This window comes from Megascapheus bottae, chromosome 21 (assembly GCF_031878675.1).
Source record: "Megascapheus bottae isolate mThoBot1 chromosome 21, mThoBot2.hap1, whole genome shotgun sequence".
NCBI lineage: Eukaryota > Metazoa > Chordata > Mammalia > Rodentia > Geomyidae > Megascapheus > Megascapheus bottae.
In genome coordinates, this window is record NC_143529.1 from 36,228,745 (window position 1) to 36,298,855 (window position 70,111).

At 52.8% G+C, this 70,111-nt stretch overlaps 1 protein-coding gene across 2 annotated transcripts; it reads left to right on the forward strand.

Annotated features, from left to right (window-relative positions):
* The first annotated feature begins 3,923 nt into the window (after positions 1–3,923).
* Positions 3,924–59,054, forward strand: Sh3bp4 (SH3 domain binding protein 4). 2 transcript variants are annotated; one of them, XM_090355092.1, is made up of 5 exons: positions 3,924–4,053; positions 47,913–48,156; positions 51,820–54,173; positions 57,094–57,282; positions 57,904–59,054. In XM_090355092.1, exons 2-5 carry the CDS (start codon positions 48,039–48,041, stop codon positions 58,126–58,128), a joined length of 2,886 nt encoding a protein of 961 aa, XP_090211218.1. In that variant the 5' UTR covers positions 3,924–4,053; positions 47,913–48,038; the 3' UTR covers positions 58,129–59,054. The 2 variants fall into 2 exon arrangements, with proteins under 2 accessions (XP_090211218.1, XP_090211219.1); XM_090355093.1 differs by lacking the exon at positions 3,924–4,053 and adding an exon at positions 25,614–25,688.
* The last annotated feature ends 11,057 nt before the right edge of the window (positions 59,055–70,111 follow it).

Sequence of the window (70,111 nt, forward strand, 5' to 3'; positions counted from 1 at the left end):
GTTCATGAGGTCTCTCCTACTCCACTGGGTTCCCTGGGGCTGCAAATCCCTTCAAGTGTGGACTCTTTTCCCCGTGAATCTGAAGTCACCTCTCCCTAGTCTTCTCCTCCTTCATTCCTGCCTGGGGTCTCTTTAAGGCACAGTCCCCACACAGGTTTGGTGATGGTCCTCCCATCTGTCTTCACCCCAGCGTCTTCACAACCTGTGGGCAGATCTGTGAGTCTTCCTGCCTGACTCTCAGGACCGCACTCAGGGCTGCATAGATTAGATGTTACTTAAATATATCTTACCCAAACCCACGCCATTCTTCAGGCTGAGGTCAGTTTCTTCCTTAGCCTAAACCCATGAAGAATATTTTTCCTGAGTAGATGGGTCTTTCTGCGTTTTGTGAGGCCTTATGGGGAGAATATGTTCCTTATTCTTTTTGTTTTGCTTTGTCTTCTTTTGTGATGGTCCTGGGTCTTGAACTCAGAGCCTTATGCCGTCTCTGAGCCGTTTTGCTTAAGGCTAGCATTCTATCACTTGAGCCGTCGTTCCACTTCTGGTTTTGGTTTTGTTTTGGTTTGTCTTGGCTGGCTTTGGACTGTGATCCTCAGATCTCAGCCTCCTCAGTAATGAGAACTTCAGGCATGAAGCACTGGTGTCAAGCAATTTTTTGTTGTTGTTGTTAGTTGTGGGGCTTGAACCCAGGGTGTGGGTTGAGTTCTTTTGCTCAGGGCTAGTATTCTCCTACAATGAGCTACAGCATTGTTTGTGTCTTTTCTTGTGGCTAATTGGAAATAAAAGTTTCCTGACTGGGCTGGGTTTGAACCACAAACCTCAGCTCTTAGCCTCCTGAGTAACTGGGATTACAGGCGTGAGCTCCAGCTCTAGGCCTACCAATTTTTTAAAAATTCTTAACTATGCCAAAAAGATCTCCCCCTCCCCCATCTAAGATCTTATTAAATACAATAAATTATTAAATACTCAAGAAATCAAAGTATAAGCTGTGCACAGTGGGGTACAACTGTAATCACAGCAGTTCAGAAAGCTGAAGCAGGAGAATTTCTAGTTCAAGGCTGGCCTGGGCTACATAGTGAGATCTATGTCAATAAATAAACAGAAATTATTCAGAGTAAAAACTACGTTTATCAGTATCTGAATATTTAATTTAAAATATGTTTAAAAAGAAAGACTTGTTGATAGTTCAATGGTAGAGCACTTGCTTTGCATGCATCAGGCCCTGAGTTCAATCTCCACTACTGTTAGGATGCAACCAGAGTTCTAAGGCAAATATCTATACAGTTATTTCAATTTAAAAAATACCTTTAGTCCATGAAACACATGTTAGAATTTTAATCCTTTGACAATAAAATGTATAACATCTTAGATTGAATTTTAAGTTGATTTTATCTTTAAAAACATATAGAAAAAAGGCTCAGACCGGACACCGGTGGCTCACACCTATAATCCTAGCTACTCAGGAGGCTGAGATGAAGATGGTGGTTCAAAGTCAGCCCGAGCATGAAAGTCCATAGACCCTTATCTCCAGTTCACCACTAGAAAACCAGAAATCCAGAAGTGGTGCTATAGCTTAAAGTGGTAGAGTGCTATCTTTGATATGAAGAGCTCAGAGACAGCGACCAGGCCCAGAGTTCAAGCCCCGAAATTGACCAAAAAAAAAAAAGGCTCAGAGGTGTGAGGGGGTACAATTTCATTTCTGAGCTCCTAGAAACTAAGCCTGGGATTCACTTAAACAACTAAACCAAACTGCTACATTTGCTTTGCTGTTTTTGTTGTTGTTGTTGTTTTTAAAACACCTCAGCTGGTTTTTGACAATAATTAGCAAATGGGTGAATGATGACTTCAAACTTCACACTGGAAACACTTCTAGGAACTCTGTAAGCATGTTTTCACATGAAGGGAAACAAACAACAAGAGTGGGGGGTTGCTCTGCTCATCTTCTTGATGGCCGACTTCTTGAATGCTCCTTTCAGGCAGAAGGACATTGACTGTAGACACAAAGTCCATCAGTAATAATGCAAAGGCTGGGCAGGAACAGGAAGAGCAGGATTTTGACAGTGGTTGATCTGAAGTAGAAGGCCGGAACTCGAAAGCTCCCTTCCCAGACGATCGCTTTCTGATATGGCTTCCATTAGGAAAGCACCAAGTACTGGATGTTTGAGGCTTCCTTTTGCCCATATCCCTGTTTTGCATTTTTACCCCGTTTCTGGGCATTACTGATTTCACTTCCCTAAAGTCATGTTATTCTTTTTATTGCTTAACGTAGCGTTCCCATGTACATAGAGAGCTGCCTTCATGACCGTCTGATAGGTGACAGACCATGCTGGACTGATGTCTGCAGGGTTCGGGATGTGATGAGTCACCTGGCCACATGGTTTTGGCCAACAGCTCCCTGCTGTCTTAGGAGCTTTTGACTGATTTTGTGAAGCCTGTAGGAAGGGCATGTAGGGGCAGGAGTTGAGTGGGCTGAACTTGTGTTGCCTTTATGAACCGAAGTGCCCTTCTGCTACCTGAGCATCTGCAAGGAGGGGTCCCATCCACAGGGTCTGTGCCAAGCGAATTCTCATCCTCCGCCGTGAGTTCATGGTCTTCGGGCTGTCCTGTCAGCTTTTCCCTGAAAGCAACGTGCACGTCTGTTGAGTTTATAGGACCCAGAGTCCAATCTAAGGATCATGGTTTGAAGCTGGCCTGGGCAGCGGTGAGACGCTTCTGCCTAATTGACCACCAACAAAGCTCAAGCGGAAGAGCCCCAGCCTTGAGCAAGCGTGCTCGGGACGGTGGCCAGGCCCTGAGTTCAAGCTCCAGGACCGGCATGCACGCGGCACACATCACACGAGGCCAGCACAGAGCTGCTCCTTTCAGCCGGGGATCCCCTGTCTGCCTACCTGAATCTCCTTCTGGAAGGTCAATGGATTTCACAGGAGCAGTCAGTCTCGGGGGGGGGGGGAGGAGGGGGGGACAGAGCGACCCCAGGGGGAGGACGACCCCGGGGGGGGGGGACGACGACCCGGGGGGGGGGAAGACGACCCGGGGGCGCCATGGCGTCTTGGGAGACCGACCACCTCAGCCTGAACTCAGACTCACACGCGATGTCAGTGGTGCCCTGATGTCTCGAGTCACCTGTCGAACGAACACCGGCACCGCACACGGGACGAGGCCCACGGGAGGCCGCGCGGGCCCCCCGGTGACGGAGGGCGCCCGGGTCAGCTCTGCTCCCGGCCGGGCGCCCCGCTTCCCTCCAGCCGGGCGCTGTCTCCGCCCTCCCTCCGCGGCTCCTCGCGGCGTCCCGACGTCGGGTCTCCCCCCTCCCCACCGCCTCCGCCGGGCCTCCTCCCCCGCCCCGGCCTCGCCCGCTCCTGGGCCCCAGCCTCCCCGCGGGCTTCCCCCACGGCGCCCCAGGAAAGGGCCGCAGGACCTAGCAATCCGACCAGCCGGTGCCAGGCACCGGACGCCAGCTGCGGCCGCGGTTTCCCTGGCTAACGCCTGGGGGAGAAGGGGGAGGAGGCCAGAAGCGAGCCCCGACGAGGATGGAGGCGGCGGCGGCCACCGCGGGACTCGCCCAGCCGCGACTCCGCCCCGCCTCCCGCAGGGAGGCCCCGCCCCTCCGCGGAAGACCCCGCCCCCGCGCTAGCCCCGCCCCGGCACCCAGGCCCGTCCCCAAGCCAGCCGGCGCCTTCATCCACACAAGCCACGCCCTCCCGTCCTCGGCCCCGCCCCTCGCCCGAGGCCCCGCCCCCGAGGGAACCACCCCTCCCTCTGGCCGCCTCGCGGCGGCTGCAGCCCCAGCCCGCCCCGCCCCGCCCCGCCTAGCCCGCCGTCCGCCGTCGGCGCCCGGACCCCGCCCGTCGCCGGCGGCCCCGCCCCGGCAGAGACCACCTCTCCGCCCGCGGGGCGGGGGCCGAGCGCTCGGGAGAGTCGCGGCCGGCGGTCCAGTCCTCGCGCCGCCTCCGCCGCCGCCGCCGCGATTCCCGGAGCCTCGCGCGCGCCCCCGGCCGGGCGAGCACCGGACGACGAGGGAGCCGCGGAGCCCGCGGGCGCCATGCGAGTCAGGTAGGCGCGCGGCGGCGGGAACCTTCGGGGGGCGGGCGGAGCGCCGGGTCCCGTCCCGGCGGGCCCGGTTCCTCGGTGCCGGGCGGCTCGGCGGGCGCCGGGGCTCCGGGGGTCCGGCGCGGAGCCCCTCGGAGCCGGCTGCCCCTTCCCGGGAGCCGGAGACCGGGGGCGCGCCGCGCCGGGACGCGACCTCCGAGCGCCGCTAGCCGGCGGCGCCCGCGGGCGCGGGGTGGGGGGGTCGGGGCGTCCCCGGCGCGGCCCCCGGGGAAACTTGGTGACAGTGCACATTTCAACTTCGGGGCGAGCCTCGGGAGGCGGGAGCCGCACCCCCGGCCCCGCCGGGCGGCGGAGGGCCCGCGCCGGGGCCGGGCAGCGCTGCGCCCGGGGTGCTGACCGGGAAGCCGCCGGCGCTGCGGACGGGGCACGGCCCCGAGTCCCTGGACTCGTCGCCCGGGGCTGGCGGTGCGGGCCGGGCGTGTGCGCGGGAGGCGGGGTCGGCGGGGTCCCGGGCGGGGCCGGGGGCGCCTCGGGGGCTCGCGCTCTGCCTTCCGTGTCCGCGCGGCAGATGGCTACGGTACGGTTTCTTCGGCGGCGTGGAGTCGGCAGAACTTGTGTTCGGATTGCCGAGCGGAGAGCGCGGCGGCGGATGCCACCCGGAGCCAGAGCCCGAGCCCGGAGCCCGAGCCCGGAGCCCGGAGCCCGGAGCCCGCCGCACCGATCCCGCCCTCCGCCCGCCTCGGGTCCACGCTGCCCCGGCCCGCGGAGCCCTCGAAACTTCATTGCCTCCCAGACCCAAAGTTTGCATTTTTCACCTAGCTTTCCATGCAGGCCGCCTCCGGCGTCTGGATGAGATGGGTGGAGAGGGGGGGCGCGCGCGCCCCCTGCCCGCCCCCCCTGGGCTGTGGGTTGCGCGCCCTGTAAAATCGATGGTCGTGACTCTCCGTCCGCTTCTCTGGCCGCTGTAAAAGTTAATGGGTGGCTTGCAGAGCGTCCGGATGGCCCCGGGTGGACGGCAGCGCCCCACTTCCAGGTCCGGGGGTGGGGTTGGGGGGGAGAAGGTCGGCTGTCCTGTGCAGTCATCCAGCAGCAGCAGGGGCCATGCGCCCGGCCTGCTGACCGGGGAAGCAGACTCCAGGCCTGGCCCCACAGACCGGCTGAACCCCCAGGGTGGGGATCTGGGGGGGGGCGTGCCTGTGTTTTCAAGCCTCCCCCCTCCTGCTTTCTGCATGAGGATGGGTGAGGGGGGCCGCACCACCTGTGTGCACAGCTCTCCAGAGGGGACCTGGGTGCTGAGACCTCCCCCGCCGCCCAGAACCTGGTTCCCCCCCCCCTTTGTGTTACTGCTCATGTGTGGACTCAAGGAACAATGACCAGCTAGGACCAGAAGCCCCGGAGGCCTCTGTGGGCTTTCCTGTGTTTTCCTGTTGTCCTGAGGTTCAGGCACCATGCTGCTGGTTCCTAAAGAACCAGTTCTTGGTGCCAGGAACCCCTGCTGGGCGGTGCAATACAGGCAGCTGCCTTTTTTTCCCCTCACCCCCACCCCCTGCCTCTCAAAGCCGGCACTTGGAAGATCCCTAACTTCCATGGTTTCCAGTTTTATTGTCCCTTCCACCAGCACTTGGATGTTGGTGGTGGTCGGGCCTGAGACTTGAAAGGGCCCAGAACTTGGGCTGGATCAACTGGTGACAAAGGTGGCCTGCCTGAGCCATTGTTAATTTGTGCCCTGCTCTTAATTTTCTGGGAGGAGGGAGGAAGGGGGGAGTCTTGCTGGAATTTTTCTCCTTTGCTGTTTACTAATCCAGCAAGTAGCTTGGACTTACTTCCCTGTGGGCTGTTTGAATAGACTTTCTTCTTCTCATGCTGGTTTCTAGTTTGATAATAAGATATGCAAATAAGTGCGGGTTGGGTTTACCGGGGTCTTGGGCTGCCTCCTGGGCTTAAATCCCCTGATTCCCCCGCCCCCCCCAGGCTTCCCGAAACTGAAACTTCCCTGTGTGTGCTCTCCTTGGGTAGAAGCCAACATGTTTCTCCACTGGGCCCTTGACTGGAATCAGGTACTACCTCAGGCAGCCCTTGCTGACCTGGTCCAGGGCCCAGAGCGAACCAGTGTAGCTCACTGTTTGAGATACTGAAAGCCAGCAGCCAGCCCCCTGGCCATTCCTTCACTGTTATTTTCAAATTAAGCACCTGCTTGGGGCCTTGTGGTATTTTTTTTTTTTTTCTTCTGAGAATTGGCTTCAGACCCCTGGGACAATCCCTGAGGTCCTGACATCTGGGCTTCATAGATCCAAGGGCCCAGCATGACAACCACAAATCTGGAAAGTCACAGATCAGATTACCAGATGCCACGGGGACTGAGCTCAAATCCTTGGGCTATCCCATTTTCACTCAGCCCGCAAGGGACCCAGTTGGATCCTGGCTCCTTGAAGAAGGCACATGTCCAGCTGCCACCCTTTGCTGGGATGACTGAAAAGTAACTCACCAAGCCTGAGGCTCCTAGGAATAAGGCAGGCACACACCAGGGATTCAGGTTCCTCCTGCCCCCCCCCCCCCCCCAGCAGGCCTGTGTTACATAACTCTGTACAGGAGGCCCAGGGACCAGCTCCTGGAGAAGGCCACAGAATGGGAAGGACTGTAGGATGGGCTTTGAGAAGAACAGCCACTGTCTCCAGCCCACATGCCCCGTGGACAGCCCTTCCCACCCACAAAACCCGTACAGCTTTCAGGGGAGACTCAACATCTGAGTGTCTTAAGAAGCAGAAGCAGACAGTCACTGGTTGCAGACTCCCAGGACGCCAGGGTCACCCCATGTGCATACATTCTGCAGCCCTCGTCATTACCATGAAGCTTTCATTTTCCCAGGGGAGAATTTAGGTGAATTCTCCCTGTACCCCCCATAGTTTAGTGCACTCTTGAGCTAGGGTTTGAACCTGGAGCCCTTGATCACACCTCCGCAGAGGCTGAAATGAAAGAAACTAATGTTCTCAAGTCATGCATTCTGGCAGCTTCTGGACAAGAATATGGAAATAGCAGCATGCTGTCTGCCTCCTGCACAATTAGAAACTAGCTAGTGCTCAGCAGGTGAGAAAACATCAAATGCCTGCAAAACCTTCCCAGCCTAATGGATGGTGGTGGGTGTGTGTGCCTTCCTTTTCTGAGAAGGAGCCCAGGCCCTGTCTCTCTACCAGGAAGAGCCTGGTACATTTGGAAGACTTGAGCCTAAAGTTGGGATAACTTAGTATTGGGTCTGAAGTCTGCCCTATTACAGTCGAGAGGAGGTGCTGGGCTGATGAGGTTACTAGAATAAGATTCTAGGAAGACTATTAAGTAATTGCAAGATAATGCTTCTACCTTCCCTTTTATAATCAAATAAGAAATGACACCCTAGTGTGATTACTCTTATCTGCTCGATAAAAACCTGTCTCCTGGGAGGGAGTGCTACTAATCTGTTGGTAGTCTGCAGTGCTTCTAGGCCTGCTAGCCCAAGTCTGTGAACAGAACGAAAAGAATCCTTTCTTTGAAAGGATTTTATCATTGGAAATTATTTTTTTTAGCATTCCTTTCTTTTCTTTTCTGGTTGGTCATGGAGCTTGAACTCTGGTCGTGGGCATTGTCCCTGAGCTCTTCAGCTCATGGCCAGCCCTCTACCACATTGAGCCACAGTGCCACTTCCTACAATTGGAAATTCTTACCTGTCTTCTCCCCGTGCCATCCTTCAGACTCTGGGAGCCTCCTGAAGTCCTGTGCACCTGAAAGGCACTATTCCAGCCTGGTGTGGGAGGGAGGGCCTCATCCCTGCGTGGGCCTGGAACTCTCTTTGGAAGAGAGAAACAGAGCCCAGATGGTGCCACCTGCCAGTCTGTGGTTAAACACTCCCATCAAGGCAGGTTTTAAATTGGCAACCTTCCTACATGTTAACAATTGGTGGAAGCTGCCAAGAGGGGTTCTATCTCACTTTCCACTCTGCTGAGACCCCAGCCAGCCCTCCGTGGTGTGTGAACAAAATAGCTGTCTAGCTCCATTTGGGCAGGTCCGCTGGGAGCAGTCCTGAACCAAGGTTCAGGTATCACCGAGTGAAAAGTTCCAGCCGTGCTTTCAAATCACCTGGGAGCTTAAAAGCCACACCTTCTGATATGGTCGAAGCAGAATCTCTGGGTATGGGGTCCTGGCATTTCTAGCTTTTCAGAGTTCCTGGGAGTTGCCCAGGGCTGGGTACCACTGCTGCTTTGGGGTGTGTGTGTGTGTGTGTGTGTGTGTGGAGGGCTTGCAATGGTGCAGGGCAGGGTGTGGCATGGCTTGGCGCAAGGACCTGGAATTGGGGCTTACAGAGTTGAGGTTTCTTCTTCCACAGAGGGCTGTGTGTGGGATGCAGGCTGGCCTCCTGGGAAAGACCAATGTTGGTTCCAGCTGCAGCAGTGCCTGTCCTCCCGGGATGGTGGCTGGCTTTTCCTTGCTAGGTTTGGCTGCTTCTGCTGCTGTAGAAGATGGGCAGACAGAGATGAAGATGGAAAGGAGCTAAACTCGGATGGAGAAGCAGAGAGAGGCAGGGGAGGTCCCTGGGGCTCCCGGCACCACCCAAGTGTCAGAATGGAGAAACTCCAGGACTCAACTCAGGCTGTGACTGAGGACATGAAGAGAGTCTTTGAGCTGGGCACACCATGGGAAGCTTGTACTTTCCTTTGTCGTGAGAAGCAGTATATGTGTTTAAAAATGTGAGAAGGAGGGGGAGTAAAGAGTCCATCCACCAGTCCTGGTTAGCAGGTCTGGATCAGGAAAGGGCAACTTCGGGGAGGGCCAGGTCTCATCTCAGTGGCCATGTGCAGGACCACTGGAGAGAGGACTGGCCAGGGTTCTCCTCAGATTTAGAGCCAGTGAGGAAGAGCTGAGTTAGTGCCAAAAGCAGGAGCTGGCTAGGCCTCTGGTTCTGCCTTCTTTCCTGGTGTGGGACAGGGTCTAAGGGCTGCCAGGCTGGACCGTGTGGAGCAGATACTGTGTGCCGGGAGCCATTGTGGAGATGGCTGGCATGGGAGGTGCTGCTCACTTCATGGAAACAAGACAGTGCTGGGGATTGGAGGACTGGAAGCCTTAGGCTTGGACTTGTAAGAGCTGTGTTACGGAGGTAGCAGGGAAGCTTCTAGAAGAAAGCCAAACACAGTGGAGGGAGAGCCCAGTGGTAAAAGGAACGCATCATCATTTGAGAATGTATAGACAGATGGTCTAGGCCACGTGTGGGTAGAAGGATCTGGGATTCTGGGGGCCAGGAGTCCTGTGGAGGTAGTGGGAGTGAGGGAGCAGGGAGGTGTGAGTGGTGCAGGTGTGGGGGCGAGGGTTGGTAGGAGCAGCTGGGGGAGGCCTACCTCAGGCTGTGTATCTGTCGCCAGCCTTGGTGGAGGTCCACAGGAAACAAGAGTTCCTGGGAGGCCCAGCTGAGCCCCTCTGAGCCTGTCCCGAGGTCAGGGGCTGCCCTGCCCAAGTGTCTGCTCTCTCCAGCCTCCCCACTCATCTGTTGTCCTTCTAGACAAGTGCTTCATGAGCTGACCACATCTTGTCTGTGGACCGTCTGTGCACACAGTAGGCCTTCGGCCACAGCATGCTCAGAGAGAAAGGCTGGCCAGGTAAAAGCAGGGCGGTGACTTCATGTAACATCTAGTGACCACTCTAATTTCCTCTTCTTAAGCATCTTGACAGCTTAAAACTTGCAATAGATGACCAGAGTAATTTCCAGCATTGAGAATTCTGGCTTATGAATAATAATCAGTTTACTTATAAAATGCTGTCAAGTTGGCCATCTCAAGCTTGTATGCAATTTAATTTTTAATGAAGGCAAACTTTCCTTGCCTTCGTTTACCCATTTTATGTGTGCTGTTGCCCTTAGTAAAAGGGCTTGAATTTTTCATAGCTTTCAGATATAAAGAGGTAAATAGATGATCTTGAAACTTCGTGTTTGGAAATCCCCTAAGAATTGTGGCCTTGATCGACTGTGGTGTGTCCAGATGTGTGTGTGTGTCTATCCCACATAAAAGGAGGAGATAAAGTATTAGGTTCATGTCTAATTGAAGACAATTAGTTGGAGTATATTGATAATTCATGCAGGCTGGGCCCAGCCTGGACCCCGTTGCAGCCTCATAACTGGTGTTAGGTCAGTGGTCACTGGGCTTCAGGCCTGATGATCTTCGTGCTATAATCTGCTCTCTCACCTGTGCTGTCTTCCACACATCCTCTTGCAAAAGTTTTCTGTTTTTCCCTCCTGGTTTCAGAAATGTGGATTCAAGGTGTTTGTTTATTTATTTATTTATTGGTTGGTCGTGGGCGCTGTCCCCGAGCATTTCAGCTCAAGGCTAGTGCTCTGCCACTTGATCCACTGCGCCACTTCTAGGATTCAAGATCTTTAAAAAAGGAGTGCTGTAAAAAAAAAAAAAAGGAGTGCTGTACTCCTGGCTGGCATGGGGAGTTGTTGGCCTGCTCACTGGACTCAGGGAACCAACCTTGTCATTTGGCTGGACTCCGGTTTCAGGGTGGGGCGCCAGCTGTGGGTGACAGCAGGGGATTGAGCACTGAACTATCACCTGGTGGGTCTCTGCCATGCCTGCCACAGTTTTGCTTTTGTTTCCTCAGAGCCACCTGTGACTACACAGCTGGTCAGTCTTCACAGCCCCCCCAGGCTGTGTCGCTGCTCCGGAGACACACACGACACAGTAGAAATTACACCTTCCCTTGGTTTCAGAGTCTCCTATGTATTAGGTTTTCTTCACCAGCAGGCCTTGCAACACTCTGAGTAGCTGTTTTTCAGTGGTCACTCAAATAGGAAACTGGCCAGCTTGGCTTACACAACTGAAAGCTGTCTTGTTCAGGAAACTTTTTACTGAGGGTGATGTGGCCGAGTGCCTCTCCAGTCTACTGGATTGGATTGTGTGGACCAGGCCATTGTCAGGAACAATAGCCGAACCAGGAGGCTCACAGGCTGCAATGCGAGACCTCCTTTCCCCAGAGGCCTTTCCAATGGCTCTTTTGTGGGGCCTGTTGCATTTTTCATTGGGGGGATGTCATGGCTCAAAGAGGTTCCCAGCTCCACGCCCTGCCCTCTGATGTTTGCCTTTTGCTTGGATTTGGGCTCAGCTTTTGAATCTGTAACATGGCAGTCATCAGCCTGACCTCCTGCAGTTGGGAGAACCCCTAAATGTCCCCACAGGGTCCCCTGTGCTGGCTCGGGGCCCCTGTTTATCAGAGTAGGGCTAGATGTTCAGGACTGGTAGCCTTTTTGAGTGTTGTGTGTACTCTAGTTTATTCTTGAATGTTGAATAAATAAACAGAGTGCTTTTGTGGTCAGAGAAATGACCTCTGGTCAGGGTATGACCTAGACAGGGAGGGTGGCCAGCTAGGGAGGTGCTAGCTAGGGATGGAGTATTAGGGTTTGATATTTCTAGACGTGTGTGTGTGTGTGTGTCCTAGGCTTGAGCTCAGGGCCTGAGCACTGTCCTTGGACTTTCTCAAGGCTAGAGCTCTACCACTTGAGCCTCAGCACCACTTCCGGCTTTTTGCTATGTCTGTGGGGTACCGAGGAATCGAACCCGGGTCTTCGTGCATGCTAGGCAAGCACTCTACCACTAGGCCAAACTCCCCGCCCCAGTTCCCTGTGATTTTTATTTTTTTTTTCCTTTTTTTCTTATAAGAAATGTTTTTCACTAAAGAGTTTTTAATTCAAATAATTGAAGATAAAAGTGTTCAGGACTTTCTTGCTTGGGCTGGTTTCAAACCTCGATCCTCAGATCTCAGACTCCTGGGTAACTAGGATTCCAGGTGTGAGCCACCAGTACCTGGCTAGTTATTTTTTTTTTTTAAGCAGGAATTGTATTTGTTCAGCGATGCTTCAAGATAGCTTTGGTCTACAATAAGTGACATTATTAGATTAATAAGTACAGATTTTCATGCTCACTTTTAATACCAGACTTGTCACCAGTATCTTCTCTGTTTATTTAGCAGGACACATGACTAGATAGCACCCCGGTTAGTTTGAAATTATGGAGGGCACTGCAGTGAACATCTTCAATGCATTTACATAACATCTTTCAATATATACTTCTCCTTGGAGTGAGTCTTACTTTCATTGTGTCCCAGATCTCTGAAGAGTTGTGTGATTGCTTTGAGTGCTTTGAAGGGAATTCTGCTCCTCTGCTCTAAGGAAACCCCGCCAGCTGGTCGACCAGCCTTCCTTGGCCCCCTGTGGGGCTCATTCTGTTACTTAGTTCCTAACCTGCTCAGTGCTGTGAGGATGTGCTTAGGTTGGAGGTGTTCAGGGCCTGCTCCCCCTTACTTCTGCAGTCACCTGGTGGGGCCAGGAGGCATTTGTGGGTGCTGTCACTTCATCAACTGTGACCACATGGACTGCAACCTGATTGGGGGCTGGGAGGGCAACACTTGGTGTGCAGGACTTCTGGGTTCATGAAAAGAAAGTTCTTCGTAACTTTTTTTTTTTTTTTTTTTTGCCGGTCCTGGGGCTTGAACTCAGGGCCTGAGTTTATCCTTGGCTTTCCTCAAGGCTAAAGCTCTACCACGTGAACCACAGCACCACTTTTGCTTTTTTTCAGTGTATGTGGTACCGAGGAATCGAACCCAGAACGTCATGCATGCTAGGCGAGCACTCTACCACTAGGCCACGCGCCTGGCCCTGAGTTCCTGTTCCCTTTTTTGATGGCAAGGCTGTAGTCTTGGGTTCTGAGTGGCTTGGTGTCACAGGACTTCATCCTCCTGGCAAGGGTGGAAAACTTCTTTCTGGCATGGTTTGGCACTCCATTTCAGTGAGTCATCCTCAGCACTTGGGGGCCTTGTAAAACCCTGGTGAGGACACAGGACTTGTCCTGGCCCAGAAGCCCTCCTTAGAGCTCATTAGTGCAGTCTATGAGCTCCGGGCAGGCCCCTTCCCCAGGTTGGGGATCAGAGGCTCTGGCTTTCTTTGTAGCTGGTTGGGTTTAACTCATTCATTATTTGACTTTGAATGGAAGAGGTCATAAGACCCCAGAGATGAGCTCAGGGCTTTTGCCTAATGCAGAGAGGGTATTAAAACTATGGGAAGGGCAAGGTTCCCAGGAGGGCTCTGGGGACCAGAGCATGCTCCCCAGGGAGGGGCTGTCCATTGAAGGGACAGCAGGTCAGGCTGCACAGGTTGGGTGTACAAGGTGGGGAGTTTGGGGCCAGCGTGAGGTTAGCCTCCAGGCAGTAGCTTGGGCATCTGAGGAGCATTGTCTTCTTAGCAGGGTAAAGACAGCACCTGGGAGGGCAGGCAAGGCAGGCAACTGCACCAGACAGGTCCTCTCGTCCTTGATCAGCCCTGAACTTCCATCCAAGGACATGGGGAATATTTTAAGAGTGACTGTACAATTGGAGCTCCCCAGGGGGCTGCCAGTCCAGGGGGTGACATGCCAACCTTCCAGAAGGTGACCTGCTAAAAGGGTGATGTGGCCTGCAGAGGGATGGGGAGGGGGGGACCCAGCACAGCATACTCGCCCTGGCTTCCTCTGGCTCAGCCTGGGCTCCCTGCCTAGGCTCCCGTGACCCCATGGGACCACCACCAGGTAGTACTTTCCCCCAGGCTGTCATAAGATTCATGCAACCATCCCTTGGTCAGATGACTACTCTGTCTGGTTCTTCAGTTTATTTTCATTCCAAAAAGGCATTTCAGAAACTAAGCCAACACTTGGACCAATGAAAGAGTTGAAGCATTTCCACATCTCAGAAAGAGAGCACTACCAGCTGAGCTATGCCTAACAAATCACACCCCCTCCCACCTTTCTTTGCCCAGCAGAGCCCAGTTTCCCTGGGCACCTGGCTGTCTCCACATTGACAGGGCCAGCATCTCTGTGTCTGTTCTGTTCTCGTTCCCTTGCTGGTGTTTGGGGCTGACTGGTCAGACAGTTATGCCTTTGGTGGCCACGTTTGCAAGCCCGCTAGGGTGGATATGTGGCATCCTGGCCACCAGAGAGACGTCTGGATTTTAAGTCATGTTAACCCAGCTACTTTTGTGTCTTCTGTCCTTAGCCTTCTGCTCTATCTGTCCTCAGCTCATCCAGAGCAAAGCCATTCCAGAGGAAACAAGAGCTGGAAAATTATGTCATGAGCGCCGTTTTTGTTTAATTTTTCCTTCCTTTTTTGCCATTAGTGAAATGGTCTGGAAATGGACCGCTTGTTAAGTAGGCAGTCTGATTGGTGCCCTGGGAAGATGGCAGGTTATTTGGTAGGAAAATGGGAAATGCAGCACCGATTCCCACGGTGAGCACCACGTGGGGAGACTGAGTAACAGGTGACAACGCACATTCTGAACAAAGCAGCAATTCACTGCTCCACAGAAGATTGCAAGTGAGGCATTCTGGGAAAGGCATGGCACCCATGACCGTGTCATCTGTCGGTGGTGGTACTTTTCCTTGACCTTGTGCTGCTAGGAATTGCAAGTCAGTGACACTGCTGAACTTACAGATGTCCTTTTGCAGGAATGCCCCCATGTGACACTTGTGTGTGGGTGAGATTTGGTAGGCGAGATGGCCCACGCCCTCTTCTCTTTGTCTTTGAGGAAACTAAGCAAGTTGTATGTTTTAAGTGTTGGCAGGGAAGAGGGTGAGGGAAGCCAAGGCAGTGTTTGCAGAGGCCCACAGGCCGCTCCTCTGGCCGGATCTCTGACGTGTGTCACCCTCAGAAACACCCACGAGGTAAATGGTGGTGTTGACATTTCACTCAGAACCAAGCCACAGCCCAGGGGACCGTGGCTGTACTGTGGACATGGTGTCCGAAAACACTGGGTAGGGTGGCTAACAACACCAGTTAAAGCACGGGACACCTGGGTCTCATGTTTCATTTATTTTTTTTGACTCGTTCACATACTGTTTCTGAGGATCCCTAAACATGGGACTCAATTTCTATTCCTTCTCTCCCTGTGACTTCTAAAAGTTCCCAGAAACTGGAGAAACAATGTTATTTTCATTCATACTTGGTGGTCCTGTGTGGGCAGAGAATAGAAATGTTGCTTAATCAAAGCAGCATTGGACATGGCTGTGGAAGGGTTAACACACATGGAACACAGGAAGTGTTCACACTGCTGTTTTCTTTCATGTTGATTCTTTCATTTATTTATTTATTTTTGTTAGTCGTGGGACTTGAACTCTGGGCATGGGCATTGTCCCTGAGCTCTTCAGCTCAAGGCTACTGCCTTATCCCTTGAGCCACGACACCACTTCTGGTTTTCTAGTGGTTAATTAGAGATAAAAGTCTCACGGACTTTAGTTCCCAGGCAGGCTTTGAACCTGGATCCTCAGATCTTAGTCTTCTGAAGAGCTAGGATTTTGTCCTGATTCTTGTTGGATGTTCACAGTGGCACATTGCCCTTGTATTCACGAGGATGGCAATAATAATGTCCTCAGGAATATTTGCTGTTCAGTGTCCTTAGCAGTTTGCCACAGACCATTAAAGGACCCAGCAGAACTGCTATCTGCAGGAGCCTGGATGGGAGGCCCTCACCAGTGTACTGTTCTATTCCACACGGGGCCTCAGTCCTTCAAATCCCACAGCCACCCAGGGGTACTATACTGGGCCCATCGAAGCTATTCTATGGAAGGTGGAAACCTGGAGTCTCAGGTGAGACAGGAGAACGGCTGAGTGGTCAGTAGAATCTGGGAGGGACAGTCCAGTCCCACAGAATCCAGTGGTCCTGTCCCTTACTGCCCTGTCTCATAGGTTTTTCAGACATTAACCTCTCTCCTAAGCAGCTTGCTTTCAGACATCTCTTTTCTGATTAGCCATGAGCAGGAAACTCCCCAAAGTGCCCACTGGGCCCCTGTCATTTGTGAGGAAGCCCCGCCCTTCCCTGGCCCATCTGCCCCACCAGATCTTGAGCTGATGGAATGAGCACTTGAGAAATGGCTGAGCTTGTCCACCAGACAGTCAGAGACTCAAGTTGCCTGAGTGATAATGACTGATGGAATGTTCTAGATCTTGCTTCTTTGGAAGTTCAAGCCCTTTCAGAGGAGATCTTGGGTGCTGCCTTTGAACTAGAAGGATATGCATAAATTACTAAGCCTAAGGTCTTTTCTCTCCCCTCCTTGGTGGCCCTGGGAACAGTTGACATTTTTACCTGGTATTTTTCTAGATACCAGTGCTGCAAGGCCTTTTTTTGTCACTGTTGATGAAACTGTATTTTGCTGGGCTTTTGTGGTGTTTTGTGTGTAGCTTTCTTTTTTTTCCAATTTATTTTTTTATTATTGAGGTAATTGAGGGGTTACAGTTACATTTGCCAGGTAGTAGGCGCATTAGTTCTCAGACATTGATACCCCTCTTATGTTTTTTTTTTCCCTAGTTCCCTCCCTTTACCCCCTCCCAATCATCTTGTTTTCCCCTCTTCCCTTCCCTTTCCTATTTCAAATAAACAAATAAATGTATATACAATATACCAGGTAACAAAGTCAGATACAGTAACAATATGAGATTAACCAAAGGACAACAAAAGAGAAGAGAAATAATGCAGTACATTAACAACAACTATCACATAAGATAAAGCTCTTGTTTCTATATCCTAGAGGTCCTTTCATTTAGTCTCTTCCTATAAATGCAAAGACTTGGAAAAAATCATATTAAGTGAAGTAAGCCAGACCCAAAGGAACATAGGCTCCATGGTTTCCCTTGTTTATAATAATTAGTACACATCTAGGACTGTCCTAGCAGAGGATTACAATTGCAAAAAACTTAGGTACCTAAGGTCATATAGGATGTGTATGGCTTCCTTTTGGGTAGGTTTTGGGTATGACCAGAGACTGGCTGTTTTTGCCTTAGTGTTCAGAGCCTGCTCCCAAGCTGTGGAAGTGGTGTCACCACGTGTTCCCCTTGGGTCTTGTGGAACAAGGCAGTCTCGAGGGAACCCCAGGTGTGCCAGGCTGCCAGGGTGTGACTTGGAGGCATACAAAGCCCTCCTGCTTTCTCTCCTGTTCTCATCTACCAATTCAGCCAGCAAGCCTGCCGTGAGTGCCTGCCTCACCCTGCTAGACAGTGTGCCCTCCGTGCCTGTGTCCTTTTCCAAGAACGGCAGAGTACAGATCTGACTTGCACGTGTCCACGCTCCCTGGTTTCTCAGAATGAAGCGAGTCTTTCTGGACAGTGTTCTTGAGTCTGCAAGCTGGACTTCTGGCATTACTTCTCCACCTGCAGTCACTGGGCAGAACCTGCATGGCCCTTCCCAGGGCCTTCCTCTTGCCCTTGGCACTCCAGACCCGGGCCACTCTCCACCTGCAAGTCTCAGCGCTCCTTTGTTCCCATGTCCAGCTGACACCGAACGTTGCCAGGTAGCTCCTGAATTTTAAAGAATTTAATTGTCTATCTTTAGACATCTTGGTCTCTGGTCTTTCCTCTCACCAGGAAGGAATGAAGGCACCGCTCAGGGCCTCCCTTAGTGGGTTGGTGGGCCCTCAGCTGGTCTGGAGCTCCAGCCCTGGCCTTGTGGATTTTCACAACCCCTCTGGTGCCCAGCTGAGGTTGAGAATGACAGCGTGGGCCCCTTCTGCACCCCCGCCAGGGCAGTGAGTGCTTGAATGCTATCATTTCTGAGATGATGGTTTGTCAGGATCTTTTTATTATAGGGATAATAGACATGTTAGTGATCTTCCGGAACTGTAGAAACAGGAAGACAGCCAGTCACACCCTTCTCCCTAGTGTCCCCCAGAGCCAGCCTGCCATTCCTGGACTGATTCTGCCAGTCCAGGTACATCGTCCTCAGTCCAGTGTGTCGCCTCACTTGACACCTCAAAGTAAGGCAGAGTGGCACTTCCCTTCTCTGCTTATTAGCTGTGCGATTGAGTTCCATTTTTAACTGCTTTCAGTCTGTCTCGTGGGTTCTTAGGTCAGCAGGGCTCCCAGAACTTGGCAGCACTTTCCCAACTCTTTTTCTTCTGAGGATACATAGAGACTCCTGAAAGTCATGAACTCAGTCCCTCTGCTGTCCCTGGAAGGGTTAGAGTGAGTGATGAATTGGTCTGTGGACACACTGCCCTGGGGCAGATAGATGTGTCCCCAGCCCCACCCTGGTTGTGTGGGGCCCACTTGGAAGTCCATAGGAGTGTGTGGACTGTGAGCTCCTGACTCAGTCCTTGTGCCCTTGGGATCGGTGGCTTAGGGCTCCATCCCTCACTGACAGGCGTTTTACAGCCCGGGGTGCTAACAAGCCGCCCTCTCCAGCTGGGAAACCCAGCTGGTCTGGGTGTCTCAGTGGTCACGTGGGGTAGGTGCAGTTCAGGTTTCACCACAGTGGGCCCTGCCCTTGTATGACAAGGGAATCATAGTAAAACACCCAATTAGAGCAGTGTGGGGCACCTGGCATCTGCCCCTGTCCTGTCCCCTCGGGCTGGCTGACGTCTGGCCTGTGAGTGGTGCCTGTTGTGGGGCTCCAGGAACTGGGGGAGAAGGAGGTATGGAGTGAGTTTCTCAAAGCCTGGTTCAGGAATCGAATATTTCAAGGGGAGCCCCATGGAAGACAGGTGTTTTGTGGCCTGAAATGGATCAGCTTTCTGTCTCTGTGACCTCAGTGGCAGCAACAGCGCAAGGGCTCTGCCTGTAGCTCCTGCGTGTGCACACGCCATGCCAAGGCACCGAGGGCCAGCAACAGGACTGGAGTCTGGAAATCTGGCTGCACTCGAGTGTGGTATCACTGACCTGTGTCCAGAACCCGAAAAGCTTTATTTACTGTGCCTGGGGACTCCCTGACTCTATAAATAGTCCCATCTTGAAACAGGCAGACACTACTCATGTTGTACCCTACAGGGAAAAGGAGCCACCAAGCAGTTTGAGGACAAAAAAAATTGCATAGAAGTAGTTTGTCCTAGAGCCATTCCACCTTACTGCCCTGCCCCTGATTTCCCTGGTCCTTTGGGAGGTGTGTCCTTAGTGCTACCTGGTCCTTGGCTCTTCTTCATCCCACAGAAACTACTCTCATTGTTCTGAGCCTCCACACCCAGCGGCCAGAGGCCTGCTACTGAGCTCAGTACCTGCATGTTATGCGGACAGCTATGCCTTCTAGGAAAGGGGCCCCAGTTTTTACCCAGTGACCCCTGCAAAGGATGGCCTCGAGCCCGGGGGGACCACTGTCAGGTAAACTGTCCATCCATCATAGTGTCTGCTGCCAAGGACCATGCTAGCCAGTACCACCCACTTGGTCAGGTGGGGTAATGGGCTTGAACAAGGCAGACAGTATTTAGGTCTTCTCTAGAAAATGGCCTTCTAGTAACTACAGGCCAGATTGTTGGCTTTATCCCTTTATTGAACCACTCAGAGTTTAAGTTCTATCAAGGTTATAGTCCACCAGGAGTTTAGAGTAGCTTAGTTCAGTGCTCAAGGGGGGGATGGGAGTATCACTACAGGAATGCCTGTCAGGGCAGATGTGCTGTCAGGACAGGTGTGCTAGGGCCTTCCTGCAGTTAGACAGAGCGTCTGTCTCTTGGGCCTGTGCTTGTTTTGTGATAACTACAGTAGTTTGCATTTGTGCCCCCTTTGACTGATAGTGGGCACAGAAGGAGACGAGAGGGCTGAAGAAGGGACTTGGAGAGGTGGCAGGTGAGCAGTGAGGCCATGTGGGTCACGTTAGGATGGCAGCAGTGTGTTGTCCCTCCCCTCCGTGGTGGGCCACAGGGGGGACAGTGAGAAACATCAGACATTTAGCTGTGAGTGCTCCCCCAGCCGTGAGGAGCTTCTACACACACACACACCAGATAAGCTATTTGCAGAGAGAACTTGAGAACGGCAGTGGCACGGTGGGAACAATGGGTGCCTTAGTAAGCTGCTCTGAAATGCAGGCCCAGGGCCCAGGTCTTGGGGTGAGTTGGCAAGGTCCCTGGCTGAAGCCCCCATTAATCCTGTTAGTGGCTTAAGCTTGGGTGGGTGAGAAACTGAATCAAATTGTCCTTCAAAGATGAAACTCTGTAGATGTTCAAAGCTACACTGAGCCCAGCCCCAGGACAGAAAGCAAGCATGTGCGCATGTGTGAGCCAGCCTGGGTCAGTAAACTAGCACGTGCGCGTGCGCACATGACCTTGGACTGGTGTCTAATCTTAGACAAAGGATCTCTTAGAGGAGCCTGCTCCTGCAGACCTAGTGCTCAGATGCTGAAGTCTTCCAGCCAAGCTCTTCTCCCGTCCAGCTTATGTGCACAGGACTTGCCCAGAGACACCGTCACAGTGTAGATTCTGGCCCAGCAAGCCCGATGTGGCCCGTGTCTGACCAGCTCTCAGCTGACTAGGGCGTACTTGGTGTCAGCTGTGGATAGCATAGTGCTAAGTGCCTCGCAGGTGTTCACTGCCCACCAAGGTAGCCTTTTAGGGTGGATGTCATTTTTGCTCTTTTTAGAGCTGAAGAGGAGCTGATAGGCAAGTTCTGTGCCTTCTCCAAGGCCTGTGGGGTGGGGAATCCAGCAGGCTCCAGAGCCCCAGGCATCCAGGGGCTGTTCTGACCCTGTACCTGCAGTCTCACAGGTGGGACAGGTGACACCCTAAAGCTGCCGAGCTGAGTGAGCACCAATAGCCCGTTTATACTAGTGGTGGACCCCCTGGCTGAGCTGTGAGGACTGAGCTGCAGGCCCCCTGGCTGACCTCTGACCACCGGTGCCCATTCACTCCCCTGGTGACATCGGAACTATGGGAGCCGTGAAAGAAAGCCACACCAAGCCGATCTCTGACCAGGCGACCAGCCTGACCAGGCTGACCAGCCGATCGCTGACCACATCACGTCTTTAGAGCACTTGGCAATCATTTTAATGCCCAAAGGAGTTTGTCAGCCTCTGATTGCCAGAGTCCCAGGAGTGTCCCTCTGCAGCTGGCTACTGACCGGCAGTGAACCCTGGGGCCCAGATCTGGCCCTCTGAAGCAGAGGTCTCTCCTGTGGGTCTGCTTTCCACGGGCTCTTGTGGGGGCAAGTGGCGCTGGTTTGACTGACCCCATGTGCAGCCAAAACAGGATGTGGTTCTGAGCAACTCAGTTGCCCTGGGCATAGACCCCTCATCTGCAGAGTGGCCTGGGTCCTCGTAGGGAGCCCTGGCTAAAGAAGAGAGGCTGGGTGCTGAGCCCACCACCCTCAGTGTCCATAAAAGGGTGAGCAGTAGGGTGGCTCTGAGCCTCCCTTGGGGAACTCTGGGTCCAGCCTTAGAGGAACTGCCTTTGCTGGAGACCTTCGCATTCAGTGTGGCATTTGGCCTGGCAAGGAGGGAGAAAAGGATATTCAGATGGACCGTTCTCCAGGGTCCAAACTGCCCATCCCCCACCCACCCCCACCTTTTTGTTTGTTTTGCTGGGCCAAGCAAACAGGACTCATGATGATTGACAGGAGCTGGCTGTGTTTTCCAGTACCCAACAGTGGGCAAAGTAGCTGTTAGTCCTTCCACCGAGGGTAGGGAGTGGGGGGGCTGTGTAAACTCAGTGAGGATTGCTTTCCTCCTGCCTTAGTATCCCCACCACTACCCTCTTTTTGTTTTTGTTTTTGTTCTCTTGTTTTTGTTTTTGCCAGTTCTGGGCCTTGAACTCAGGGCCTGGCCACTGATCAAGACTGGCACTCTACCACTTGAGCCACAGCGCCACTTCTGGCTTTTTCTGTGTATGTGGCACTGAATAATCAAACTCATGCTAGGCAAGCACTGTGCTACTAAGCCACATTCTCAGCCCAGAACTGACCTTTTAAATGCAGTAGTGGGGATTGAACTCAGAGCTTCCTACGTGGCGAGGTGGGTGCTGAATCACTTCAGCCATGCTCCCACTGCTTTTAGTTATGTTAGGGTTCCATGGTTTTTGCCCTCGCTGGCCTGAGGTCACACACTCTTCCCACCAGTATCTCCTGTGTAACTACAGATGTGAGGCCCTTGTCTGCCTGTTTAAATAGGGGCTGCTGTTGTGACTGTGACATGGATCTGATTCCTTGCAATAGGAAAATCCTTTTCCTGGATTTGCCGTGTTTTTTTCTTACCATTCTTGACTTTTCTGGAGTAAGACTTCCTTAGTCTTGAGCATTGCAAATGTCACCTCCCATTTGCCCCTTGGTTTGCTGGACCTTTAAAATCAGGGGAGGCTCATTTGGAATCTTCCCGTCCCAGGAAAGTGCCAGGAAGAGTTCTGTGCCCCAGGCCCCACTCGGTTGTGACCCCAGATTGTGGAGCCTGGCTTCTGTCACTACACAGTGGCAGTGGGGCTGAGCCTGACTCTGGTGCACCTTGCCTGGACCGCTCTACTGTTACCGGACTCAGTGGTCACTTTGTGTGTGAGTTAGGAAGGGTCCCTCGTGGGCACGGTTTGCTCTGAGCTGGGGGCATGTGGCTTGGCTGCGAAGGAATGTTGGCTATGTAGGTCTGGGGAGCTTTTATTTTCCCTGTGTGGTCAGAATGCAGGCATTCCTGGAGGAAGTTAAAATTAGAAAACACCACCACATTTCCTGCCATTCAGTCCAGTCCTGGTGTTTGTTTGCACAGGGATTCTTTGGTGACAATGTGGAGTGGATTTCTGGAGGAATGGAAGGTGAGGTCATGGTTTTCGGGAGGGCAGGAGGGAGGTGAGTGGTTTCCAGGCCAGTCTTTGTTGTGGGTAGCACTGCTTTGTTCCTGAGTCTTTCCAGAGTGACTCTGGAATGGAAAAAATGTTGAAGCAACTCCTTTCTGTAGCAAAGAAATTTTTTTTATTTTGTTTATTTTCTAGAAAGCAGCCTTTCTGTGGGAGACAAATATCGTGGAGCCCATCTCTTTAGAAATGACCTTTCCAAACCTGTCCCTCCTTCCTGGTAGCCTTGCTAGACTTGGAATCTTTCACCACACTGGGGACTGATGCTCTATTACTTGAACCTCTGGAAGACGCTCAACCATGTCCTGACCACGGCACCTCTCCCCCTTAAGCCACACCCCCACCCCTTTTGCTTTGGTCATTTTGGGGACAAGATCTCACTGGCCTTATCCTACTTCCAGTTCCCACAGTAGCTGGCATATAAAGCATGCATTACCACACCTCGCTTTTTTGGTTTTTTGTTTTTGTTTTTTTCCTCCTGTTGAGATGGGATCTTAACTTTTTTGCCCAGGGGGTCCTGGAGTCACCACAGTTCTGGCTCTGAGTCCTGTATAGAGCCACTGGCACTGAGCTGGCATTGGCATGTCTCTAATTTGCATTTCAATTTTTCCCCAATGCTACATTTTGAAAAATATACTGTGTAAATGCAAGATGTTTCCTGAAATGGGACTTTGTCTTGTGTTTCTGGGTGACTTACTGTGGTTATCTTAGTGAGATTGGGAAACTGAAGATCCATTTTGGGAGAAACTATTTTAAAATATTAAAATTTAGATTATAACTTTATTAAGGTTTGGGGCTTCAAATGTTTTTCTAGTGTTTTCCTTTTCTGACTCAGTTTCCATTATCCACTTTGAGTGTTTGGCCTATTATCCAAAAAGAGAGGCCTGAAATATTCATCAGATCGGGGAGTCACAAACCCTCTGGTGCTCTTAGAAAGACACCACACTCACACACACACACACACACACACACACACACACACACACACACACACACACACACACACACATACACCCACCCTTGTCCCACTGTTCTAGACCCAGTGTTAGCAGAAGGAGCCCAGCCCCTGGCATAGCTGAAGAGAGAAGGGAACTCTTAGTCCCCAATGAGTCAGGCATGGAAGAATTGGATCCCTTTGCAAGGCTGCTCTGTGAGGCTCCAGGCTGCCCTTTCTCCCCTGTTGCCTCTTTCACTGTTGCTAAGGTGAAAGTTACTAGACAAAGCAGATTTGACCTGTGGGAAGGAGGATCTGCACGGTCAGAAGACCCTTGGGAGGGACAAGAAAAAGCAAGGAAGCTGGGGGGACCAGCCCTTGAAAGAAAAGGGGGAGAGAAACCTTTGTGTGCCATCATGTTACAAAGCAGTGAGGAGGAGAAGAGAGCTCACTGTGGTCACAGCATTCAGTGAGAGAGCCCGGACTGAGTCCACACTGAATCTTCCAATCCCACTCAGCATTTGCTGGAGACAGAAACTCTTCCAAGATCCTGTGGTAATCTCCCTTTACCGGATTAGGCAGGATATTTAACGTTCGTCTAGCCTGTTGACTGGCAGTTCTGTATACTACAGGAAAGCGGGGACGAAGGAAGGACACACTCAGCCTGGGGACCCAGGCTAGCACTCTGCCCTGCGTGAAGGCATCCTGCATGGCCTACGATTGTTTCCTTTGTATTTGGCCACCTCTGCTTGGCATGCTCATAGAGGCTGGCTTTGTGGCACGTTGGTCTGGACCTTGGGTGATGACTCTCAGTTCCTCCTCTGCTCTGTGACCAGCTGACTGACTCACAGAGGCCTCGAGGACAGCCATGTTCTCAGGACACCCCAGTCTGGAGTACCAGGCAGTGCTCTGAAGAGGACACCCCGCCAGCCATGATAATCACTTCCCCCAGGATTCTGAAGATAGGTGTTAATATGTTGTTTTTCATCCTGGCTTCATGGGCATTTTGGAAATTTTCTCCTGTTCACCTGGTACAAACACTTTATTTCCCCGAATGTAGAAAAGCCAGAAGAAGGAAACTCCACATTGGTGTACTTTCACAGAACCCAGTGGGATTGTCAGGACAGTCAAGGAAAGGGAAGCCTTAGGAAAGACTGTCCAGTTGGGCATCCACAGGTTTCTCTGGTGGTATCAGGGTCTCTAGGCCTCCTTTTACTAGCTGCCTCCTGCGGGTGGGTCGTCAGATGGGTCCGTTCAAGATGTCACCTTCAGATTTCCAGTGAAGGCCACAGATGAGAATTCGCCTGGGCTGGCTGGGCAGAAAAGTCAATGAGACTCATCTCCAATTAGTCAGCAAAAAGCCAAAAGTGGAGCTGTCTCAAGTGATAGAATGCCAGCCTTGACCAAAAACACTAAGCAAGAGCGTAAAGCCTTGAGTTCAAGATCCACACACAAAAAAGCACAAGAAGATGTATTTCTTGAAACTGTTCACGACTGTCTAGTATTCCTGACCAGGTAACAGGTGTAGAGGTCTTTACCGAGGGTGGGTTTGCTGCCTGGACCCAAGCTTGACACACAAGGACCTAGGATACTTAAAGACCTTCTAGAGATTCTGTCTAAAGTGTGTTTGGCAGCACACTTTTCAGTGAATCATTTTTTACTGAGTCTTTCCAAAGAAACAGTTGAATGGTCATGCAAGCCACTGGGTTCACTCTTGACCACTCATTTATATAATAATCGAATTTGTAAAATGTTCCAAAACAATGGCTACCAGCTACAGCCCCTGGGTGGGGTCGGGGAGAGGCGGGCAGCAGCTTTCTGGAGCATAGTACAGGCTTCCTGCCTGTGGCATTCCTGGAAGGCCACACACAAACAGCAGAACCCTGCACTTGACCTTGCACAGGTTCTAGGCAGGAGGAATTTGGCCTCCAGGTGAGGAGGGAGTGGGTGGAGATGCAGTGGGGAGGGGAGCTGGTTGTTTCTTGTTACCTCTCCCCTTCTTGTGTTTGCAGCATAGGCTTCGTGTGAGGATGTGGGAGATTATTTGATTGTGTTCCTTGTCACATTCTCCTAGGACTTGTGACCTCAGGGAGAGGTAAGCGGCTCACTTCTGTCTTCTGTGTAAGCACACGGATCACCTGTGTCAGGTGAGATTCCCCTCACTTGCACATGCCTCCACCTGAGTGAACTGTTCACTTTTATTAGTGTTGATATACACCGCACTTAACTGAAGGCCCATCGCCAGTCTGCCAGTGTAGTTCTGTGGAACGATCTCCTGCAGTGGAAGGCCCACCACAGTCAGCCAGGCCACAGAGCACCAGCGTGGTCTTGGGTGTCTCATGTTCGAGGCCCTTGCCCTGGAGACACACAACTCCTGTGGTGTGAGGAGAAGCAAAGACTAGAACTGCCCCGGACTGAGAGGATCCCCGTGGGCACAGACCCCACCGGGCCCTCCCACCTCTGTCCTCACTGGGTCTGCAGCCTGTGGCGGGGCCAGGCGCGGAGAATTCCTTCTCATTTGCAGATGGGGAATGTAAGGAGCCCAGGATCATGGTGTGGACAGGCTCCACTCCTTCTGAGCCTGGTAGGGAGGGTTCCTCAGCCCCCTTCCATCTTCAGGTGGTTGCTGGCCCTGAAGTGCCAAGTGGCTGCCACCGTCAGCCCTAGGGGTCGTGGCACCTTGTCTTCTGTAAAGTGCAGAAAATTAGCGCTGCCTTTTTTGAGGGGGTCCCTGGGCATCTGCTGTGATTGACCTGGGAGGCACGAGGGTGAGGAGGGAGGCCTCTGCCAGCTGCTGTCATGGCTTCTTGAGTTCCATCTCAGATGACTCCTGGACCACTTGGGAGTGGTCGTCCCTCTCCACGCGTTGCACTGCCCCGATCCTGGCTGGCAGGATGGAAATCTTTGGACACCCCTAGTACTGTGGCAGAGAGACAGGTTCTGGGAGCTCTCTTGCCCCATGAGCTGTGTGCCGCTGACAGGCGGTGGTCAGTTCCTGGTGGTGGTGACTTCCTGGCAGGAGTCTTGGCCTCCGGGATGGGCATCTCTCCTCACGTTGTCAAAGCCCCTTTTTGTGGTTCTCATCAGTTTGAGTGGCACTTGGCCCTGTGCCTTGTGATCTGAACATTGAGAAGGCCTGTGTTCATCTAGGGAGATGTTTCTTAGGTGACAGTTTCCTCTGTCCTACTCCCATACCTTTCTGTACACATGGAATTCACATCACTGTTGCACTGTGGGCTAAGTCCTAAGGGGTCACAGGTCCCCATTCTCCCCTCCCCCCGGGGACTCTCACCTTCTTGGGGTCATGGTGCTCTTCAAAGGACACATCAGATATTCACATTGCTACGGGGTGTTGGGGTTGGGGACTTTGAAGGAAGCATGACTTTGGGATTAGGAGGCATCTAGAAAGAAACCTCCCTGTCTATTTCCCAATTTAGAGACACCTGAATTTCAGCAAAGGAACAGGGCAAGCAGCTCATTCCCCTGTAGGGAAAGTCAGCCTAGGGAGATGTCACCCACCACTGTGGCCTTCTGTACGCTGCCACACGTCACCATTGGTGACTTTTCACACAGGCCCCCTCACTGGCATCTGGCAAGACCACACTACTCCCTCCTGTCTAGACTCTGCTTGGGGTCCAGCCGAGACTGGTCTGTTGCTCTCATGTGGCCGGCATGTATGGGGCTCAGCATTGGGGAAAGATAGGCAAAATGCTGTTGTAGAGCCTGCTGATGGGGCATGGGTAGGGGAGAGGCTGCTGGTGGGGCATGGGCAGGGGAGAGGCTGCTGATGGGGCATGGGCAGGGGAGAGGCTGCTGATGGGGCATGGGCAGGGGAGAGGCTACTGATGGGGCATGGGCAGGGGAGAGGCTGCTGATGGGGCATGGGCAGGGGAGAGGCTGCTGGTGGGGCATGGGCAGGGGAGAGGCTGCTGATGGGGCATGGGCAGGCAGAGAGGCTGCTGATGGGGCATGGGCAGGCAGAGAGGCTGCTGATGGGGCATGGGCAGGGGAGAGGCTGCTGGAGCCCCAGAGCTGGGGAGGGCCAGGTTACAATGTGCGGTCTCCAGGCATCCCCTATTGACTGCGTCCAGAGCTCTGGCCCGCCGTGGCCCTTTTGCAGTTGTCTTGCCCTGGGTGTAGGTGAGGGGTAGGCCTCATGCCCCCTGCATTGGCCGCTGGGCTGGTCATTCCATGCAGATGGGGGCGACCCTGGCCTGGCATTGGGCCCCTCCTATCAAGTCGGCTCTGGAAGGCCCATGGTGAAGGCCCAGCAGGCACAGGCATTCAGGCCCCAGAGATCTGGGTACCATATGCTGCATGTGTCCCCAGCCTCAAAGTGCCCTGAGGCACAGAGAGCAGAGTCCACTCCGGGTCTCTCATGACCAAAGGGCAGGTCCTGGGGCTTCTCCTCTGACCTCAGCTCTCAGCCTCTCCCTCCTGGAAGGCTGCCATGCTTGAATGAGCTGTCGTAGCTGCCGGCTTCCTGGCTAGGAGTAGGTCTGATTGCAGGTGTCTCCTTCACGGTCTTTCTTCATGTCCTCTGCAGCTCACGGTGCCCCCTCATGGGCTCAGCTGTCACCTCTGTGCTACTCTGAAGCTGGCACCCATGCTCTCCCAGGCTGCTCCTCATGTCAGTTTCCCTTCTGAGAATTCTGATCTCCGCAGAAAAACCAGCCCAGCAACTTGTTCTCTCCTGACAGCCCAGGTTTGTTGGCTGTCCTTTGTGTGCACACAAAGCAGCTCTTCTTCTCATAACCGGTGAGGTTCCCGTGACCCCATTCCCCTGTCGCAGGGGGGGCTGGGAGGACACTGGTCCTTGAAATACGAGAGTGGATGCTTGGAACAGGAAGCATTAGCTGGTGAGCGTAGGGAAGCATGGGCCTGCAGGGCATCCTGCTACAGCGTTGTGGGTATTTCCCCTGCTGCTTTGACCTTTCTCTCTTGGTTGGCAGTAGGAACATTGCCCCTCGTAGAATCACCAGACACGTGCCCCCATGTAGTTAGTGCATCCAAGGCACGGGCTGGCTACAACTGAGCTGAACACATCGTTCAGGCACTCGGGCTTTACACTGATGCTGGGGAGACCACTGGGCTTTTGCTTGTTCCTCAGGGCACGTGGAGATTTTGAAGTGCTTTGGATAGTTTCAACCTCCCATCTTTTCTGCCTTATCCCTGTTTTCAGCGTCTGTGTGTGCGCTAGGGTAGAGAGCGTGTCTGGGGTGTCAGCAGGTCCAGAGGTGGTGTAGACAGCGAATGAAGAGCGCAAGGCCTATCTGGTCCCAGGGCCAGTTCTCCACCCACGGAGCTCTTGGGTTTGGAAGGCCAAGTGCAGCCGTCCTTAGCATGGGTCTGCAGGGATTGCTGGAAGTCGAGGGAGAGGCATTGCATTCCTAGCATTCTTTTGCCCAGCAAGGGTTTCCAGAATCCATGGGCTGCTGGCTGAGCTCTGACCGGGTCCACTCTGAAGGTTCAGTGGCTTCTTCAACAGAGCCTCCCGCCTGCTCACCTGACTGGGCTGTGGACTGGGGCATGGCATAGACAAGCAGGAAGGACAGAAGGAAGCTAACAGTGGGGACTGCTCCGACTCCAGCAGTTCCCAGGTGGCATTTGTGTGGTTTGCTTTTTCTGGCGCTGTTCCAGGGTTATTGGACCCAGAAGCTGGAGGGAGGGGAGGGACGCTCCCCTTTGGAGCCGATTTTGTGACTGTGACCTGGAAGGTTAAATGGGTGTTGGTTTTTTAAATTGCTGGGTTTGTCTGAAGATCATCATGAGGTACAACTTTCTAGGGCCAGTTTTTAGGCTCTGTGTTTTGCCAGTGTGTGGTTTTGAGATTTACTTGTAATTTCTGCAGTGTACATTCAAGCTCCTGGCCAATTGGTCTTTCTGTTCCTGACCTTGTAGGTACAAAGCAGAGAAGCGAGCCTGGTGGCTGTGCCACCGCTGACCTGCAGGCCATCCATCAGACCTGCACAGCTGTCAGTGAAGCAGCTGAAGGTGGGCCAGGTCGTCGACAGTGAAGCGAAGCCTGGGCAGTGGGGAGGGTGAGAGGGAAAGGGTCTCCAGCTAAGGAAGCTCCAGTGCCGGACTAAACTCTGCCTCAGTCTTCAAGAGCTGCCTCTGCCCACTTCCAGCAGGCTGGGCAGGAGGACAGGTGGGGCATTTTCCACATATTTGAGGCTTTGGGGATAGAAGGTACAAGCCAAAGAAGGATTCCGCCATTGTTTATTTCCAGAGTGCTGGAACCGGCTTGGTCTTTGAAGACCTTTCCAGCCCAATCAGAAAAGCTCCTATTTCCTTATCTCTGTGCCCGGGAGTCGCCCTCCATTCTCCAAAGTTGACTGAGCAACCACCATTTAGGGAGAGCACCATCTGTAGGGGTTTCGATGTAAATGCTATGTAAATAGTTTCTGTGCTGTACTGTTTGGGAGGTAGAGACAGGGAAAATCTTTGTACATGCTCACCGCAGCAGGCAGTAGACAGTACTTTTTTTTTTTTTTTTTTTGCCAGTCCTGGGCTTGAGCTCAGGGCCTGAGCACTGTCCTTGGACTTTCTCAAGGCTAGAGCTCTACCACTTGAGCCTCAGCACCACTTCTGGCTTTTTTCTATGTATGTGGTACCGAGGAATCGAACCCGGGTCTTCATGCATGCTAGGCAAGCACTTTAACCACTAGGCCAAACTCCTGGCCCTAGACAGTACTTTTTTTTCTCTCTCTCTCTTTTTGATCTGAGTTTGGTTGAATCTGTGGATGTGGAATCTTAGATATGGAAGACAGGGGAAAATGGACGCAAGGAACTTATTCCTGACTTTCTCTTACGTGTACACCTTGTGTAAATTCGGTTCCTGGGGCCCCAGCAGTGGACACGGGACCAAGGTTTCTGTCAAGTCTCAAGACTAACAGAACCAAATGTGTGATAAGAAGAAGCTCCCCTTGCCTCTCTTCTTCCTGTCTCGGCCGCCCTCCCACCCTCCTGCTTCTGGAGACCCAGCGTCTCTGGAGCAGGTTCTCTGTGGCATCACTGCAGGCTCAGTCAGCCCTGGGCCCAATATTACAGCCCATGCTCGTTTCTCTCCCAGCCCGCCCAAGGTCAGAGGAGAGATTATCCTGGTGGGGTCAGTACCTCTCGTGCTCTCCCCAGAGGTGAGCGGGACTGAGGGGCCTGCTGGGTGCTCTGAGCCATGGACCTGTGGCCCCAGCTGCAGTGCCCACGTGAGGGAAGCCCCCTGGGAATTGTGGCAGAGGGACTCTGGAGCCACACTTTGCATTTGGATTGTCCTGCGCGAGTTCTGTCTGGTTCTCTGTGTGCGTGCGTGAGAGTGAATGTCTTGAATGTGTGGCTGTGTACATGTGGGAATGAGTGTGTGTGTAAATGTGCAAGTGTCGGCGTGTGTGCAGCCCTCTGGCTGTTGCAGGCCGGGGTCACTTCGTTCTGTCCCCTTCCTCTCCGCTGACAGTATGGCTGGCAGCTATGAGCTTCGCTAGCTGTTTCCCCCAGCCCGTTCACACACGCTGCCTCGGTGTGAGCCACACCAGTTCACCGAGTGAGTTTCGAAAGCACCACAGGTCCTGGAACATAGGGGATGCTGGCTCAGGCTTTGGTCTATTAGGCCTTGCTTTATAAATCCCCTCTCAGAGGTCCCAGCTTATATGTAAAACAGCCTGTATCAGACAGGCAGTCCTGGCACTCTAGAGGCAGTGACAGAGGGGGATCGTGAATTTGAAGCCAGTCTGGGCTGCCTAGAAAGAAAGACCCTGTCTCAACACACACGCATGCACGCACGCACGCATGCACGCACACGCGCACGCGCGCGTGTTAGCAGCACTGGTTTGGAAAATCAGGGTACTTGGAGGAGAGCTGAGGAACTGAACGTATTCCTTTACCCATGGTGCTTAACTGAAAGCAAATGACAAAGAAACTCAGTAACCACAAGGCCAGGCCGGACCTCAGGTCCAGAATCCAGAATCCACAGATGGATTCCGTCTTTCATCTCTGATTCTGTGTCTACAAAATCCGAGCTCAAAGATCATTGGACCGTAGACCATTCAAGCCTGGGCGTCTGCCCAGCCTGGCTGCTGTGTTGAAGCAGGCCCTGAGCCCAAGCCAGAGCTCAAAAGTAAGCCGATGGTGGCTGCCAGGGGCCAGGAGAGGGGCAGTGGGTGTGATTGCTTAGCGGACCTGGCTGGAGCACCTGGCTTATGAAAACTACCTGTGCATTACTGTTGGATTACTCTAGAAAAACACCTAGAAGTCAAAGGTGCTTCCCAAATGGCTATCAGAAAACCAGGGATGGACACAGATACTAAGTGAGGTGACTGGATAGAGGGATCTGCACAGGGCCTGTCACCCTGTATCCAGACCTGACCAGGAGGAATTGTGCCAGGTTCCCTTGGGAGAGGGTGAGGTTTGAAGGGATACGCTGTGGTGCTTTGCCAGATCTGGCAAATAAAGCTTGGACAAGCCCCCTGCCCAGTGTTCAAAACCTCTTCCGCAAGTTTGCTTTGTATTTAAGTCTGCGAAGCTTAGTTTGGTTCATCTCCATTTTCTCAAGGACAGGGGAGTGGAGCTAAGTCTTCATTCATTTCGTCTCTGAGAAGCTGAACAAAAATCAAACTAAGGCCAGGTGCTGGCAGAGATGGGTCCCAAAGGAATCATTGGGGCCAGTTTCCCAGGATCCTGGACCATGGACTCTGCTGGGCTGTCGTGGAATCCAGGGAGCACTGCCTGCCCAAGCCTCTAGAGGAATGCTGACCACCACCAGATCCGCCTGGCTCTGAGGTCTTGACAGGAGACTTGGTGTGACTTGAGCGGGGCCTCCCTCGTGGATGTGGAGAGTACTCAGGCAGCGAGGCGGTCTGCATGCCAGCCTCTGAGGGACTCTCCCCCCCCCCCCCCGGTGAAGGTTTACATCTGAGCAGCTTCGGACAGACTGCTGGGCTCCCACGGAACTTCCCTGTTCACGGTGTGTCTGCCTGACCGAGGTCTGCCTGGCTTCCAGCCCCTCTGTTCAGAGGAGTCAGGAAGCACCTCCGGGCTGCTGCCAGCCTGACCGGGGCCCTGTCCTCTGGCTGAGCTCACACCCTGGTTCTGGAGGAGTCCAGACAACCCCAGCCGCTGACGCTGAGGCACTGTGGGCATGGACTGGAGTGGTACAGGGTCCTTGGTTGTGGGACAGAGTGCTGCTTGCTGTCTCACCTGCCAAGCAGACACCCCATCTTCCTTAGAAGCCATTTCCTTGGTTCTCCTGTGTGATCTGGGGGTGATTCCTGGACTCTGGAGCTAAACATCTGGATCTGAATTTATAACTTGGCAGCTGGAAGCTTCTGACCTGCTAACCAAGCTCTCCCTTGGGTGAGAAGCTGCAGCTGCAAAGAGTACTGAGTCCCAGGAGTGAGCAGTCCTTGGGGACTTCTCTTAGCCAGGTTTTGGGTTCCCAGGCTGCCCCCCAGCCGGCAGCAGCCCCTACGTGGGGGCTCTGCTGCAGGTGAGCATGTAACCCACCACCAGCCAGTCTGCCTCTGGGCCTGACCTGGGTGTTGGCCTCTGCTCCCCTTACGTGCAGCTCTTTCCTCAGCTCCTTTCCTGCAGATGCGGGGCTTCTCTGTTCACTCCTGGTTTGCTCCTGGTGCTAGCAAACCGTGTAGACAGCTTCTTTTTCCCCCTTTTTTATTGTTATTACAAAGGAAGGATTACAGTCTATAAGTCAGATAACGGGTGCATTTCCTTTTGGAAATGTTGCCCCTCCCCTCACACGCTCCAGTTTTTCTCTTCTGACTCCACCTACAAGTTATAAAGTTCATTTCCCCCACTTAACCTCCCAAAGACATGTAAATTAACAATCAAGACAGGAAAAAAAACCCAAAACTACAACAAATCATAAAACCTCTTGTTTCCATTGCCTGGAGGTCATTTGGATAAATACTGCTGCGTTGAGCTAAGTGTCCTCCTTTGGGTAGACACTTCGCAAGCACTGGGGCCACTCAGCCTGTTCTGCATGCATGTACATCGTGTGTGATCGCAGACTTGCACATTTGGATAGGCGTGCCACTGCGCCTCTAGAGGGGACTGTCCTTCCTTGCAGGGCTTGGTGTTTAACTTTTATTGAGGTGAAGTTCCCCTCTACAGTTTGCTAGTTTGCATTCACGATTCCATGGTGTTCAGTGTGCCCTGGAAGTTGTGGTACTTCCCCTCTCCACTCTGTCAAGTTCCAAAGCATTTTACCACCCCTAAAGGAGATGGCTCCCTTAGCAGTCACCCTCCTCCCCTCCCCTCCCTCCCTTTGCCTCCCCTTTTCCTCTTCCCTCCTCCCTTCCTCCTCAGCTTCTGATAACCATTGATTTGTTTCTGTCTCCATGGATTTGGCTGTTCTAGAGAATTCTAACACAGAGGCTCTTACGGGGATACACTTCAGCATAAAATACCCAGAAGCTTAAGATGTTTTCAAGTTACAGTGGACGTGTGGGCATAACCTGAGTGTAGAAGAGGCTGTGAATTGGGTCATATAGCCTGTAATGTGACCTAGGGGTGCCTTCTCTCACTGGGCAGGGTTTATGGGGTTCCCTTCCTCTCTGCAGCTCTGGGATGGTCCCCGGCGTGGACAGTCACATGTGTTGAGCCATCCTTCTGTGGGTGATCTCTGGGTTGTTTGTACCTTTCGGCTGTTGTGAATTGTTTAGTGTAGCTCACACCTTCTCATTTCCAAGCTCTCTGGACACCTGCCCCCTCCATGCATCCGTCCACAGGACCGGGACCTCACCCAGCATGGCTGCCTGGGTCAGGAGACATAGAAGATAATGTTTGGTGCTGTCCCGAGAAGAGTCCCTGGCCAGTGTGTTGTACTTGATAGTACAGATAGCTCACAGAAGAAGCCGCTTCCAGCCCACCTCTCCTTCTGCCAGTGCCCACAGCCTTGCCGAGGAAATGAAGCAAAGAGTCAGGATTCCACACACCCGCCCCCTGCCCACCTCATGCACCCACACCCTGCAGGCCGGCCTAGGGTGGGCTTGGGGTTCCCTTGAGCGGGCCTCTGTCTCGCCCAGATTCCAGTAATCATTTTCCCTTCCTCCACACCACCCCTGGGGTATCCCTACAGATCCCTCACCTGCCACTTCTCTGTGGGGCCCTATCCTGAGGACACCTGGGTATCCCAGTCCCAGATGCAGTCCTCAGTGTTAGCCCTCAAGTCCCTTAGACACTGTAGCCGGAGTGTTCGATGTCCTGGACACACGGGCGCCTCTGTGGAAGCTGTAACTAGAGGGCAGACAAGACTAGACCGTCCCCTACCCCCAGCTGTTCAGCCCCAGTCCTGAGGCACCACTGCTAATCCCGACTGTGCCGCTTGTCGTGGACCTCCGGCTGAGCTGGTGGGCCCGGAGGAACCTCGAGAGGGGCCGGAGTCGTCCTGTGGTGGAGGGAAATGGAATGGACAGCACGTGGGAGGTGGGGCGCTGACCTGCTGTCCTCCCCCTCCGCTCTGCCCATGTCTTTGCTCTTCCTTGGTGGTAGAAATGACAGTTGAGGAAGTCTTGGGGCTGCTTGCTTCTGGGGGTGGCAGCGCTTGTGACACCAGCTTGCAAGGAGGGTGTCCTGATGAGCACAGGCAGAGAGAAGAGGGAAGGCCCTGCCTCGCTGCAGGAAGGTAACTGCAAAATACAGCCTCAGAAGCCAGGCCGAGTCAGGGAGGAGGCGCCGTGTGGCTCCATGCCCGGAAACTGCCTGGCCCTGCCCTCCAGCCTCTGCACCCCGAGGTGGTAGGTGCCGGGAGGCAGGGAGGACAGGGCAAGCTGGGAAGAAGGAGGCGTCCCTGCCAGCTAGCCTGATCCTGAGGAGGAGGCCAAGGGGGGTGCCGGGCCTCTAGGGCCAGAAGGCACCAGAGAATCCTTCGGGGAGCCATGAGGGGGGAAGTAAGTCAGGAAGTAAGGGATGTCTCTCCTGGGGTGGTGAGTCCTTCCCTGCTCTAGTGCTCACTCTGCCTAAAACAGTGCTCCCTAGGTGCTTAGCAGCTTCCCTGGATGCCCTTACTATCTGCCCCCTGGCTCCCTTCCCATCCACCTCTCCTGCCCTCCATAAGTAGAGGAAAACAAGTCGGGGTGGCCACAAGAACCCCTTCTCCCAGGGAGTGTGTCTGAAAGGCCTTCTTCCCTTTTGCCTCTGGGCTCTGACTTAGAGCAGATCCCCCTGAAACTGCAGCTGCTGGTCCTCGCTTTATCCTGCCCTCCAGCCCAGCCCTGGGGACCAGCAGTGCTCACACCTGGTCCCACCTTTGGGCTGACCTTTGTCCTGGGGGGTGGGGGAGGGATCGGGTGAGGAGGATGGGGGAGAGAACAGGTGGAAGGCCTGGACTGTTTGCTGGGATTGTCTAGATACACCTGATTTGCATGAGAACGCTTCCTCCTAGCTGAGGGTTTTCTGTTTGTTGAATTTCCTTGGGTTGCACACCTGCTTCAGCCTTACGCTGGTGTCTGGTCCCTCGGGGGCACTTCTGAGCTCTGCAGATGACTCCACCCGGCCAGCTTCTCACACTGCTCAGGACCCATGGAATGACCCGTGGGCCAGCAGCCTCCTCTGGGGAGAGCTAAGGATCCTGGCAGACCTGCGCAGTTCCCTTCCCTGGGCCCACTCGAGCCCCCTGGCCTTGACCTCCTGCTCCGCCTCAGGGGGAAGAGGGAGGACCCTGGAGGAACTTAACCCGGCTGTGCAGAGGCTGGGAAACCTTGGATCAGTAGCGTGGCTTCTGTGCCTCAGTTTCCTTCTCTGTAAAGTGGAGGTGGCAATCTTTTATTGCATCTCCTTGCTGTGGTGTTCAACTGACTCAGCACCGGGCGGTCCTGAGGCACCTGCCGGGGTCCACAGATTCCTGGGTTGGTCACAAATTACAGTGGGGACTGGGGTGTGGCTTGGTGGCAGAGTGCCTGTATTAACATTCAGGAGGTTATGTAAAGGTGGTCCTTACAATGTGTACAGCAGGTCCTCTGCACAGGACACCACTGAACACTGATTTTAGTACTTGTAGAGGTCCTGGAGCCCAGGTCTTCTTCCCCCCACCCCCCACTACCCAGGCACAGCTAACCTGGTGCACACGTTTGCGCCCTCCCAATTTGAAGGCCAGCAGTTCAAACTGGACAGGTCCGAGGGACCTGGGTCACCTTCGTCCTGGCCCCTGCTTCTCCCTGGCTTTGGCAGCAGCTGAGACCCCTCTCAGCCCAGCGTTGCCACTCTGGGTTCTGTTTCCCTTGTCACGCAGCCATCTTTTCCCTTGGTCTCTGTATCTAAATGTCCCTTGAAAGGACACCAGTCAGCAGAGATAGGGCCCCGTCCTAAGTAAATCTGATCTTTCGGAACTTGGTCACATCTAAAGAGACCATGCTTCCAGATGAGAACGGGCACCTCACCAGGGCCAGGAGTGAGGGCACAGCACACCTCTGGAGGGCCTGGGGTGACCACGTCACTGGGTTCCGGCTTTCGTCACTGCTCATGGCTGCCACTGGCGTTGCTGTTAAGCCCTGTTCTTACGTTCCGTTTGCTCCTGGTGGCCTATGTAACCTGAAAAATCCCACTTGTGCCTGCCTGGGACAGAGCAGAGAGGGCTTGGAGCACAGGCAGTCTCGCTCTGTTCATCCACAGCCCCGTCCTGCGAGACTGACACCATGGTCTAGGCCCCGTGGGGGGTGCTGGGAGCTGCGGGGCCAATGCCTACCCTGCTGGCCCAGAGCTTCTAGTGCAGCTAGAAAACCCTGCAGTTAAACCACAATCATGGTGAGGAGACTTAGTCCAGGCATCCAGCCTGGGGACCCCAAGCCTGCGTGTCCACCCAGAGCAGCTTGTTGGCTTAAGACTCACCTTGGACTTGAGCAATGTGCCCTCTGCCAAAACATGGAAGCCCCAGAGTGCTGGCTGCTCTCGGAGCACTCGAGAGCCGAGGAGAGACAGGAGGGCCTGGACACCCTTGGACAGATCCACCAGTCAACTCGCATCCAGCGCATAACCCTGAGTAGCCACCAAGTGACCGATCCTGCCAGCCAGCTCCACACACAAGGGTGATTGTCACCCCGATGCGTGACACCGATTAAATAGAAGCAGAGTTGCCACGCGTCCCCATGTTCCACAAAAATGCATAGGGACCTAAAGAAGCCGCTGTGTGTGCCCGCTTGGTGTGTGAACGAGGCAGGAGGCTGTGATTCCTGTATCCACCGGTGTGCAAACAGGCTGTGGGAGCCCAGCTGTACACGTGGATAGCCTCCTCACCTCCCACCCGGCTTCCTCTGAGTGGATGTACACTGATTCCACTCCTCAAGTTTCCTTCTTGGAGCCATGCCATCTGCTCAGAAAGTCCAGGGCAGAAGAAGATGCCCTTGGCTACTGAGCACTTCACCAAGACTCAGCATGGAAAAACAAGGACTGTGCAGAACAAAGCTGGCCGTTCTGTGTCGGCGGAGGTTGGCTCAGTGTGCAGACTCACCCTGTCCTTCGTCTTGTCAGTGTACACCGTGACTCAGCCTCCTTATCACAGGCTGCACGGGTGATCGGCCTATCAGAGAAGAGAGGCGTGAATCCACTCACAAACATGATCAATGTTTCCAAACAGCTTTCCTATTCCCTGGTCTTTTTCCATAGTTACTGTCTCTGGAGGCATCAGCAGAAGTGAGGTTCGCGAATGCCAGAAGGCACAAAATGGCCATGGATAGATAGGGTGGGAAGAGGTGATCTCTGCAGGCCTCACCATCCATGGGGTTTTCTTCCCGGCATCGCATTTCCTCTGCTCGTGGCCAGGTCCTGCAGAAGGCTTGGGTTTGGTTTCAGCACAGTGGCAAGAGGACTTCTGGCTTCTGCTCACCTTCCTTCCCTGGGCTGGTTTCTGTCCTGCTATAGCAGGGTATCTGGGTAGACCCACCAGAGTTTGGTTTTGCCTAAGCTTGTGGGAGGAGAGCTTCTCTTGGCCCTGCACACACTGCCCAGAGAACTCTGTCACGTCCTGTGGTCTTGTCCCCAGCCCTCCCCCACTCCTGGCTTTTAGTGAACAGCACACAGATAGCTTCAGCATCTTGTACAGTCCATTGCGAGGCCCGCTGTACCATTCAGTGCCTCTGCCTGGCTCGTGAGGTGACCTCGCTAGATATTTTGAAATCCCTCTAAGGCCTAGAGGTGTAATTACCCCTGCAGGCCAGCCTGAGACTCAGCCCTCAGGAATGTGCAGAGCAAGAGCAGGCAAAGGCCCATCATTCTGCATCTTAGAGAAGAACGTTCTGGCTTTTGTGTGTGTGTGTTGGAGTCTCAGTCATATTGGATGTGACAGAGACCGGGAGGGGTGCATGGTGTAGTCGGCAGGCCGGCACAGCCAGGCTCAGGAGCCCTGCCCCTCTGAGGTGCGGCTGCAAGTGGGGTGCCGGGTAGAGAGCCCGCTCTGCACCTGGCTGTGGCCCCGTGGTCTGGGTTTTGAGCACATGCTGGGGATGCAGGCAGTGGGCAGTGGATTGCTTGGTCCCACGGAGGACAACTGGGATGGGGGAGGGCAGGAACCGTGGGTAGGAGAGGAAGCAGGGCCCAGGGCTGCAGGTGAACCTGTCCACGATGGCAGGGCAGCCCACAGCAGAAAAGTGCCTGGCCCCAGATGTCAGAAGACCTGGATCTGAGAGGATGAGAGGCAACAAGCCTCAGGGAGACTGCAAGAGGGGGACACAGGCATGGGACCACCGGCTGGGAGGCAGGAAGCCCTGGGTTCAGGAGGCGCTGCCCAGGTGCCTGTCCTATGCTAGACAGGAGCTCATGGACTGAGGCTTGGAGCAGACCCCAGTGTGTCAGTCATGGCAGTTTGAGGAGCCCTTGATTTGGGTAAGGGTGGGGAGGTGAGCTCCTTTCCTGTAGCTGTTTCTGTGAAATGTTTGTTGTGCCCCAGGGGGTGGGGGTGGAGAGCAACCTGCTTTCTTCCACCCGAGGTCCCAGGAATGGCTCAGGTAGAACAGAGCAGGACCACTCCGCCAGCCCTTCAGAATGGCCGTGAATGCACAGCGTCGGGGTGGGGTGGGGGCCGTGGAGGCGAGGCTGGCGCTCGTGGGTGTGGTGTGCTGGCTGGCTTGGGGCTGGCTCTGGCAGAGATCACCGTGCTGCCCTCTCCCCTGTAGTCATGTGACCCAGTGTCCCCTCTTCCCAGATCAGAGATCTGCACTGCAGAAGCCCCAGGCTGCATGAATCCAGAGATTTGTCTCGTCCTTCTTTAAAGGACATTTTTTTCTTTATTGTTTTATTTTATTATTGTACAATGAGGTTACAGTTCCATAAGTCAGGCTATGGATGAATACAATACTTCTTCATCAGTGTCACCCTTCCATCATCCTCCCCCAACTTTCCCCCTCCTATTTATTCCCCCCCCCCCAATCCCGGGGCTTGAACTCAGGGCCTGAGTGCTGTCCCTGGACCTCTCTGTGCTTAAAGCTAGCACTCTACCACTTGAGCTACAGCTCCACTTTGGCTTTTTCCTGTGTATGAGGTACTGAGGAATTGAACCCGGGGCTTCATGCATGCTAAGCGAGCACTCTACCACTACTAGGCCATGCTCCCAGCCTCCTATTTGTTGTTGTAAGAAATAGAACTTGAAAATGAAGAGAAAGCAAGGAAAGTTTGTGTTTGGAAGAAATGTTCTGTGCTGTCTTTTGGGTTGACAGCTGACCAGACAGTGGCAAAGAAAGCAGAGGTACAGGTCGTGGCGTCTGAGAAGGTGGTGGGGTACAAAGGAGGACAGGGGTCATGATGGTGGAAGGAAGGAGAGGTGGCCACAGAGAAGCTGTGACACCCAGGACAGCTGGAGTGCCATGAAGATGCCAGGATAGGTGGCATGCCAGGAGGCAGAGAGAACAGATCTGCACAGAAGGCATCCCTTCTTATGGGTGCTTAAACACGATTTTCGTTAAGAGTCTGAAATGCCTAGATATGGAAGTGATTTTTTTTTCCTAACAGTAACTCCCTGAAAATAGAAGAGGAAGATGAGACAGCATGCACAGTAGCAATATCAAAGCTCAAACATACCGTTCTAGTGTCCTAGAAGACTATTCTGGATAGAAAGTGATTTTTGCCATAAAACCACCCAACTGGGGACTGGCGGTGGAGACTGAGCCCTGAGCTTTCAGCCAAACTCTAGACAGCTGCATATGCAATTCATCTTGACCTAGCAAGGGACACACCCTGGCTTCAGTCTTACAAAGGAAGTTTTATTGGAACATGATGACAGATATTTGCTCAGTGCTACTTATGGCTCATTTTGGACCATAAGAGCAGAACTGAGTGTGGTAACAGAGTTTAGCTTATTTTCTATCCCTTTATAGAAAGTTAAATAGACTTACTTGCAGTCCTTGCTGCTCAAGATGCTAAGATAGGAGAATCGAGGTTCAAAACCAGCCAGAATAGGAAAGTCTATGGGACTCTTAGTTAAATTAATTTCCAGCAAAAGGCTAGCATGAAATTGTGGCTCAAGTGACAGCACTAACCTTGAACCAAAAAGCCAAGCAAAAGCACAAAGGTCTGAAGGATGGGAAGGATGCCAAATAGTATAGATATGTCAATTCTTACTAATGTAACACACACAAAAAAACTGATTCCAGTAGTAGAAAATGCAGACCAGTCCTTCCCGAAGGCCCCGCTGTCCAGGTTAACTGAGGGAGGATATTCATGAAGACATCAGCCTTGTGACGCTGTCCATTTGTCAGGAGATAGGTTGGTTGTTTAGGAGCTCCAGACAGAAGTAATTGCTTAGCTTTGTGCTCATTTTGTAAAGTTCCTCACCGAGATGCAAAATAAATCCTTCGTACATTAGCATCAGTGCGCAACCCATTTTTTAACTGAGAAGAAATAGGTGTGTGTTCATCAAATTTTTCATTAAGGGGAGCCTTCCTGTGCTTCAAGAAGAAAGCCCAGGAAAGATTGATGTGTGCGCCTGGCTGAGACTTGATCACTTTAGCAAGTGTGTTAGCTGGGGCAGCAGAACAGGGAAGAAGTGTCACTCAGCAGAGGGGGCAGCATGGCTGTCCAGGGTTAGGAAAGGACATGTAGTAGGGTCTGTCCTGTGTTGCGTGACAGGACCCATTCTGAGAAATATATCACTAGGTAATTGCATCATTGAGAGAAGCCTCAGTGGTCACCGGGGAATGTGACTTTGGAATGTTATATTACCAGGTGACACAAGTCTCCTGTGTCACCACACTGTGTGAATGAGGCTCAGTGTTGACTGTTACCTGTGAGTCCCGATTGGCTAGCCCGACTCTTTCCTAGTGTGCTTTTTTATGTCTTCATGAGCAGTGTCCATTCCGGGTTACCCTACTACCAGCCAGCACTGACCCCCAGGGAGTGGACTCAAAAGAGTAGGTGTGAACAGATGCAGAATGATCCATCCTAAGTCACAGAGCTGGCCAGGGAGCCACATCTCCTTCTCTGGGGTCGGTCCCCTGTTACAAGCAGTCACAGGGGCATGAGAAGTACAGGTCATCTCCAGAGACGGCACAGCATCACTGCTGACATGCTTAGAAAATGGCCTTACAAACCCGCTGTGTGGGAATAAGGATATAAAATGCATACTTAAGTTTCTGTAATGAAAACAATTCAAGGGAAATTAAAACATTCTGAAAAGGGGGGGAGAAAAAAGCTTTCCCTTTGCCACCTAGTAATAAAGCCAGCTTTTCAGGTGGAACTTTCTCTCTCTGTCGGATACACATTTTAGAACACAAAGTAGACTAAGGTTTCATTGCAGAAGTTGTGGACTTAGTCTTAATAGGTCACGTATGGGGTTTTCGTCCTGTTAAATTCAGTGAGGTGAGTTATGAGGGCTGGAGTACACGCCGCTGGCTGTGCTGGGGATTTAGGTGTTTCCGGTTCTGTGTCCCTGTACACATCTTATCTACACCCCTGATTCCTAAAGACAGGCCTACCTGGTGAGGACTGCCAGGAACTCTGTCCTGTCCCATTCTCCTACTGAACAGGAGTGACGTGTACATTGGCGTATTGCTCTCTAGATAGCTTGGGCAGTAAGTGGTGCCGGAAGGGAGCTGCAATCCACGGTAAACCGTAGTGAAATCCCTTCCTTCATCCCTGAATGCTGTGGGGGTGGATAAAGTTGAGAAGGCTCCTGTCCACTGTGTCCCGTAGGCAGACCCTTCACCAGTGAGCAAGGAACCATTGCTGTTGTCACCGCACCTAAGCAATGTCCTACTAGCGGGTGTGTAGTCGTGTCCGCTAGCCCTGTGTGTGTGCCTGTACATGTGTGTGTGTGTGTGTGTGTGTGTGTGTGTGTGTGTGTGTGTGTGTGTGTGTGTGTGCATGTTGGAGAAATGAACCCCCTCGTTTGCCTACCCTGCCCATGGACCTCAGCTAGGGTACGTGAGCACTGATGACGCCCAGAAGCTGCTCTCCCCTCTATCTGGCCTGAACCCCACATTTTAATCTGAGTCCCACAAAAGAACTTCCAGCACAAGCCTCAGGTCAGCATGCATGCCTTCCAGATCTGTGCTTCTCACAGTGGACGAAGCTAAGACCAACTCAGAAAAGTCCCATGCGTTAACGTGCAGGAAAGGTATTTCAGGTCTGCCTGACATAGCATTAGAAAACTCACGTTAAAGAAAAGGCAGTTGCTGAGTGAGTTTATGTTAAAGACAAAACACCTGTGCACATGCACATACATTAGCGAGAGGGCACGCTGGAGCCAGGCTGCCTCCGCCACCTGAGTGCTGGGATTGCAGGCCTGTGTCACTAGACTCAGCCTGTGTTTATCTGGTTATTTATCAATGGCCAGTGTCCTTTCTCACTTGTGCAGTGAGTCAGGTGGAGTCAGGAATCTACCTCTAGCCCCCATGGACCCCACTCACTGCTGTCGCATCACTTCAGCAGTAGTGGGGTCTTTTCCTCCTGGTCCCTGGCTGGTGACTGGCACTTTAGTGACTCACACGGAGCCCCTGGTCCGTCAGCCGAATCACACGCCCAGCCAGGCTCCCACACGGCTCCGTGTGGGCCCATTAGGCAGCTGAAGGTTAGCTCTGAGCCACTCACTGGGCCCTCACAGGGCACACCGGAGTAGGCTCTTTTCTGAACTCCCCCTGGTTTGGGGCACTAGGGTGGTGGAAGTGACAGGAGCCACCTTGGAATGTGTGGGGCTGAGCAAACACGCAGTCTCCCACGGACCCTGCCCATGCCGTCTCTTGTCATGTCTCCCCCTTTGTGTTGGCTCCCCGCTGGTTATAAACAGGAAGGCGAGGCTGAGTGCTGTCTACCCTGGTGGCTTGGGCAGTGTATGCAGAGAGGGAGTGTGCCCATGGGAGAAGGACCCTGCACTCAGGTGTACACACAGGTTCGAAGCAGGTAGAAGCTGGGGACGGAGAGTGAGAACTTGGGCCTGCCTCATTGAAACTGCAGGTGCTCGCAGAGGGTCCCTTCTTGCTTTAAATGCAAGGAACTGACAGGCCCCGTGCAGTGTGGGAACCCCTCTCCCTCTGGATGCTGTGTGGACAGACAGGGGCGGGAAGACAGGCTGTAGAGTAAATCTCCCACCCCACCCCATCCCCGCGGGGCCTCTGTGATTCTCTAACTCAGATTTTCTTACTTGTCACTGCCCCAGCCCTCTGAACTGCTCATATCCCATAGCAGAGAGAGCAGTCTCGCCATCCTCGAGGCCCTGCTGCACTGTCCTAGAGTCCCGGCTTCCCAGGAGCAGACAGACCTGGAGCCCACGTGAGGCCCTCGCTGCTCCCAGGGCACAGGCAGCTGCTGCGTCTCCTGGAACCTTGCATTCTTTGAAGATTGTTCCTTTCTGACCCCTCTGTTGGACTCCAGTACTGTTCCTCCAAGCTCACGGCCTCCTGTCATTCTCCACATAGATGGGACACCTGGAGATGGCCTCTTCCTGGGCCTGAGGCCTTGGGGATCGTCCTGCCTGCACACTTTACTCCTGCCAGGCGCAGGCATAGGCCTCCAAGGCTGGGAACTGCGCTGCAATCAGTCCTTTTATGGAATTGCTCTCCAGATGGGCACGGACTTGGGAATAGTGCCTGCCAGGGCCCCATGGGACCCAGGCCCTGTCCTCACGGAAGGGAACAGCTGCTTCTGAGGCCACAGGGGTGGCGCATAGAGCAGGGGCCAGGAGACAGGAAGTAGGAAGCAGTGTCCACCGAGATACTGGTGGTCTCCGGGGCCAGCACCCCTGAACTCCCTGCTGTGCCATGCTTCAGAGACCAGCCCAGACACTGGAGTTTTGTCTCTTTAGGGGCTTTCTGGCCTGTATCTTCCCCGCGTTTCTAGTGCACGTCCCGAATTTCTTCCATGCTTTTAGTTGGACCCTTTCTAGCATGTCCCTAAGTAGGCAGAAGAGAACAGCGGGCCTCTGTGAACGCATGAAGCTCATAGGAGCATCAAGGACCTGGTCCGGGCCATGGCCCAGAGAATGGGGCGGGAGTCCCCTAGAACCTGTGGAGACTGGAAGGGCCAGCACTAGAAGCTAGGAGAAGGGAGAGGCCCGGGGTTCCTGGCAGCCAGCCGAGGCTGTTCCCAGAGCCCTGAGTGACAGTCCCAACAATGCAGGGGCCAGGCCCTGTTCCAGACTCTGAGGATGGATGTGTGGCAGAGAAAATCAGGCAACAGACCTGGAGGTGCAGGTGAAACAGTGTCCACTGGGGCTGAGAGGGGTACAGGGGGGGAGAGGGGTGCAGGTCCCGGGGCTGGAACTCAGATTCTGGCCTTGGTCCTGAGCAAAAAGACTTAGGCTAACATTCTACCACCACATTCTACCACCTGAGCCACAGTTCTGCTTCTGGCTGTTTTGGTGTTTAATTGGAGGTAAGAATCTCACGGAGGGCCGGGAGTTTGGCCTAGTGGTAGAGTGCTTGCCTAGCATGCACAGAGACCCAAGTTCGATTCCTCGGTACTACATACATAGAAAAAAGCCGGAAGTGGTGTTGAGGCTCAAGTGGTAGAGCTCTAGCCCTGAGAAAGTCCAAGGACAGTGCTCAGGCCCTGAGCTCAAGCCCAGGACTGGGGTAGGGGGGAGGAACCTCATGGAATTCTCTACCAGGTCTGGCTTCAAAGCGAAATTCTCAGACCTCAGCCTCTGAATAGCTAGGATTACAGGTGCGGTACCGGCGCCCAGCCTGACTTGGCAGAGCAGCTTGGGAAGGATTTTGAGCACTGGAGTGGCAGGATCTGGCAGGAGTTGAGAACAAGGTGGGGCGGGGGGCCGCTGTACCTGATGGGAAGAATTGGGAGAGCACAGTGTTGGGATCTCTGAGTTGGGGGAAGAAGGGATCAGGGCAGGTCTCCCCTAGCCTGCGTGCAGGGCTCTCATCCAGCTGCTGTGATGAGCCATTCCTTCAAGGTGAGGGGCCCTGAGAGCCAGCATCCATTTGTGGTGAGTGGGAGGGAGGCAGGAGGAGGGCGCGGCCAGGGTAATAGGCATCCAGGTGGCCAACGGGGGTTGAGCCAGGGCTGGTGAGCAGCAGGCAGCGCCCGAGGGGAGGATTCCACTGTTGTGTGGACAGACGCAGGGAGAATTCTGGGCTGCCCCGCAGGGCATTCACTGCCTGTGCCTCAGTCTCCAGGATGCATGGACATCCAAGGCCTCACTTCTGCTCTCAGCCTGACTCCATCCGGTCTGGGAGGGTCTCAACAGGAGGGAGACATCCAGCCAGGTCCAGAGAGGGGCTGCCTGGGACCAAGTCCAGGGTGGGCGGTGGTGTCCCTGTGAACACTCGCCGTGAAGGCAGTGTGCCGGGAGATAAGGCTCTGGGGACTTCCCGGACACTGACCTGGGACAAAGGTCCCCATCCCCCTGTGTGAGCCCAGTGATCCCTGGACATGGACCCTGGGCACAGGCGGGCTGGCATAGCGCTTGGCCTCTCTGTACTCACTGGAGAAACCACCGTTGGTGACTGTTCTGTCCCTCGGCTATGGAAGTTGCTTTGACCTGCAGGTCACTGAAATGGCTCACACCTCACTTTACTCACCACTGGCATGGGCTGGGATGGGCCAAGTCCCATCTCCTCTCCTGAAAACGCTGCTGGGAAGATCGTGTTGCTCCAGCCCATCTGCCTACCTGAAGGCCTGTCATGGTCATGAGAGAGAATCTACTTACACTGCCATGTTGACCTTCATGCTGACCTCCAGTGCTTTCTGCTGACCTTCACATCCTTCTCAGTGATACTAGGAAAACAGTGGCGTCTTGGCCTAGCTGGCTGCTACCACTGTCTACCTAGGGAATAAAGTCACCCAGTGTCTCGAGGCCACCAGCCTTCCGTAAAGACTCCAAGGGAGAGGTGGCCATGAAGCTGGCCCTGGCCAGACCATCAAGGCCTTCTCAGGCCTTCCTGACAGCCTTTTCTCTCCTGCCACCAGTAGCCACTGAGAGTCTGCAGGAAAAGCACTGCCCCACCCACCCCCCATCCCTCCGTCTTTCTCAGCTGGCCAGCCTCCCCAGGATCTGTCCCTGGGTAGTGTGAGCCATGACACCCCCCAAGCTCCGGTCCTCTGTGGTCCAGCACCCATGCCCTGTGCGTGAGAATGAGGAGGGTAGGGTGCTGCAGGTGGCTTTCCAGGGCCTCAGAGGGCCTTGAAGCTTGGCACTAGCACCTCTTCAGTGCTTTCATTTGGACTTTTTGAACCTTCCATAAAATCATTTCTCTTGGCTGGGCATTCATGCAACGCATTCCCCTGGGGAGTTAGGATGCAGATATGGCCAGCCCTATTGTCTGCTGACAGTGTACTGAATTCACATATTTAAATTAGTTCTTGGCTGTTCCTGTGTTCTGATTGTGTGGCCCCAGAGTCTGCTCCAACCAGTGATTTCATTTGTATCCAGAACTTCTGACCCCCAAATACTTAAGTCCTGAGTGCCTAGTACCAACCACCGGCTTCATATGTTCTGTCAGAAGCCTTGTGGCCCTTGTGGTTCATGGTTTGCTGGTTGGCCAGTTGGAGTTTAGGAAGAGAGTGCAGGGAGCCCCTCCCTGCAAGCCTTGGCAGCCAGGCCTCCAGAGCGAGTTGCCTTGTAGGGTGTTGACCTATGTTGTGGGGTGCCAAGTCACCCACAACCGCTCCACACACGAGACTAGCCACTTCCAACCAGACCAGACTATTTCTCCCTCCCAAGCCAATAGCCAGAATGGGCTGCACAGTCTTTGCTGTCCTCTTGATGGTGTGGGCTGACCTGGTTCTGGGACACCTTCCACAGGCCCCATTGTGCTCCCCAGAAAAGCAGCTGTGAACCTGATGAGCCACGCAGACATCACAAAGTGGGGCGTTTCCCTCTCCCCTCAGGTCGGGAGAAATGAAATAGCTCTTCATTGCCATGGCTCAGAAGAAAGAATTCCCAACTCCTCCTAAAACGCCCTTTCATTTTTCTCCTCTCCTCTCAGATGTAAGCACACTGCCAAGGGGACACCGCTGTGCTACGCGGTTGCTTGAGCCTGGAGCCTCAGCCGCTGCTAGAATTGGGAGGAAGAGACATGCAGCACTAGCGCCTCCTTGCCTGGAGCTTCAGGATGGCAGCCCAGCGGATCCGAGCAGCCAACTCCAACATCCTCCCTCGGTGCAGGTCTGAGGGGACGCTGATTGACCTGAGCGAGGGCTTTTCAGAAACGAGCTTTAATGATGTCAAAGGTGAGCTCCTGGCCGGCGCCGGCTGAGGGGATGGGACAGCACGGGCTCCCCGCCCCACGGGCTTCTCTGCGTCACCGGCTGACGTATCAAGTTGATTCCTTGAATTTCAGCCTTCTAAACCTTGTCCTTCCTGGAACAAGAGCCACATGGCTTGATTTGGGGGATGTGGAGAGGATGAGCCGAGTGGCCCCTTGGTAATGAGCCCCTTTATCCTGTAAGTTAGGTAAGGTAGAGACATTTGGAGGCAGGGGAGAAGATGTAGGAGAGGGAGGAAAGGCTGGGAACCACCAGGGAAGCCTTTTCCTGGTTTCAGGTCTGTCACTGCTGGTCAACATTGTCCATATAGCTTGAAAGCAGCCACACACGTGGGTGTGTGAATAGATGTGGCTGTATTCCAGAGCTGTCTCATCAAAACATCCAGCCACATGTGGCTCGCACTGCCAGCCATGGCTCTCTCCAGTACCCTCATTAAACTGGGTTGGTGAGAAATGGATCTTTCAGGCGCTTGGGTGGCCCCTGTTCTCACGAGGCCATGTCATCTCCTGTGCTGACCTGGTGACATGGGCAGCCACAACAGCAGTGATCACAGTACCAGCACGTGAACTTCCTATCACCCAGGATGCCCATGGCTCATACCAGCCTAACTACTTAGGAGACTGAGATCTGAGGATTGTGGTTCAAAGCCAGCCCAGGCAGGCCAGGCTGTGAGACTTCTCACCTCCAATAAACTACTCAGAAAAAGCCTGAAGTGGCAGAGTGCTAGCCTTGAGTAAAAAGAAGCTCAGGGGCAGTGCCTGAGCCTTGAATTCAAGCCCAGACTCCATTGTGTTATAGCAGCTGGTGATGAGCTTAGTAGACCCAGACACAACCTGCATCTCCAACCTCCTCCTGCGGGACCTGAGCGGGGGACCGGGAGATGGGGAGATGGGCTGGGGGCCTGAGGGGGGGGACCGGGAGATGGGGAGACGGGCGCAAGATGAGGAAGGGAGAGCCATTTCCTCGCTGATGAACCCAATCCTGTGTGAGATGTGTCACCACTTCCATTTAGAGACAAGTGCATGGAATTTTATGTAAAACCTCCTTATTCTTCTGTCGTATAAAACTAAATTATAATTGGCATTGATACATTTTAGACGATACACAAAGCATGCTTAATTGCTCTGGTGTTTTTTTTTTTTAATTTTAAAATGTTCCAGAAAGGAAATTAATTATTCTGGGGAACAAAACAAGATGTAACCGTGGAGGAATTCTAATGGGTCCTTACAGACTTAAATCTCAGTTTCTTGGATTTTGCTAGTTCTAACTTTGTCTATCTGGATAACAGTTGGATAAAGAAATCAAGGCCCTTCTTCCAGTGCAGCCGTGCCTCACACCTGGCTTTTGTGCCAGGAAGAGGCTGAGCCGAGTACCCCAGTTTCCCCTAGCTCCAACCCTTACTTTCCAAGTACGTTTCCTTCCACGCTCACTGAACCTCGGCTGACAGAGGCACAGCCCTCCTCCCCCCGCTGCCTTCAGCTGAAGATCCCTGGGTCACATCTTGTCTGTGCTTTTTTACTCTTAATCTCCCCATTTTCCATTCCTTTCAGTGGCCTGAAAGAGAAAGCATCAGAGAGAAAGCTGGAACCTTCCCATGCCACCACTGTGTTTAGTTGCGCTCCAATCCCTTCAATAACCCAAACTTGTCTCTTGAGATTTTATAACGGAAAGGCCCAGCCTTGAGCTTCCCCCTCCTGCACACTAAGAGAGCAGCATGGTTCCGTGTGGAATTCCAGTGGCAGAGGGGATGGTCCCCTTTGCTCCTGCAGTAGGTTTTGAGCAGCAAATGCAATTAGCAGGGACAGACCTGTTTGTCTTCTGGTGACATTTGTGTGTCCTCATCATTGTACCTTACCCCCACCTCAGTCTGCTGGGGAAAGATGCTTTCCTCCCTCAGGAAGAAAACTGGACTGACATTTTTATGTGGCTCGAAGGGCCTGGATTCAAGCTCAGGTCTAGTGATCGCAGATGTAGGAGCCAAGGACGCAGACAGGGCTCTGCCTGGTTCTTTAGAGGGGCATCAAGACCCAGGATCCCCCCCCCCCCCCCCCCCAGCCACGGCGTTCCCTTCATAGCCTGATGAGTGGCAGTGAATAGAAACACTTCCTAAGACACTGCCAAAGAAGTCGATTGTATGATTTTCCCCCAGTTCTGGGGTTTGAGCTGCACCACCAGCCTGACTTTTTGCTGTTTGAATTTGGAAATGTAGTCTTATGGACTTTTCAGCTCAGTCTCCTAACTTCAGTCCTCCAGGGCTCTGCCTCCAGAGTAATTAGAATTATGGGAATCACCCGTGCCACTTTGATTCTAACATTCCATAATCCAATAAAAGGTAAACTGGGGCCAAGAGTTTGGCCTAGTGGTAGAGTGCTTGCCTCAGGATGCATGAACACCTGGGTTCGATTCCTCAGTACCACATACATAGAAAAAGCCAGACATGGTGCTGTGGCTCAAGTGGCAGAGTGCTAGCCTTGAGAAAGCCCAAGGACATCGCTCAGGCCCTGAGTTCAAGCCCCAGGACTGGCAAAAAAAGGGGGAGGAACTGGTTAGTCAGGTTTTGGGATGGTCAGCTGGATAGAATTGCCTGATTGGGAACTGTATCACGTAGTGGACTGGATGTAGATGTAGTTCAGCCAGCAAGTCCATCCACTGGCTTGCAAAATCCATTTGAACAATGAAGTTAGCTTGCTTTCCTGCAGATGTGAGCAAGGCTGAAGTGGCAGCAGAGGGCTTTCCACAGGATGGAGGCAGAGGCTGTTTCCACAGGAGCTCTCACTCCATCCACAGAACGGGCCTCACCTGGGCCAGAGCTAGAATATTTAACACATCTATTCTTTCTCAAAACACTTTCCTTGCTCAGATGACTTCTTCTTGGGTTATATTGGTAACATGCGTGATATAATAGCAAGAAGTGTAAATGAGCCTGACCTATTTTTAAAGTGTTGGAATTTTCAGACTGCTTCAATAGTTGTTCCGGGGTGACCCATGAGCGGACACAAACCTCTGGCTATGGAGATGTGCGGATGGTTTCACCATCACTGTGAGTGACCATGTCAAAGAGGTTAAGAGACGACCCTCACAAATCACTGCTCACCTAAAGAGAATGGTTTGGACAGAGAAACTTAACAACTGAGTGTGAGCATCAGGGACCTGCCCTGTGTGCGTTCCTCTGTTCCATGCTGAAAGAGAGCCCAGAATTGGCCAGGAGGCTCAGGACTCTGCCAGCCCCAGCAGGGTGAGCATGCTGTAACCTAAGAATCCGGCTTCCAGCCTCTCTCCACACACTAGCAATTCTGAACTTGATACCACGAATACTAGCAATACTAGAATTTGATCATGAAAAATTTGGTTGAAACAAGATGTTCAGAACTAAAGGACGTGGGACTCTTCCTGTTGTGCCGATACGCCTTTCTTCCGTGGTCTGGGGACTCTAGTCTTTCTGCCCTGTGACAAGGGGACCACAGAAGCCAGGTCAAGTTCATAAAGCAGTTAGTTCATCGTGGTTTCCACAGCTCAGTGCTCTGCTGCTTTTTTCCCCCCACTTCTTCTTCATCTTCCCCTCTTCCTCCTTCGAAGTCCCCGTGGCACTTGTGAGCCGCACTCACTGTCTCTTTCTGTTTTACACAGTGCCTTCTCCCAGTGCCTTGCTGGTCGACAACCCCACGCCTTTTGGGAATGCAAAGGAAGTGGTTGCGATCAAGGACTACTGCCCAACCAACTTCACCACCCTCAAGTTCTCCAAGGGCGACCATCTCTACGTCTTGGATACGTCCGGGGGGGAGTGGTGGTACGCGCACAACACCACGGAAATGGGCTACATCCCTTCCTCCTACGTGCAGCCCTTAAACTACCGGAACTCAACGCTGAGTGACAGTGGAATGATAGACAACCTGCCAGACAGCCCAGACGAAGTTGCCAAGGAGCTGGATCTTCTTGGGTCATGGACAGATGACCAGAAAGGACTGGGTAAGGCCGGTAGTAATAACCCTTTCTGGAACGGGGTCCAAACGAACCCATTTCTCAATGGGAACATGCCGCCCAGCTCAGATGACTCCAACCCTAAACATACTGTGGATTTGCTCCTGTTCGATCCCAGCACGTCGTCATTCACAGAGTCCAGCTCAGCCACCACCAACAGTACTGGCAATATCTTCGATGAGCTCCCAGCCACCAATGGATTCCAGGTGGAGCGGCCAGTGAGTCGGGACAACCCGTTCTTCAGAAGCAAGCGTTCCTACAGCCTGTCCGAGCTCTCTGTTCTGCAAGCCAAGTCGGATGCTCCCACAGCATCGGGTTTCTTTACGGGCTTGAAGTCACCCGCTCCTGAGCAGTTCCAGAGCCGGGAGGACTTTCGAACTGCCTGGTTGAACCACCGGAAGCTCGCCCGGTCATGCCATGACTTGGACCTGCTCGGCCAAAGCCCCGGATGGGGCCAGACCCAAGCAGTGGAGACAAACATCGTGTGCAAGCTGGACAGCTCAGGGGGCACCGTACAGCTTCCTGACACCAACATCAGCATCCAGGTGCCCCAGGGCCACGTGGCCCCCGGGGAAACGCAGCAGATCTCCTTGAGGGCCCTGCTGGACCCCCCGCTCGAGCTCAACAGCGACCGCTCGAGCAGCGTCAGCCCGGTGGTGGAGGTGAAGCTGAGCACCCTGGAAGTGCACACCGCGGTCGTCCTGGAGATGAAGGTCTCGGCCGAGGTCAGGAGCGACGTTCTCAGCAAGAGCACGGTGGGGCTACAGTGCCTGAGGAGCAACACCAAGGATGGGCCGTACGTGTCCATCCCCCTGGCCTACAGCTACGGGGACGCCATCCAGGTGCACCTGGACAACCTAGAGCCCTGCATGTACCTGGCTGTGGTCGCCCACGGCCCCAGCATCCTCTACCCGGCCTCCGTGTGGGACTTCATCCACAAGAGGGTCACCGTGGGGCTCTATGGGCCCAAGCACATCCACCCGTCCTTCAAGACAGTGGTGACCATCTTCGGGCACGACTGTGCCCCCAAGACCCTCTTGGTCAGCGAGGTCACCCGGCAGGTCCCTGGGCCCGCCCCGGTGGCCCTGCAGCTGTGGGGCAAGCACCAGTTCATCTTGTCCAGGCCCCAGGACCTCAGGGTCTGCATGTTCTCCAACATGACCAACTACGAGGTCGGGGCCAGCGAGCAGGCCAAGGTGGTGAGGGGCTTCCAGATGAAGCTGGGCAAGGTGAGCCGCCTGACCTTCCCCATCACGTCCCAGAACCCCGGCGAGCTCTCCGACTTCACCCTGAGGGTGCAGGTGAAGGACGACCGGGAGGCCATCCTCACACAGTTCTGCGTCCAGACGCCGCAGCCCCCGCCCAAAAGCGCCATCAAGCCGTCTGGGCAGAGGAGGTTTCTCAAGAAGAATGAGGTCGGGAAGATCATCCTGTCCCCGTTTGCCGCCACCACCAAGTACCCGACCTTCCAGGACCGGCCCGTGTCCGGCCTCAAGCTGGGCAAGCTGCTCAAGACGGTGGTGCGGCAGAACAAGAACCACTACCTGCTGGAGTACAAGAAGGGCGACGTGGTGGCGCTGCTCAGCGAGGAGCGCATCCGGCTGAAGGGGCAGCTGTGGACCAAGGAGTGGTACATCGGCTACTACCAGGGCAAGGTGGGCCTGGTGCATGCCAAGAATGTGCTGGTGGTGGGCAGGGCCAGGCCCAGCCTGCCGTCGGGGCCCGAGCTGAGCACGTCCACGCTGCTCGAGCAGATCCTGCGGCCCTGCAAGTTCCTCACCTACATCTACGCCTCGGTGCGCACCCTGCTCATGGAGAACATCAGTAGCTGGCGCGCCTTTGCCGACGCCCTGGGCTACGGCAGCCTGCCGCTCACCTTCTTCTGCCGGGCAGATCTGGACAGCGAGCCCGAGCGGGTGGCATCTGTCCTGGAAAAGCTGAAGGAGGATTGTAACAACCCTGACAACAGAGACCGGAAGTCCTTCCAGAAAGAGCTCGTGATGGTGAGTGCCACGCAGGCCTGGGCACCAGGCCTGGGATCCTCGAAGCCTCCTGGCACACGGGATCAGGGCCAGGCAGCTCCTGGGGCCCGGACCTTCGTGGAGGTCCTGAGGCTCGAGCTGACCTCTTCCCTCTGGGTCTCTGGGCTCCCCCATGGCCTCAGGGTAGGCCCCAGGGCGTGGGCACAGCTCTGTGTCTGTGGGTGCAAGTCTGGTGAAGAAGTGGTGAGAACCTCTTGCCCAACTCCTGGTCTTCTGAGCGAGTTCTCCTCTGGTCTTACCCGGTGCTTCCCACAGAGGCGGGGCATCTGCTGGGTGAGGACGCCATGGCTCGGGTGGTCCAGCTTAGCCACTAGAGCCTGCTCCTGCAAACCTCACCTGCTGAGAAGCTGTGCTAGGTACTTGGGAGAGGACAGGAGTAGATGCAGCCCTGGTGGGGACCCGTCTGGGTCTTGTGGACACCTTAGTGACCTTGTTGTACTCCTCCTGGCTCATCCTGTTCCTCTGTGGCAGAATGCAGCTCACAGACCTCAGCCACCTGCCCCTCTCCTCCTCCTCACCTCCCCACCTTCCCATCTGGATGAGTGAAGGTAACTGGAGTGAAAGAGCCAGGGTGTTGGGGTATCTGTGAGACCATGCAGGTGATCCCTGAAATTTGCCTCTGCACATGTGCGTGTGTATGTGTACACACACACACACACACACACACACAGCTATTCCTGCGCACCTGTGTGTGTGCACAAAAAACCACCTTATAGCCAGCTCCCTGGAGCAGGGTGTGAACATATGCCAGAACATGGGGTAGACAGACCTGAAATTTCCCAGTGGGGAGGAGACTGCGCTAGAAAGGACCCTTGGAAGTGTGATCTGGCAGCCTGAGGCCCTGGGGGTCTTCGTGGGGGGCCGTGGTTTTAGTGGGGTGAGGCAGGCTGTGAAAAGAGCAGCAGGGGCCTTCCACAGGCACCACAGGGTGGCCTTTCCTTTACCCATCGGGCTTACTTCCTGGCCCGCCTGTAAAGGAAGTTCCAGAACACAGGCAGGCGTAGTGTTTCATGGGAGACCCTTGGTCTGGCTTTCCCCACTGATTGTGAATTAGGTGCTTTCACAGACCACAAACGAGATCGATCGTATTGACTGTTTCCTCCGAAGCTGGAAAAGAGCGCTCACCTCGAGTGCAAGAGCTGAGCATGCAGCAGCTTCTCCTTTGTTCGTCTCCTGGTACTTGAAAGTCTTGAAAGGAGACGGGGCAGAGGTGGAAGCTGGGTGGGAGCTCCTGAGATCTGTTTAGACAGGGCAGTGTTGAGCCTGAGTACCTTCTTAAATGGCATCTTTAAGGGACCCAGTTCTGTCCTTTTGTCTACATGTCTCATCTGTGGCTGCTTTGAGGCTATGTTTACACAATTGAGAGTGGGCCACAGACCACAGCATTTACACACTGTCCTTTGGATGAAAGGGACAGTTTCATAGCTCATAGCTCAGTAACAAAATCCCCACTGAAATCAGCCTGAGGTATTTGCTAATACCCCTGTGTGCATAAAAACTAAAGGAACCATGGGGCAGTGCCCAGAGCTGAAGTCTCCTGCTGTATAGTTTTCTCTTGTTCAGACTTGGCACACACTCAACATTTGCCCTTTAAAAACCACATAAATTACCCCTTGGTGGTGGTGGTGGTGTGGGCAGCTTTTAAAAAACGAGGCTTGCGTTGTTGAGTCCTCTCGAGTTGCGTAAATGGAGCTGCGGGGAGTGAATGAAAGATACCTTCCTTCCCTCTTCATTCATGGGTAGTCTGTGGAAATGGAACCCTCTGCTTCCTTCCAGCTGTAGCCAGTCAGGAGCCAGAAAGCAGCCTGCTGGATCTTTGTCCTGTGCACAAAGGCCCTGGGCGAGTGCCTTTAATCACGCCTGCCAGGATCACCTCAGTCACAAGCAGGTGACAGTGACATGTTTTGTTGCCTAGGGAATGAAGCGGGCTCCAGAGGCTCAGGGCCAGGCAGTTGAGTGTGCACACAGCTAACTGTGTTGGTGTGGTGTGGTGGTTGGTACTGAGCTCTGTGGCCATCCTCGTGGCTGGATAAACCGATGTTCTGGACAGCAGACCTCGTAGAGAGAGGAGAATCCTTCCAGCGTCTCCCTGTGCTCATAAACACAGAGAAGGCCCCTTTTACCTCTGAAACTCAAATCTAGTAAACACTGCATTTTTTTGCATATTTTTATTGTAATTAATAGAAGGGTTACATTATATTCAGCAGATAGAAGGTGCATTACTTCACAAACATTGAGACCCTTTCTCATGTCTCGGTCCCCATTTCCCTCCCCCACCTAAACATTGCATTTTTAAAAGCCATTTCTTTTGAATATACTGAAACTCAAATTTCCATCAACCACTTCTGAAACACGTAAGTAGCTGAAACTAAGTGTCAGCCGTCCGGACCAGGATTGACTGGCTCAAGTCCTGATGTTGAGTGGTGTGGTAGCACAGAATGGGAAGGCCTGTGGCCTGCACACGAAGGAGCTTCGCCTTCCATCTCTGTCACCTCCGGCTCAAGCCTAGCACATGAGGGGAGGCTGGGGCCAGCAGCCCGGAAAGCCAGTCTCCCTTTCCCTCCACCTGGCCTGCAGAAACGTGCTCAGCACAGCTTCATAGAGTGGATCTCCTCTCCAGGCGCAGCAGTCACGGGTGATCCCCAAACTTGGGGCGGCCTCACCCAACCTCCTGTGTCTACACAGGGCCTGTTTCCAAGTAAGGTCACCCGCTGGAACGCAAAGCGGGGAATGTCCAGCCCATGCACGTGGCAGTGCGTGTCATCGCTCTGTGGGCAGTCCACTCACCGGCCCCGGAACTCCTGCAAGGCAACGGCGTCCATCGCCCTTGAAGCCAGAGCCGGGCCCATCCCTGACTCAGCGTGTGCTCTTTCCTCCCTAGGCTTTACTGAAAATGGACTGTCAAGGCCTAGTGGTCAGACTCATCCAGGACTTTGTGCTCCTGACCACAGCCGTTGAGGTGGCCCAGCGCTGGAGGGAGCTGGCCGAGAAGCTGGCGAAGGTCTCCAAGCAACAGATGGATGCGTACGAGTCTCCCCACCGGGACAGGAACGGGGTGGTGGACAGCGAGGTGAGCGGGACCAGCCAGGTCTCCAGAGCCCAGCTACTCGGTTGCTTTGTTTCTCTGCTGTTGTAGACCTTGTGCTTCACAGCCCTCTGGCAGGCCTGGGTGAGGAAATGGACATGTTCTGGCCACGGGCATGTGGCTGGGTGGGAGCCACCCCTGGTGGGGAGAGGGCAAGGCCCCCCCTGCAAGCTAGGCATGTAGACCTGCTGCTGTCTCTTGCCTGTTCTGCTCTTAAATGCCCGGCAGTGGGACTGAGCCTCGGCAGAGCCCTGGGTTCGCTCAGGGCTGTCCTCGGGCACTGGTGTACCCCAGCATGGTGGGTACCACGCTCTGGCCAGAAGTGGCTGTAGTAGAATCTTAGTGACTCCGCTTTTGTGGTGGTAATCACTGTCCAGTCCCTGGAGATGGGCCCGGGTGGATCACGGATGGGTGGCCCAGAGGCAGGTGAAGGAAGAGAAAGCCTGTGTGCTCCCCCAAACATCCTTGCAGCACCTCTGTTCTCCAGGTGCCGCCCAGCCCGCTGTTCCCCGGGCACCGCTCCCCTAAAGAATGGGGTGACAGCGAGTGGAGAGCGAGAGCCAAGCCCCCAACCTCTACGCTTCCCCCTCTGTTTTTGTTTGCCAGGCCATGTGGAAGCCTGCCTATGATTTCTTGCTCACCTGGAGCCATCAGATTGGGGACAGCTACCGGGACGTCATCCAGGAGCTGCACGTGGGCCTGGACAAGATGAAGAACCCCATCACCAAGCGCTGGAAGCACCTCACGGGGACCCTCATTCTGGTGAACTCTCTGGATATCCTGCGCGCGGCCGCCTTCAGCCGCACGGACCACGATGACTTCGTGATCTGAACGGCCTCAGGAGCTTCCACCCGTCCATCCCCGCCGCCCCGTCCATCCCCGCTCCACCCCTTCCCCCGGGCAGGGGCGAGGCTGGCAGCTCGAGCCTCGGGAAGCCAAAGGCCAGAGCACAGGTGCCGCTCCGCCATCCAGGGGCTCGTTGCCAATCAAATCGTTTTCTATTTGTTGACATGTAAATTTCAATTTCAATTCTTTTTTTTTTTTTTAAGAAAAAAGACTGAGAAGGGGACTATGAGAAAAAATGGTATCTAATTTTGTATTGGATTATAAACTTCATGGGAGCAGATACTTTTTGAGGTTTTTCTGTTGCTCAGAGATGTTTTTAAATTATGTTACAGATGTATATAGGTATTTAAAGGCCACGGGGCATTTCTCATTCCCAGCCATACTTCACATTTCAACACTCCACACAGAAAGCGCGGTTCTGTCTGCCCGTTCGTGCTGTCTGTCTTCAGGAAGGGGGAGCCAGCGGGCAGCGCTGGTGCAGTCACGGGTCCTGAGACCCTCGTAGGCCCCTCCTCTGCTCACGTTTCCTCCCTCCCTCCCTCTGTTTGGTTCATGTTGTGACCATCCACAGAACACATGAGCCCTTGAATGTACAGTTAGGTCCCACGTAGCAGGTTGGCACCGGGTGTTTCTGCCCATAGGTTAGAAAGCAGCTGAACTGGATATTCTTTCTGGCCTGGCCACCTCTTGTGTACAATTTGTCATTCAGAAGAGTGGTGTGACTACATGAGGCCATCGTCCCTGCAGCTCCAGGCCATTCTGCGGGTGCTTCCCTTGGGATGGGATACCCCCTGCCCTCGCTTCTCATGCCTGCCTGCCCCAGAGGGCCCTCAGCCACACCCCTGCTGGCATGCAGAAGTGCCAGCTGCTATTCACCAAACTCCACGTTCCATTTCATCTCAGATTTCACCCTCCCTCCCTCCCTCCCGGTGCTCCCAGGTCACCTTGGGAACACACGGCAGAGGGGAAGCTAGTTTATGGTATGATCAAAAGATCAAGTTGGACATTTTCTGCAAATGAAATCATTGTCGGTGTGAAGTCAGGGCAGAGGGTCGTGTTGGCAGCCATTAAGGCTGCAGCTCAGAGCAGGCTGCATTGTTGTCCATGATTGCTGGTGGCTGCGGCAGCTCAGAAGGGGACAGCTGGCTGGTGTGCAGCAAGGCCAGTGCAGTAAAGCCCAGGACACAGGCTGTTTCTCTGACAAGTGCTAGGCCGTGTGAGACCCTGCATCTCATGCTCCTAAACTGCTTTCTTGACACGAAGTTGCTTAGTTGAGTCAATGTGCAATCCCTTATTGAGCTGACATGTTATATATATCTATGATTCCAACACTGTGGCCAGCAGACTGAAAACCAAACACTGGGTCTCTTATGCCGCAGAAACTGAATCACACAATGTCCCGATGACCACATGAAATCACCATCAATTCTGTTTCTCCTCTCTTCATCCTTATTTTGCCCAGACATCACTTCTCATCTTTTCCCCCAAAGAAGAAACAGAACCAATTGCACCTTAAACCATGGATCTTTTTCCTCAGGGCTTAACATAGTTTCCTATGCAACATGTCTTGTAGCACAAATTAAATTCTACAAAAGTTGCAGTAAATTTTGTTTGGAGATTTTAAACTGTTCTCTCTCTCTGTGTGTGTGTGTGTGTGTATCTGTGTGTGTGTATCTGTGTGTGTGATTTTCTGTGCCCTGTCAGACTTGTAAATAAAACGAAACGTGCAGAAGGGATCTGTACGTACCCACTGTCTCCCTGTCCTGAGCACCGCGGGGTGGATTTTGGCGCTTTACTGAGCGTTTTCTTGCTCGAGATTTTATTGCTCTTGAAACATGAGTCAGTCGTCCATCGGTCTTCACTAATAGAATGGAAAGTGTGCTGGGCAGCGCACTCGGGAGAACCAGGCTGGGTTCTCCTCTGGCCCCAGCAGGAATTCGAGCTATGCTTGTGAGTGCCCACGAAGCCTTGGCTGTCCTGGGAGTGCCATGTGAGAGCACATGAGGTGCTCCCGGAGGTCAGCCTCAGTTATGGGTGGTGGCAAGGAGTGGGGCTTCTAGAAAGTCTGCTTGAGGGAACATGTCTTCAGTCCATATGCAGAGGCTGCAGAGGAACTGGCTGGACTAAGGAGAGGCCAGACCAAGGAGAGGCCAGACCTGGGAGCCATGTGTCAACTTGGGCTGTGGGAACAGAGTTACGACACCATGGCCCTTCCCCCGGCACATGTGAATTCTAGGACCTGTGAATTGGAGGCTTCCCCAGAGGCCCATGTGTTAAAGACCTGAAGGGGAGACCTGTGGCAGCAGCTGGGTCACTGGAGGTGTGGCTTCAAAGGAGACTGTAGGGTACCAGGCTCTCAGTTTTGCACCAGACTATGAGGTGAATGGGTCTCTTTGCCATGTGCTCCTCACCATGGGCCTTGGGCCTAGAAGCAGAACTGTGGACAAAGCCCTAAACTGTATAAAGTAAACTTTTTCCTCCTGAGTATTTATTTCAGTTACTTATTACAGTAGGCAGAAAGCTGGCTAATGCAGCTACTCCACCAGACCCTTGTTAAGTCTTGTCCTGTTTTGTAGTCGAGGACTGAATTCAGTTGGTCCTGTAACTTACATGTAGCCAATGGGAAAGGCAAGAAACTTGGGATGGGTGGGGAGGGGGGGGTTCTAGGGTTCACGAAGTGTCACAAACAGGGCAGCATAAAAAAAATTAGGCATTTTCTCCAAGTTCTGGAGTCCAAAATTAAGATGTTGCATGACCTATGATACTTAGATCTTCCTGTAAACATCAATTGCATTGCTAATAATTCATTTCCTGGCTTTAGGGGCATGGGTTTCTTGAACCTACGATTTACATGACAATAAGATTTATCTGTTTAAAGTGGAAATGAACCCACTTAACTCTTTTTCATGCCTTGGACCCATTTGGTAATTTGATAGAGACTCTAGACTTTTCAGAATTAGGTCACTGTATAATATAAAGCCTGGGAAGATAAAGGGAAACAGTTCTATGTTACCTAAAGATGTCTGGCTTTGGGGTGGTTAATTGGAAATCTGAGGATTGAGGTTTGAAACCAATAGGAAAGCCTGTGAGACTTCTCTCCAATCAACCACCAACAAGCCAGAAACAGGGTTGGGACTCAACTAGCAGAGTGCTAGCCATGGGCAAAGACAGACCAGGGACAGTGCCCAGGCCTTGGTTTTAAGTCCCAGAACCAGCACACGCATGCACACGTGCGTACTTGCATGTTCACAAAATATGAAAGCGGTAGAACTTCATGGCTAATGTGATGGTGTTCACTGCCTTTAAGAAGTGACTGAGTGATGAGAGCTTTTCTCTCCATCGCTGAGGTCCGTGGCCTTCCCCCACCACAGGGCCCACTGCTCAGCCCTTCTGTAGGACTCTGTTCAAGGCACCATCTTGGAAGCTGAACCCGGTTCTCGAGTTCAGTCATGGCGACAGGCAAAGATCGATGAGACAGATGACTAGTGTCAGCTCAGGGAAAAAGAGGCACTGGTGGAGAGCCTGGATTCCCATAGAGACCCAGGTGTGGGAAGAGCTGGCAGGATGGAGAAGACGGGAGACTCAGCTCTACGTGCATCTGATTGGTCAGGTGGCTAATGGCCTCAGACTATGGCAGGGCCTGGAAAGTGGAAGGAGTAAGGGTCTGTGGGCAGGGAAGAGAGCTGAGAGACAGCAGACCTGAGTGTCAAGACTGCAGGAAAGGTTCGAGGGAAGAAGAGGAAAATGCCACAGGATAGCGGTGGTGACTATGTCGGCCCTAGGCTTCAGATCCATCTGCCTCCCCACAGCAGCTGCTGCCATAGTCCAGCCCCTCCCTCTCCCTCCCCCTCCCTGAGGGGCAGCTCAGCCTTGTAACCTGGGCTGGCCTTTCACAGCCTCAGAAGCGACTTCCTTTGGTGCCCTCTGCTTGCCCTTCACCAGCAGTGCGCTCTTGTCTGGAGCAGGTGAGGGGATGGCCCCAATGGCGGCTGACAGCAGATGGGTGGCCCAGCAAGCTTCCAGCAGAGCAGGAAAAAGGAAAGGGACAGCACCTAGCAATTTCATGAAGCCACATTTATGCCAAAGAAAGAATGGTTCCTGAGATGAAGTGCTTTGTTCTGTTTTAGTGCTGAAACCTCCTTTATTTGGGGACTGGTGTTGACAGCGTGGCAGTTGGTGGCAGGACACCTTTCTTGGCAACATAGCAGGCTGACAGAGCAGACGCCATGCACTGTTCAAGACAAACCAGTATGGACAGTGCAGGAGATTCTCCGCTTGTTTCTGCTCCACTGATTCTCTGCTTTGTCTACCGCATGTCCGTTCCCCCCTCCACCACCGCCTCCCAGGGAAGGTGGCCCACAGCTCGCCCTCTGTGTGCCTGCCATCGTGGGAACACTTGCTACATTCAGAACCCTGAAACAAACTCACAGCTTCTTCGGCAGCTAAATCTCCACGTGTGACCAGCCTCCACGGCTGAATCTCTGTCTCAGAGACCAAAACTTAGAGAAAGAGGCAAGCACGATGGTTGGTAGAAGGGTCTGGCTTTCCAGCAGGGTCCAGCTGTGCCACCTGTGGTGTCCCGTGGGCCTGGGTGACCGTTCACCCAGGTGTTTGGTGGGCCATGTGCAAGGGTGTATCCCTTACCACCATTTTGGACACTTACCAGTGACTTGGCATTGAGTTTTGCCCCCAGCTGTCTAGTGAATGAGTCAGTTACTCTAATGAAAAGCTAATCCTTGCAAGTGGAGCTGTGCCTCAAGTGTTCGAGCAGCAAGAAGCCCTGAGTTCAAGCCCCAGTACTGGTACGCAGCATTAGCCCTTGCCACTGTGTACAAAGCACCTTGACTTTGGACTTGTTGCCCTCTTCAGACTTCCACTCTGAAACTCAGGCTCCCTGGGGCGTCTCAGGGCCTGTCCATCTGGGCTCAAGTCCCTTCCCTGGATGTCCCACAGCCCTCTGCCCTTGCCACCAGTGCAGCCCAGTTCTGCATCACAGCAGAGTGCTTGCATGGTATACCCCAGACTGAACCGGGCAAGCAGATGTCCCGGTAAATCAAAGCCACCTTCCCTCCGCTCTTAGATGAATGGCAGAGTGACTGTGGAGCCCAGGTACTGGTGCCAAAATGGCTTTTTGTATATCCCTACCATTCTCCTTTTAAAAAAAAAATTAAATGCAAGCCTTAGGGGGAAGGGGGGAATCCATTTTCTAGAAAGTTCTGTGCCTATTCATTGCAGCTCACTAGTCTTCCCACTATAATATTACATATGTTTAGCTCAGCTGAAATCCACACTTCGGGATTGCAAGCACCTGCTCTGCTTTTCACACACCCACGTATTTTTCTGCACTCTGGGTGCAGAAGCAGCTCACACCCGAGTGCAGCTCAGCCCACTGAGGTGTGAAGAGCAGATGTGGCTATGCGGTGGGCAGCTGCCACCTCCGCTGAGCGGTCAGGTGTCCCAGGCCTCCTGGAGGGTCGCCCTGACACCCAACCAGGGGGCTGGCAGGTAGGGGAGCAAAGGCGGGAAGCAGGTGGTTGCCTGGCAACCCCAGAATGGCTGCCAGCCTTCCCATCTGGGAGAGAACAGATCTGGAGGACACAAGCCGCTTTCACATTTGACGTGGAGCCTACCCGGCACCAAGGAGCACAGAAGGTGGCACGTGGAGTCAAATCCACACTGATACGCCAGCACAATATGTAAAATGAAATCTACAAGGCAGCGTGGCGTGGGGGTGGGGTCTCCTGTGGGGTCAGCCAGTGGGTTGTGAAGAATGCCATTACACACTGGGGGGGAAATGACCTCCTAGGAAAATCAGATTGCAGGCCTCCAACACCTTTCTGTTTTCTAATTATCACATCTTCCATGTGACAGATGAGTGGAGAAATTAGACAGAAAGAGTGAACACTGGATACGCAGCCACCGGGGGCACTTGACCTAATTAAAGATAATTCACACGGGCCCTGGGGATTCAGTGCGGTCCCCTGGGTCAGGGGAGATGCCAGTTTTCAAATACTGGATTTATTCAAAATACACCGAGATGCCCAGAAGCCCACTCTGTGCCACACACAGGCTCTTTCAAACGAGGAAAGGCGCCATACTGGAGAGAATGCACCCCCATCCCTTGTCATCATGTAACATTCCCCCCACCTCTGCTCAGCCAGAGAATTTCTGGAGATCTCTGATGCGGTCAGGCAATTTCCTCCCTGAGCAAAGGGCCACAGTGTGTACTCATCACATTTCAAACAAGACTGTCATTTGGTAACGTCATTATTTCCCAAGTATCTTCAGGTTGTAATCGTTTCCTTTGCGTTATTCAAAGGCGTGAACAAAATAATAGTGTATCTTACCTGGGTATGGTGCAACTCAAACAGATCACCACAGAGCTCTGGTTAATATCGAAGTCAGCGCTATGGGGGAACACAAATTTAGATACCAGCTTCATGAGCTAAGAAGATGAAAGAAAAGTAAAATGCAATTACTGTGACAGCTCATCTCTGTAATCCGTGGGTCACTTGAATAAGTTCCACCAGGAGACACATTCACGATGCTAAGTTCAAAGCCTTCCACAACTGGACTTCGAACGGGTCCGGAACCCTGCATTTCAGCAAGATTCCTGTGACTTTCACAGAAGCCCTAACATGTCAGCACAAGCTCAGTTTTAAAGTGACGCTAAAACCCCAGACAGAAGAGCAGCAGTGTGAGTCTCTGGTTGGGAAGGCAGGGTGTATAGGCTGGTCCCGGGCCCGCAGACCTCCATCTTTCTCCCCGTACCTCCTGGCTGCTGGCGGTCGCCTCCTGTTGAGCTGTAATTCAGACCCAGGCCACTATTTCCAGGAAGGTGTCTTCATAAACACTCTGTGGCTAGGCCCATAGGCGGCCCTGCCCCGCCCCCTCCCCCGTGGGGGAGATGAATGGACTTCCCAGAGCCTAGCAACCTACAGGCCCCTTCCTCTTGCCTTGCCAGTTGCTAGATCTATGTCCTTGGCTAAAACTCCCTGGAGGACAGTGTGCCTGGCCTGGCAGACTTGCAGGGCATACTTGCTTGAACTCAGGACGAGGGCCTGTACATAGCATGGCCTCCTGTCTCCATGGCAGCACACTTATCACACAGCACTTACAGAGGCCTCTTGCTCCCATTCACCGAGGCAGTAGGTTTGGGTTTAGTCCAGGAAGGAACTGGTGTATCTGTGCACGTGTATGTGTATGCATGTGGGTGCATGTGTATGTGTCCAGGTGCGTGGGCTTCTATGCATGCTACACCAGGGTCAAGGAGGGCTCTGGGAGAGGCCTGGATTCTTCTGTTGGAGGAAGCAGCCATCCAGCCGACTTTATGCCTAGAACCCTCTGGCTAATGATAACCCAGGCCACTTAGCACTTGCCCTGAGCTCAACACAGACCCCAAACTTTAGACATGTTGCAAGAGACATCCTGCAATAGGAACAGTTACCATCCGCAGGCGAGACTGGGCTTCCTTGACTTTCCCAAGCTAGGAAGTGAGCCAAGGGGTTCCAGCTTTGGCAATCTGGCCCCCTGGTCCTCCCACGCCTCTCTCCTATCGTGCCCTGGGAGTGGATTTGCAGCATGCAAAGGAAACAGTGACCTGCCTAATTCAATGTGATAACGAAAACGAGAATCGGGGATGGCTCAAGTGAAGATGAGTAGAGAAGAGTTTGCTAGGAGGTTGGGGCTTCCATTTCCTTTGCTGGAATCTTAATTTGTATCTTTCTCTCCACCCTGAGGACTGGCATAGGAATGGCACAGAGCTCTTGAAGCAGGAGCAATTTTAAGATTTGCTGTACTATGGAACTGGAGGCATGGGTCAAATATTAGAGCTCCAATCATAAGTGAAAAAGCTAAGCAAGAGGATCAGGCCCCAAGTTCAGCCTCAGTATCAGCACAAACAAAAAGAAAAAAAAAGATTTGCCATAAACATAATGTCCATCGACAACAAAGCAGCTAGCTAAGTAAATTGCAACGCATTTATACAGCGGAATACTATTTAGTCATCAAAACACCAAAAAAGCAGATCTGCAAAGCCAGGGGTGAAAGGTTCTCAAAGACAAAGTATGGGAAGAAAAACAGAATGGTGAGCATAAAATCTCTCATTGGCAGTAAAAGACAAAGAAGGTAGAGCCGCCCACAAGCATTCCTAGCAGGGTACCCAGGAAATGTGGTTTCTCAGGGACTAGAGACCAGCATTTGAGGAGACTCCTTTCCATTGTGCCTTTCTCATCTTGCTGAGTTTCTTACACTGAATCCATGCTATTTTCATAATTCTACATATTTCTTTTGCTACATATCATAATTTATGAAATGAAAGCAGTGTGAAATTGCCTCTAAGTATCCAAGAAATGGAACAGATACTCTGATTTGCAAGATTAAAACACACACAAGTACCCAATTTACATAGTGTTAATCAAGAAAGTGGGCAGATATCAGCAGATAATCAAAATGACTGAATTTGAGTAAATCAAAATTTGTTGTGTTTTTTTTCCCCAGCCAGAGCCAGGCAGGGGTTTGTTTGGCTTAGGATATGTATGAAACCCCAAATGACCTTCAAATTTGTTGTCAGTTTCAGTCTCTGTGTCTTCCGAGGAAGGCAAGAGAGTTCTCACTGCATCGTCCACCAAAGCTTAATCACCAGCTTAGTCTGTGTAGAAAACCAAATCTTTCTAGTCCATGGGTTTGAGGAACCTGCAGCAGAAAGCTAAACCAAAGCCAGGGGCAGGGTCATTAGTCTCCAGGATTGACAATGGCTGTGCTGCTCAGGGGTTCACCTCACCACATGTTGTGAGGACCAGACCAGATCTGTGTGTCTTAGCCACCACGTGCATGCTTCTACCCGACTCCAGCGCATCTCTGACTGAATGCGGTGGAAACTTCTCTGAGAGCAAGTACAGTTGTCCTTGTGGGTAGCTGACCAGAGCTAGGAGACTGGCCTCGTGTCTCCGTCTTGGTGTTGCTTTTTACCAGGCAAATCTGTGTTAGAGTCCCTCTCCTACCCTCCCCTGACAGCGGGAGAGCTGGGATGGAGCAGGGGAGAGGCGGGCAGAGCTGAGTGCAGCCAATGGGAAGCTGGGAGGCTGTGTGTGTGTGCATTTGTCATCTTCAAAAGACCTGACTCTTTGTTGGAAACTACTAGAGAAGAATTGTGGGCCATAGCTTCTCTTTCACTGTACACAAGATGGCATTTCCCCCATTTTCCTAGCATGTATTAGTTGTCCAGAGGGGCTGGCTGTACTGTGATATTTCTAAATAAAACAACCATGTGTCCCAATTAAACTCGTTGCCTCTGTCACTTTCCCCTCACTCCCTTCATCTCTTCTTCTTGGAATCGTTTCAACAGGCTCCTGTTCTGTCCTCACGTGTGTTCTTTAAAATCCTGCCATTGAGGCTCGGAGCATGGCCTAGTGCTAGAGTGCTTGCCTCGCATGCATGAAGCCCTGGGTTCGATTCCTCAGTACCACATACACAGAAAAAGCTGGAAGCAGTGCTGTGACTCCAGTGACAGAGTGCTAGCCTTGAGAAAACCCAAGGACAATGCCTATCCCTGAGTTCAAGCCCCTGGAATGGCCAGAAAAATAAATAAATAAAACACTGTCATCATCTCTGCCCCCCATCCATGCCCAGTCCTTTCATCCTCCGGCTGCTACTCACCCCAAAATCAGACCTGGTACTTTTACAAAATACTTCTGAAGGGTGCATCTGAGGAATAACTATGGGCTGTTTAAAAGCTATAATTCTGGGTCTTCTTGTTCCTTCCATTACGTTTCTTGAGGATAAATGGAAAGTGACTTTCCTTAGCATAAATATTCTCTGTTTATCACAGTTCTAAAATATCGTAAAAGCCGTGTATTTCATGGAATCCAGTTCTTCCTTGAGAATACGTTGGCGCTTTCTGCAAACAGCGTGTGGATCTTTGAGAAGCCCCGTGGGAGCGACACCAAGACTTAAAGAGAAACACAATCAAAAATGAAAGGAACGTGACGTTCAGCTGTTGAAGATGGCCCGCAGACATCACCTGGCTGTCTGGCTGTGGCCAGCTGCTCTGAGACCAGAACCTGCTGGTGGAGAAGACCCAGAGGCACACCTGCGCCCCCGGCCCTCCTGAGGAGGCCTGGGAAGACAAGATGGAAACAAGGGTTCCACGGAGTCTCTCACCCCGTCCTCACGTGTGGTCACCTGCTGTGATATCACTTTCTCTCTGGACTCCTTCCCTGGCGGTTCTCTGAGATGCCCCCTCACTTCTAGCTCAGGTCAGTGTCATTTCTGAGTGCCAGTGGTCACTTTCTCCCAAGAATCTACCTTCCCTTCCCCCCAGCTTCCCCAAACCCCAGTTCTGGAGCTTGATACTCAGGGCATGGGCTCTGTCCCTGAGCTTCTGTGCTCCTGGCTGGCGCTCTACCACTTGATCCACAGCTCCACTTTTGGCTTTTGGCAAATTGAAGATGACAGTCTCGGAGAGACTCATATTCACGATGGTAAAGTCCTCATGCATGGAGTGACTGCCCTTCTTAGGAAGAAGAGGCCCTGTTCCTTCCTCTCTGTCCCCTCTGAGAGATCCCTGCAAGACGCCCCTGTGCATGAGTGAGGCCTCCACGGTCACCAGCGCTGTACCAGCTATCTAACTGAGGCCTTGGACAGCCAGTCTCCACAGCTGTGAGGCTGAATGTCTGCTGCTTTTGTTATAGCAGCTCAAGAGACAAAGACAGTGCTGCAAACTGCAAGGGAAAATAAGGACATTTTAAGGAAAGAAACAGAAGACAAGACCAGTTGTAGTGACAAAAAGATGGATTTTATGAACAGATTGGAAATAGGGGGTACAAACACCCAAGAACCTGAAGTTGTGTCAATAGTAATTAGCAAACAAACCACACAGAAGAGAATTGCTATGGTGCCTGTAGGAAAATATCAAGCAAATACGTCCTGATAAACAGTGAAAGCAGTGTCAAGCTCCATCTACCGATACCTACATGTCATCCCCACACAGAGCTGCACCTCTGTCTATTTCACTATCTGCATCTATGTTTTCTTAAGCCTACATCTACCTACAAAGTTGCTGAAGCGGGCAATGAGGGAAAACTCTAAAAAGCAGTAAGAGAAATTAGTTGCTGTGGAACCAAAAAAAGAGACAGAAACAGAAAAGAATATCACACGTAGTAATTTCAAGAATGGTAAATTGCTTTTAACATTTGGAATCTATGAATATAACGCACCAGATTTCCAATGTAAAGGATAGATTTTTTTTTAATTTTTTATTGTTGGGGTAATGTATACAGGGGTTACAGTTACATTCACCAGGTAGTAGGCGCATTACTTCTCACACATTGATACCCATTCCTTCTCATGTTTTTGTCCCCGTTTCCATTCCCCCACCCCCTCCCAATCATCTTGTTTTTCCCCCTTCCCTTTCCTATTTCAAATAAACAAATAAATGTATATACAATATACCAGGCAACAAAGTCAGATACAGTAACAATATGGGATTAACCAAAGGGCAACAAAAAGAAAAGAGAAATCACATAGTACATTAAGAACAACAATCACACAAGACAAAGCTCTTGTTCCCATATCCTAGAGATCCTTTCATTTAGTCTCACCCTATATGACTATATATACCTAAGTTTTGAACTATTGTAATCCTCTGCTAGGAGAGTCCTAGATATGTACTAATTACTATAAATGAGGGAAACCATGGAGCCTATGTTCCTTTGGGTCTGGCTTACTTCAGTTAATATGATTTTTTCCAAGTCTTTCCATTTCCTTACAAATAGGGCTATGTCATTCTTTCTGATGGCAGCAAAGAATTCCATTGTGTATAAATACCACATCTCCTTGATCCATTTATCTACTGAGGGGCATCTGGGTTGGTTCCATATCTTTGCTATGGTAAATAGTGCTGCAATGAACATCGTAGTGCTAGTGGATTTAATATGCCCTTGTTTCTGGATGATTGGGTAAATGCCAA

Coding starts and splice junctions, on each gene's coding strand:
- Sh3bp4 (XM_090355092.1), top strand. CDS start 48,039: ATGGCAGCCCAGCGGATCCGAGCAGCCAACTCCAACATCCTCCCTCGG. Junction 48,157..51,819: donor GAGCTTTAATGATGTCAAAG/GTGAGCTCCTGG, acceptor TGTTTTACACAG/TGCCTTCTCCCAGTGCCTTG. Junction 54,174..57,093: donor TCCAGAAAGAGCTCGTGATG/GTGAGTGCCACG, acceptor TTTCCTCCCTAG/GCTTTACTGAAAATGGACTG.